This window comes from Nicotiana tomentosiformis, chromosome 11 (assembly GCF_000390325.3).
Source record: "Nicotiana tomentosiformis chromosome 11, ASM39032v3, whole genome shotgun sequence".
Classification (NCBI taxonomy): Eukaryota; Viridiplantae; Streptophyta; class Magnoliopsida; order Solanales; family Solanaceae; genus Nicotiana; species Nicotiana tomentosiformis.
The window spans coordinates 94,804,055-94,875,937 of NC_090822.1; the positions used below are offsets into that span (position 1 = coordinate 94,804,055).

A 71,883-nucleotide genomic window follows, 5' to 3' on the forward strand; every position below is an offset into this window, starting at 1 on the left:
TAGAACAGTTAGAAACTTAATGAACAGAAACAATAGTCCATACAACAAGAGCTCATGAAACTTGTAAGTAGTTTCATTCACGTTCAGATTTCACCATACAAATAATTTAAAATAATAAAAAGAGCTAAACTCTCAAATTACAATCACAAAGATTCTTTCTTGAAACCAAATATCAGTACAAGATATTGTTGAACCACGAGAGAAACAGACTACCATGTAACACCAAATCACAGGCAATCCACATAAAACTCTCAGATAGAACTTTTGTTTCATGTGCATTTCCCCCATATAGTTTGTATTATATATCTGCACTTAATAAGTGATATGCAACTAACAGTTCTAATATCATGCATCTCTACCTAAGTACACATTACAGGTAAATTTCAGTTGTAGAGCTACATTTACAACTTCAAAGAACTGACAGAAAGGACCCTCCACTTTCCAGGTAAAAGAATCAGAATTGAGATAAGATCAGCATCAGTTAGTATATAGCTCAGAAGACTCATTAATGTCCCAAAGGCAAGCAAAAAAATAATTTATCTCAGTCAAAGCTATGACCGGCAGGTAACAGCTCTATGATATTAAAGTACTATAACCAGTCAACTAAAACCATTTGCACCCAAGAACATCTATACCTGCATGATGAATAAGATGACCAACATAAACTTTCATACTTTAGAGGGTCATTCACAAGGTTAGCATCACGGTACTCTTACCACCTTCCTATCGATAGGTAGCCCAATTAAATACAAATGCTAAATTAGCAAAAAACGCTACAGATGCCAAGTTACTGGCCTCTTCAACTAAACCAATTCAAGGTGTTGCTTCTGAGCAGGTTGCAGAACGACGGGCAAAGATGTGCTCCAATAATTATCAGGAACAACTTTTTTTAATAACCGAGAAATTACCAAGGGCCAACGGCACATAGTTCAAAACCCGATGGATAATGGGCTCACACCTCTACCCTTAACTTAATCACCAGGCCTTTGTCTCAGGCAGGGTTCAAACCCCTAACATGTTGCTCTGCACTCTTACCGCTAGACCAAAGAACAACTTATTATACCTACTTATCAAAAAGGGACAACTTATTATACCTTCAAAACATATGATGGAGCGCTGACTGCTTAAGCATGGTCATATTTCTTCCTCTACTAATAAGATGTCCTAACCATTGGATCAAATATACCAGTAATCATACTTGATGTACCTCAACTCCTACAAAAAAAAGATGTTCTTTTTTTCAACCCGTTTTCTCCTTTTTTTTTTTTTTTTTTTTGGGGGGTGGGGGGGGGGAGGGGAGGTGGGGCAAAGATTCATCACGTACAACTAAACTAAGCAAATACACATAAACATGAACACAAGAGGCAAGTCCCAGGAACCAAAACATAAAGTCAAACTCAAGCTCCACCTTCATAATCAGTTTTTCCACCCAACAAGTAAATAGTAGACATCCAACCCTACCAATTTGAGAGTTCTATTCATTCAATAACCTCACAAAAATCACCAATACATCAAAAGCTCAAAGCTTTACCAACCCCCCCCCCCCCCCCGCAGGAAAATAATAAAAGCTCTAAAGTTTAAATTTACAAAACCCCAGTTACTTCTTTGAATTAAAAGAAATAAAAAATAAAAAACACAGAATAGACAATCAAAAAAACCAACAGAACAATACATAAACAGAAAGAAAAAGGGTGGGGGTGAGGGTGGGGGAGGGTTGATGGGGTAGGGTGGGGGTGAGACTTACAGCAGGGAATCGGGTATCGAGCCTCTTCCTCATGGCCACCAACGAATCAAACCCTCAAAATTACTCAAACCCTAATTTATACAACTTTCCCCCCTTTTTACACATACACACACAACCCGTGTATCAGTATCTATCTATATATATACAAACTTATATGAAATTTTTTCGAAATCCTTACGTCTTCTTCGGAAAAGTTAACAATTCAAAAGGGATAATAAAAAATATTAAAGCAAAATAAATATTACTAGTACTTTCTTTTTGAAAAGGTAAAAGATTTAGTTAGGCGTTTGAACACGAGAATTGTAAAATTCTAAAAAAAAAGTGAAAAAGTTTATGAAGCGAAAATGATATTTGAAAATTAGAGTTGTGTTTGGACATGAATATAATTTTGGATTGTTTTTAAAGTTTTTGTGAGTAATTTGAGCGATAATTTTGAAAAATAGCTTTTTGTAGTTTTTCAAAATTTCGAAAAATTCCAAAATGTCTTAAGTGAAAATTGAAAATTTTATGAACAAACGCTAATTTCGAAAAAAATAAAATAAATTTGAAAAAAAAGAAAAATTTTCTTATGTCCAAACGGGCTCTTAGTGGGCATTTGGACATAAGAATTGTAAAATTCTAAAATATGGGGGAAAAAATTTCGTGAAAATGGTATTTGAAATTTAGAATTATTTTTGGACATAAATATAATTTTAGGTTATTTTTGAAGTTTTGTGAGTGATTTGAGTGAAAATTTTGAAAAATAGCTTTTTGAAATTTTTAAAATTTTTTAAAATTTTAAAAATATATTTTCAAGTGAAAATTAAAAATTTTACGAATAAACGCGGATTTCAAAAAAAGTAAAAGAATTTATAAAAAAAAAAGAAAAAAACTCTTATGTTCTGTTAGAAAAAACAAAATTCTTAGCAGATTCGGTATTCTCGGAGCATCTATTAAGGAACCAATAAGATGCTTACACGTGAGATTGAAGTGAGAGAGTTTTCTGGATTTGACTCACTTAAACTTTGCCACGACTAGCGCAGAAGGGAGAGGCAAGTACAAAAGAGATGTAAGGAATAATAATCACCTTATTATTTTTTATTCTTTTTCTCCTATGACTTTTTTGTCGTTTTCCCAAGTTTTTTTTTAATGATGTTTGACCGGTCTCAGGAGTCCGGAATTTTTTTTGAGGTATTTGCCGGTTTTTACGAGGCCTTTCATTTTGTTTACTTTGACGTGTCTGGAAGACCGGAAGGCAGAGGGATGTTGCGGGGTGAATATGTAATCTCCTTTTATATGACTGTCCAAAAAGCTTTATAGTTTGAAAATATTTTCAGAAAAACTTTTTAAAAAGATCTTTTGAAAACATTAAATATGCGGGGGCCAAAGATTACTTTTAGCTAGAGATGAGTTAGACGAGGGACAATCTTGCAATCAGCTCTATCGCACGATCTAGAACATCAAAGAAGGGTATTATTTTTAAATGTCCAAGTAGTTTCCTAATTATAGATGTGGTCAACAATATACCGATAAGAAGGACTCTACTAAATACGAGTCTGAGACATCCTAGGACACTTTAAAACCTTAGGCTTTGATACCAAATTTATCACGCCCTGACCTTGGGGAGCGCGACCGGCGCTCAACAGGGATACCCCGGTCGAGCAAGCCGGCGCAATGCCGTCTACCCAACTCGCTCATGAATAAAGAGAAGATTACATTTCATTAATTAGACGGTAAGAGGTCATGTGAACAACGTCAGTTCATTTCCATAAGTTACATCATTAACAAATCTCCAAAATAATACACTATACAATCATAGTTAAAGTGGAACAAGTGATACGATTACAACATTTTTAGTTTAATTTTTCCAAAACAAGGTACAACTCACACTACGTCTACGGAGTCTCTAACAGAAACAAAAGAGTGCTACAACATTGCCGACAGCAAGGCCCCGACTATACCTTAAAATGCTATGTACAAAGGACAAGAGATACAGGACCCCGAAATGAAGTGGGGCTCACCAAATCTGCTGGGAAGAGGGTGTACTACTATCAATGATCAATGTCACATGTTGTGGAACCACCTGCATCCATTAAAGATGTAGCGGCACCAGCGAAAAGGACATTAATACATATGGAATTGTACTAGTATGTATGACTAAACATCCACTCATTAGAACAGGTAGCAATACAAGAAAGAACAATCACAGAATTAATGGAAGCCTCAAACAATACTAAACATTAAGTTAGGAGCAAGATAAGTCTTCAATTAGATTTTCATTATTTTAGGTTGGGAGATCTTAGCACCGATATAGAATACCACCGTGTATTTTGCATGGAGTCCGATCACGACCCGATCGGTTAGGTCGTCTCACCTGAAGACATCAACCACAATCACAATTACTATCACAAACTTCAATCATTATCTCAATCACAATCTCAAGCACAATCACCACTATGTGTGCGGCGTGACGTCTGATCACGACCCGACCGGCTAGGCTGTCTCACCACAATGTCGTGTGGATCGATATCACCCTTTTCTAGCAATCATCTCATCCCAATAAAGAGAAATATTCTCATCACATCAATCTCATCCTAAATGAGGGGAATAATTACAATTTACTCCTACACCGACATGTGTAGTTTCGGGGTTAGGCTATTTCAACCTACCCTTCCTCGGTGACTAACGATACTCCCGAAGTGTTTATTATCGAAAGGATTTATAACTCATTTCAACATATTTTACACGCCTCTTTGTTTCATTAATAAAACCCTTCTCGAGCAAGTACTTCAATTGTTCCATTAGCTCCTTCAATTCTGTTGGTACCATTCTGTAAGGTGGAATAGATATAGGCTGCGTGCTTGACATCATATCAATCCCAAAATTAATCTCTCTTTCTGGTGGGATCCCAGGGAACTCATCCAGAAAGACCTCCGAAAATTCATTCACCACTTGCACGAACTCGAGTGTAGGTGCCTCAGCATCAGTGTCCGTAACCTGGACCAAATGGTAAATACACCTTTTTCATCATCTTCGTGGCCTTAAGGTAAGAAATAAACCTACCCTTCTGCACCACATCATCCCCCTTCTATTCGATCACTGAGTCATTTGAAAATTCAAACCTAACGGTCCTAGTTCGACAATCAAGCTTGGAAAAATATGAATAAAGCTAGTTTATCCCCATTATTATATCAAAATCAACCATACCCAATTCAATGAGATCGGACATAGTGTACCGACCACGCACCGTAACAATACAATCCTATAAACCCGCACGGCCACAATAAACTCACCAACCGAAGTAGATACAGAGAACGGCTCATGAAGTTATTCCGGTTCTATCCAAATTCCATAGCAACATAGGGAATGACATAGGACAAAGTGGAACCGGATCAATAAGAGCATATACATCATGAGATTGGACAATCAGTATACCTGTGACAACATCTGGAGAAGCCTCTGCACTCTGGCAACCACTCATAGCATAGAAACGTATGGGTCCTCCCGAACTCTGTGCACCACCCCTAGCTGCATCACGCCATGCGGGTGCTGGAGTGCCTCGAGCTGGAGGAGGTGTTGCGGATGTAGTAGCTGCAGAATTGGATGGTTGTGCCGCACCCCTGCCCGCACCCTGGCAGGACGGACAGCAATCTCTCTGAATGTGACCTCTCAATCCGCACCTGTAGCATATGGGTAGGTCCATGTAGTAGACTCCTAAGTGCATCTTCCCGCACCTAGGGCATGGGGGGCCTCCTATGCTGCTGGAATCTCCCACCAGGCTGACCCTGCTGGTATGATCCCCTATTGCCCTAACCAGGCTTAAAACGACTCTACTGCTGCTGACCGGGCCTTGATGGTGGTGGACTGACTGAACAACAACAACAATAATAACATACCCAGTCTTATCCCACAACGTGGGGTCTGGGGAGGGTAGTGTGTATGTAGACCTTACCCCTACCTTGTCAAGATAGAGAGGTTGTTTCCAATAGACCCTCGACTCAGAAAAGCATAAGCACCACATTAATAAAAATATATATAAGAAGGGACAGTACCAAAAAGCCATATAAAAGCATAATGAAAATAACAAGGTAATAAGGTAATCCACAATGAAAGAAAAAAACGGTTAGTCATAAAAAACTATTGCCCACAGAAAGTGAGACTGTGTGTCAATACTACTGTTATGAACACTCTAGACTACCTACTCTACTACCCTAATCCTCGACCTCGATACCTTCCTATCAAGGGTCATGTCCTTGGTCAGCTGAAGTTGCGCCATGTATTGCCTGATCACCTCTTCCTACCTTTTCTTTGGCCTACCTCTACCTTTTTGTAGGCCCTCTAATGTCAACCTCTCACACCTCCTCATCGGGGAGTCTGTGCTCTTCCTCCACACATGACCAAACCACCTAAGTCGCGCTTCCCGCATCTTGTCCTCAATAGGATCCACACATACCTTATCGCGAATAACCTCATTTCTGATCCTATCTAACATGGTGTGCCTGCACATCTATCTCAACATCCTCATCTATGCTACCTTCATCTTCTGGACATGAGCGATCTTTACTGGCCAACACTCAGCCCCAGACAACAATGTTAGTCTAACCACCACTTTGTAGAACTTACCCTTAAGTTTTGGTGGCACCTTTTTGTCACATAAAACATCGGAAGCGAGTCTCTATTTCATCCATCCCACCCAATACGATGTGTGACATCTTTATTAAATTTATATAGTAAAAAAGAATATTCGTAGAAGTGTCCCATATCAGAAATGTAACCTTCTATCCGGAAAAGTGTGATACTATTGAACAATTGTAATGATATGACTGGTATAGCAGAGAGCTTTCCACAATGCAACCCATCAAGTTTAGTCTATGTGACTGAGCAAAAGACTGGGATGGCCCTGATGACTCTCCCCTAAATGCTGACCTACCACCACCACCACCACCATATGAACTACCAAAGTTACCCGCAGACTGGGCCTTGCTGCTACCCTCTCGCTCCATTCTATTCTTCAATTTACGGCTCTCAAACTGGTGCACTCCAGCCTCCATAGTGGGCAACAAGTAGATGGAATACTTGGACAGGCTACTTCAATATGATGTGTGACATTATCGTCGATCTCCCAATTTTCTTATATTATCGACCCAAGATACTTGAAACTTCCTTTATTAGAGATGACCTGTGTATCAATCCTTAATTCCATATTTGACTCATGCAACACGTCATCGAACTTGCACTCCATGTATTCTGTTTTAGTTCTGCTCAACCAAAAACCTTTAGACTCTAGGTTCTATGTCTAAACCTCCAGTCCATCGTTAACTCCGCTGCATATCTCGTCAATCAATATTATCTCATCCGCAAATAACATATACTATGGTACCTCCATTCGTATCTTTAGTGTCAATTCATCCATTACTAATGCAAATATAAAACGGTCTATGAGCTGATCTCTGGTGCAATCCTACCTCGACTGAAAAGTATTTTGAGTTTTCTCCAACTGTTCTTACTCAGGTCTTATCTCCCTCGTACATGTCGCTCTGATATATGTCATCGGTATGCCTTTAGACTCCAAGCATTTCTATAAAATCTCTGTTAGGACTTTAATATATGTCTTTTTGAGTCAATGAATACCATATGTTAGTCTATTTTCTATCATTGTACTGCTCCAACACTCTCCTTAAAGAAATGAATGACTTCTGCAGTTGGTCACCCCGGCATGAATCTGAAGTGGTTCTCGAAAAATACACACATCCCTCCATATCCTCATCTCAACTACCCTCTTCCAAATTTTCATAATGTGGCTTAATAGCTTGATACCCCTATAGTTGTTGTAGTTTGAAATATCACCCTCATGCTTATAAAACGAGACCATAAAAGAAAGGCCAAGTATAAATAACTCCATAAATTGATATCACTTATCATTTGACACCTCAATTAACTCTCATGCTTATTAAAATCTTCAGTGCCTATCAAAGTATACCTTATCAAACACAGAATATTGACATGATACAAAGAGTGGCTCTCACTTATTTTGAGCACGTGAATAATTTTTTTTATGCTAACATGGCTAATAAGTACCAATATCTCTTCTCTCTAACACCACCTTGTTTCCACTTTCTTCCTGCTTTCTTTCTATTTCAATTTCATCACCATTTTATTATTCTTGAAAAAATATTTTGCTAGTATTCCAGCTAAGTTTTATTTTCGTAGTATTACATTTAACCTTCACTAGAAGACACAGTATAAGTTGGTTCTACACCAATATTTGTATATGAGTGACTTAAGCTTTTGGTGTTTTAATTGAATAATCTATAACACTAATGGAGACTTGATGAACATCATGTTTTATATACTTCAAAAGAAATTTGAAACACAATAAGTGGAAACAAGACAAAAAAATCAAATAAAAAGGAAGAAGCTTGAAAATCTTGACGGAGAATTATGCTTGGGAAGCATATTTTCACACAACCACACTATGGACTGGAGATTGAAGCTACATTTAAAGAGTTTTCTAATTCTTTTTGTAAATGTTGTGGGCCATACATTATTCATTTATGGCATTATATATAAAATGTTCTAATAACTATTATGAACTTCAAAATGGTGTCATGAAATATGTATGTGATGTGTTGCTCATCAGAACTAAAAGAGCCACACTTGTCCTGACTTATCAAATATGCCATATGGAACTCACTTGGATTACTTTGTAAATATTTTGGAAGTCACTAAGGATATTGAGATAGATAGGTTGGTGTTATGCATGGATCTCCTGTCTTGAATCATTTAGCCAATATGAATTTTTAAAATAAATTTTTTATATTATTTTTGCATGATGGTTGAGCTGCCTAAAGCCTATTTATGCTTGTATTACGCTCGGTCTAAAGTCATTTATATGTTATCGTACTTACTATGATATGATAGATTATGAGTTTGCCATGGATTAGCAATTTGCTCGATGGGCAGCAGGCTTACTAGGTGCATATTGAGCAAGTACAAGAAATTGACGATATTCCTCCATATTCCTTTTCGCATTGTCGAGACTCTCATTCCAGTGATGGGGCTACATTGCATCGACCCGCATATTTTCCGCCCAAATTTGCCGCCTAAAGGGTTGCCAAATGAGCCAAACTTGGCTGCCAAAGACCAGAAGGCCTTTGCACATGAAGGCAACAATCCGACAGGCTGTCTAGGCCCTCCTAGGGGCTACTTTTCGTCAGCAAAGTCACATGCAGCACAACTGGGCAGGACCACAGTCTGCCAGGACATTCATGGAAGCAAAATGCTGCCAGCAAAGGCATGTGCTGCACAGCTAGGTAGGGCCACATCCTGTCTCGATGAACATGGGAGCAATTGTCTGCCAGCAAGAACTGGGGCATAGTAGCTGGACAAGTCAATTGACACATGGGCTGCCAACACCTTCCTGGAAATTACTTAATGCCAGCACAAAGCAATGCACCACAGGCTGGACAGGCCCACAGCCAGCTTAGCTGCATGTGGACCTTTTCTGTATAAATAGGATACTTAGGCCTTGTTAGAAGGCAGATCTCTTTACTTGTATTTCCTTCTTTTGTATATGAGATAAACCCCGAAAATTGGCCTTGGCCTCCCATCTTTGTGTCTTTCATTTCGTTATCCCTCGAACCTTTGAGTTTCTGTGATTGCCTTGGTCCAAAGAATAATTTTGTGATTGTTTCTTGTTTAGGGGTGAAGCAAGAGTAGTAGTCAGGCTATCTTGTTGCCCTCGCCGAACCCCCAAAAAATGGGTCCGCGACAAGTGGTATCGGAGCAAAGGTTATCGACCATGGCAACTGATGGAGATAACGTCAATTTAGACAACATTCATGGCAGAGATGAGTCACCAACAAAGCGGCAGAAACCAAAGAAGAGAGGAACAAGCAAAGTGCGAGATCCCGCCATAGCCGTAATAAGTGAGGCGTCAGCTTTATAGCTGCCCCCACAACAGGTTAGCCGTGGTGAAGATTGTGAGGCTTCTGCCTCAAATCCTTTAAACGTGAGAATGGGTCTCACTGAAGCTAGTTTAGATGCTCTAAACCAGCATATGGGAGAAGTTCAGCACAACTTCCAAGCACTTGAGTCTACGACTTTAGATGGACTAGATGAGGTCAAAGAGTCGATAGATCAAGCAATTTTTTAGCACAATGAAGGACTGACCAACCTTGAGATTAAGCTGACCGAGGCTGTATCAGCATTGCACGGGGAAATTGAGGTCCTAAGGCAACAACTGAAGGCAGTAGAGTTAGCCGATGGCACTGGTCATGTGACAGTGTGGGAAACCAAGATCGAGGGCCCAAAACCGAAGGAGTTTAGGGGCGAAAGAGACGCTCAAGAAGTAGAGAACTTCATCTGGAAGATGGAAGACTACTTTGAGCACCTTTACATCGTTGATGAGACTGCCAAGATCCGGGCAGCAACGATGTATCTTGCCGATAGCGCCATGCTTTGGTGGAGACGGAAGAAAGCCAACATGGAGAAGGGAACTTGCTTCATAAAGAGCTGGGATCAGTTCAAGTTCGAACTGAAGCACGAGTTCTACCCCCAAAATGTTGTCAACGAGGCACGTAGGAAGTTGAGAGAGCTTAGGTAAACAACTTCCATAAGCAAGTACGTGAAAAATTTCACGAAACTCATTCTGCAAATTCCAAACTTAGCAAGCGATGACTTGTTATTCACTTTCATCGACGGCCTTCAAGACTGGGCAAGACAGGAATTGCAGTGACGTCAAGTCCAAGACGTCGATGAAGCTATCGCGGTGGCGGAGTCCTTAAATGATTATAGGACAGAAGCCACCAAGGCAAGGGACGCCAACTTCTAACCGGATGGAGACCGTGGATATCGGGACAAGGGCAAACAAGTTGATGCCCCTGACTGGCGCTCATCTTGCCAACATGATACTGGGCGCAACAGTAGCCGAAAAGCCTGCTGTGAAGCAGACGGCCCAAGTTAAACATGATATTGTCAAACTGGTTCACGCTTTAGGCGATGATGTGATTGGCAAGGAGCGCCAGTCAGGAGAACCAGGATCAATGTTCCTGGATGCACGATTAAACAGACAATCAGTCTGTATCATGGTAGACATCGGCGCGACACACAATTTTGTGTCCGAAGCAAAGGCTAAGTCACCTGGCCTTGTGTTCGGTCCTAGCAGTTCTGTACTGAAGACGGTGAACGCTAAACCCACCAACGTGAAAGGGATTGCCCGCAATGTGCAGCTCAACTTAGGAGTTTGGCAGGGAAACATGAGTTTCTTTGTCGCTTCCCTGGATGTGTTTGATCTGGTACTGGGGCTGGATTATTGGGATGCAGTGAAGGCATTCATATGCCCATTTCTCAACCAGATCTACATTTATGACCCAAGGGGTCCGTGTGTGGTACCGACAGTTCGGGTACCGCAAGTTATTAATCTATTGTCCGCGATTCAAATCGTAAAAGGCTTCAAGGAAGAGGGAGCACCGGTTTTGGCAATCAGGACAGAGACTAAGGAGGTCAAGATGGACAAAGCCTTGACTCCTTATGAACAGCAAGTCCTTAAGGGTAAGGACTTCATTTCGTGGGCAAAGCCGCCTGCCATGGGTCCGTACATGGCACCTCCAAAGTTGGAGGATTCAAGGAAGCAACATGGAAAACTGCTTGGGTCGAGGCATGTTAGTCCGTTAAAGGCACTTTGTAGAGACAAGGGTGATAGGGAACGGAGGCAATCCGGGCGACCAAATGTTTTCACAAGTTCTTCGGTCGTCGACAAAAAGGTCGAGGCCATTATCAACCATCGGGTGATACAAGGAGTAGGTTGGGGCAATTCAAGCGCCCAATTTCTTGTCCGATGGAAAGGGCAACCGCCAGAAGGGGCATCGTGGGAAAAATATGAGGCATTGTGGACATTCAAAGATCAAGTTCACGACTACTTGAATGTTTGTGGCGCCAAGGTCATCGCCATTTCAAGTGGGGGGAAAGTGCACCGACCCGCATATTTTTCACCCAAATTTGCCGCCTAAAGGGCTGCCAAACGAGCCAAACTTGGCTGCCAAAGACCAGAAGGTCTTTGCACATGGAGGCAACAATCCGACAGGCTGTTTGGCCCTCCTATGGGCTACTTTTCGTCAGCAAAGTCACATGCAGCACAGCTGGGCAGGACCACAGTCTGCCAGGACAATCATGGAAGCAACATGCTGTCAGCAAAGGCATGTGCTGCACAGATAGGTAGGGCCACATCCTATCTTTATGAATATGGGAGCAACTGTCTGCCAGCAAGAACTGGGGCACAGCAACTGGACAAGTCAATTGGCACATGGGCTCCAACACCTTCCTGGAAATTACTTGATGCCAGCATAAAGAAGTGCACCACAGGCTGGACGGGCCCACAACCAGCTTAGCTGCATGTGGACCTTTTTTGTATAAATAGGATACTTAGGCCTTGTTAGAAGGCAGATCTCTTTACTTGTATTTCCTTCTTTTGTATATGAGATAAACCCCAAAAATTGGCCTTGGCCTCCCATCTTTGTGTCTTTCATTTCGTTATCCCTCCAACCTTTGAGTTTGTGTGATTGCCTTGGTCCAAAACATGATTTTATGCTTGTTTTTTATTTAGGGGTGAAGCAATAGTAGTAGTCAGGCTATCTTGCTGCCCTCGCCGAACCCCCAGAAAACGGGTCCGCGACATACATGCTCCCATTAATCAGGACACATCTCATTAACTTGGAGTTTTTTTATGCCATATAGCCGAGGGATGCTTCAGCTATCCATGTGGGGCTTTCTAAAGCTGGAGCCTTTACAGTTCTTCAACATGTAATTCAGCATACTCTTAACTCTTTATTGATGAGTTAGAACATATTTTGATTGCTCTTGAATGATGAGAGTCACATAGGATATAGTTTACCACTATTGAGGTACTTAATGTTCTTGCTACTTAGGATGATCCTACGAAATTAAGCTAATTAATGACATTGCCTATGCTTGACTTGGGCACAATTTATGGAAGCCTCCATGGCCAGTTTTATTCTAGGTGATACAAGGGTTGGGGTTATATGATAGCTTGAATACTTAAAATATATGATATACAATTAATCACATTAAATTAACATACCCTTTGTTAGGTACATAATAAGATAGAAATGGTCAAGCGACTCGTTGAGGGTTCCATAACTAAGACCACAACCTCAAACATCATCAACAACAATGACTATATACAGATGATTGATACAACCAAGCTAAATGATATTCTTTGACTTGCAAAGTGAAAATCTAATTGTCAATACTATAGTAGCTTGGGCTTGCCCAAAGAAGTCAGCCTACAACTTGAAGCCAGACCATGCAAAGGTCATCTACTTGGATCATTTCGTAAAGAAGTTACTCAATTCCGACTTACCAAGCAACCTATTATGACAAACTCTTTCCTGAAACCTAGTCTATTAAAATGAAAACGTAACAAAACTCGACTTCTTATCCACTCATGATAGCTATAATTTCCTAGTATCTCAGAATGTAGTTTAGAGTCTTTTCAACCTCTTTTAACGCAATTAATTGGATAATTGGACACCAAACTACAATGACTCGGCCGACCGTTTTGCGTGTTTTAGCTTTGTTTCCTCTATTTGATGCTTTACATATATGTATTTATCGTTGTGTGACTTACTGGAGTGGTTGGTTTTGTTTCGAGGGAATTTTTGATTGAATTGGGACACTTAGACTCCCTTGGTTGGAGGTTTATATTGTGGGGATTGACCGGAGTTTAGCTTTTGTGTAGGCGACCCCGAAATAGTATTTTGATAGTTTCAATAGGTTCGTATGGTAATTTTAGACTTAATCGTATGTCCGTATTTGGATTTGGAGGTTCCTAGTATTGATACTCCAATTGTTGAGTCAGTTCCAATAGTAAGGGAGTTTGCAAATGTGTATCCTGCAGACCCGGCGGACATGCCACCCGACATGGATATTAATTTTGGTATTAATCTTGTGCCGAGCACCTAACCCATCTCTATTTCACCATATCTCATGGCACTAGTGGAGATGAAGGAATCGAAGGATCAGTTACAAGAATTGCTTGATAAGGGTTTCATCAGGCCGAGTGTGTCACCTTGGGGTGCACCTGTGTTATTTGTGAAGAAGAAGGATGGTTCTATAATGATGTGCATTGACTAAAGGTAGTTAAACAAGGCTACTATCAAGAACAAGTACCCAGTGTCGCGTATTGATGACTTATTTGATAAGCTTCAGGGTGCTAAGGTATTCTCAAAGATTGACTTAAGATCAGGGTACCATCGGTTAAAGATCAGGGCTTTCAGGACCTGTTATGGCCACTATGAGGTCTTGGTGATGTCTTTTGGGCTGACCAATGCCCCAACAACTTTTATGCACTTGATGAACAACATATTTTACCCTTATTTGGATTCCTTCGTAATAGTTTTCATTGATGATATATTCTGTATTCACGCAACCGGGAGAATCATGAGTAGCACTTGAGGATTGTGCTCCAGACTTTGAGGGAGAAGAAGCTATATGCTAAATTCTCCAAGTGTGAGTTTTGGTTAGACTCGGTGATGTTCCTGGGTCACGTGGTGTACAGTGAGGGGATTAAGATGGATCCTAAGAAGATTGAGGCAGTTCATAGTTGGACCAGACTGTTTAATGCTACTGAAATTCGGAGTTTTCTTGGGTTGGCTAGGTATTATCACCGTTTTATAGAGGGGTTTTCATTTATAGCAGCTTCATTGACTAGATTGATGCAGAAGGGTGCCCTATTCAGGTGGTCTGATTAGTGTGAGGAGAGCTTTCAAAAGCTCAAGACTACTTTGACTATAAATCCAGTTCTGGTTTTGCCTTCGGGATTGGGTTTATATACAGTCTATTGTGATGCTTCACAGATTGGCATTGAGTGTGCGTTGATGTATGATGGCAAGGTGATTGCTTATGCTTCGCGTCATTTGAAGCCTCATGAGAAGAACTACCAGTATACGATTTAAAGTTAGCAGACATTATTCATGCGCTCAAGATTTGGAGGCATTATCTTTATGGCGTGTCTTGTGAGGTGTTCACGGATCACATGAGTCTCCACCACTTATTCAAGCAAAAGGATATGAACTTGAGGCAACGGAGGTAGTAGAGCTACTAAAGGACTATGATATCACCATTCTTTATCACCTCCGGGAAGGCCAATGTGGTAGCCGGCCTTTGAGTAGGAGGGCTGAGAGCATGGGGAGTCTTACTTATATCCCAGTTAGGGAGGGGCCTTTAGGTGTGGATGTTCAGGATTTTGCCAACAGGTTCATGAGGTTGGATATATCGGAGCCTAACAGGGTTCTTGCTTGCGTTGTATCACGGTCATCCTTGTTTGAGCGTATCAAGGCGCGTCAGTATGATTATCCCTACTTGCTTGTCCTAAAGGACACGGTGTAGCACTATGATGCTACAGAGATGACTATTGGAGATGATAGGGTATTGAGGCTTTAGGGTCGGATTTGTGTTCCGAATGTGGACGGGTTATGAGAGTTGATTCTTGAGGAGGCCCGTAGTTCGTATTATTTTATTCATCTGGGTGCGGCGAAGATGTACCGAGATTTAAGGCAGTATGATTGGTGGTGGAGGATAAAGAAAGATATTATTGAGCATGTTGCTTGGTGTTTGAACTGTTAGTAGGTGAAGTATGAGCATTAGAGACCTGGTGGTTTGCTTTAGAGGTTTGATATTCTGGAGTAGAAGCGGGAACGTATCACCATGGATTTTGTAGTTGGGCTTTCATGGACCTTTATGAGGTTTGATGTTGTGTGGGTCACAGTGGACAGACTGACCAAGTCTTCATACTTCATTCCAGTCATGACTACTACTCTTCAGAGCAGCTGACTCGGATTTATCTTCGTGAGATTATTTGTCTTCATGGTGTGCCCGCGTCTATTATCACAGATCGAGGCACACAGTTAACATTGCATTTTTGGAGAGGATTGCAACGTAAATTGGGCACACAGGTCGAGTTGAGTATAGAATTTCATCCCCAGACGGATGGATAATCCGAGCGTACTATTCAGATATTGGAGGATATGTTGCGAGCATGTGTCATTGATTTCGGGGGTCAGCGAGATCAGTTCCAATCGTTAGCTGAATTTTCCTACAACAACAACTATCAGTCGGGTATTCAAATGGATCCGTCTGAGGCCTTACATGGGAGGCAACGTCGTTCTCTGGTTGGTTGGTCTGAGCCTGGGGAAGCTAGGTTGTAGGGCACTTATTTTGTCCGTGATGCTTTTGGAGAAGGTGAAGTTGATTTAGGATCGGCTTCACACAACGCAATCCATACAGAAGAGTTATGCAAACATGAAGGCTCGTGATAGGGCATATATGGTGGGTGAGAAGGTTCTACTTAGAGTTTCGCCCATGAAGGGTATGCTGAGGTTTGGGAAGAAAGGGAAGTTGAGCTCTCGGTATATTGGTCCTTTTGAGATACTAGAGAGAGTTGGGTAGGTGGCCTATATACTTGTCTTTCCACCTAGTTTATTGGGAGTTCACCGAGTGTCTCACGTTTTCATGCTCCGAAAGTAGTTTGGGTATCCATCACATGTATTAGATTTCATCACGGTGCAGTTGTACGAGGATTTGACTTATGGTGTAGAGCCGATGGCCATTTTAGACCGACATGTTCAGAAGTTGAGGTCGAAGAATATAGCATTGATGAAGGTTCATTGGAAAGGTTAGCCGTTGAGGAGGCTACTTGGGATACCGAACAGGAGATACGAAGCAGATATCCTCACCTTTTTGATACCCAAGTATGATTCTAGACTCGTTCGAGGATGAATGTTTGTCTAAGAGAATGAGAATGTAACGATCTGGCCAGTCGTTTTGTATGTTTTAGCCTTGTTTCCTCTATTTGATGCTTTACATATGTGTTTTTGTCGTTATGTGAATTGTCGAGGTGGTTGGTTTGGTTTCGGGGGAGTTTTCGATTGAATTGGGACACTTAATCCCTTGGTTTGAGGCTTATGTTGTGAGGATTGATCATAGTTTGACTTTTGTATAGGCAACTTCTGAATGGTGTTTTGATGATTTCAATAGGTTCGTATGATGATTTTGAACTTAGGCATATGTTCGGATTTGGATTTGGAGGTTCCTAGGTTGATTTGGTTCTATTTGCCAAAAATTAAAAAATTAATGGCTTGGAAGATGGATATGTATGACCGAGAGTTGACTTTGATGATATCGCGTTCGGATTTTGGTTTCGGGAGATGAAATATTTCGGTTGTGTTATTTAAGACATGCATGCAAAAATAGAGGTCATTCCGAGTTGTTTACATATGTTCAGCGCAAGTTTTGAAATTGGATATTTGGATTAGTTCCTTAGGCTTGAATTGAGGTGGGATTCGTGATTTTGATATTTTTTTAATATTATTTGAGACCTCGAGTAGGTTCGTATTATATTTCAAGATTGGTTGGTATGATCGGACGGGGTCCTGAGGGGCTCGAGTGAGTTTTGGGGTGTTCGAGAGAGGTTTTGAAATAGTTAAATTGTAGAAATTTGGGCATCAGGTTGCTGAGGTTTGCCTTAAGGCTAGCATTGCATGAACCTCAGGCGCAACCTCAGATGGGCTTTCCTTAAGGGCGTGCGTTGTGCGAATCCCAGGAACGATGCCAGGTGCTGAAATTTCAGCCTTCTCTATTTAGGCCTTATTTCGTACATAGACTTCATTTTATCATTTTGGGAGATACACAACTCGAGTTTGGGAATTTTTTGAAGGAGATTTCATCTACATCATTGGGGTAAGGAATTCTAACTTGGATCTACGACTTGTACTTGAATCTATTATTGATATTTGCTCTAAAACAAAGAATCCAAAATGAGAATATGAGGGTCTTTTACTATGATTTTGGAGAGTGAAATTTAGTGATTTGAGGGTTGATTTGAGGTTGGATTTGGATGAAACACATATATTGGGACTAATACACATGTTGGGGATTTGTGAGTTTTGTCGGGTTTTGGGACGGGCCAGGGGTTGACTTTTCGGGTTGACTTTGCGTATTTGAATCAAAATCATAGCTTTATTATTTGGGGTTATTTTCTATGATTTTTATTGATATTATTAAGTTGTTTTGGTTGGATTCGAGTCGTCCGGATATTGATTCATGCGGTAAGGGATTTATAGAGTACTAATTTGGCTTGCTTGAGGTAAGTATCTTACCAAACTTGGTCGAGGCACTAGTTATCTGAGTTGTTTGTGATAGCTACGTGCTATGGGTGGGGCACATATATGGGGTTGAGCTCATTTGCATGCACCAAGGTATTATTCATGCTCGGGGTAGTGCTTAGGCTATGATATGCCTTGAATTGATTGCTAAGTTTCATGCTGTGATATTTCTTATATTTGTACCCCTTTTGTGAGCTATTTGAACTATGTTTGAGGTTAGATAAAGGTTAATCTCCGGATTGAACATAAATTGCCTGACTTGAGCTATGATAACACACTTTGTACATGTATACACTTTAGCATGTTACTTATACCAGTCCAGGAGTATGAAATTTGATATTCATTGATCATGTACATATAATCTTGTATATCTGCCTTCTGTGTGTTATGGATTGCGGGTAGCACGTGAATTGGCCATGCAATTGTGATTATTGGCACATGAATACGCTATGCGGTTATAATTATTGGCACGTGAATATGTCGTGCATTTGTGATTATTGGCACGTGAATGCGCTGTGCGGTTGTGATTATTAGCACGTGAATACGTCGTGCGACTCCTAGGGCCACTCTCTCATGTTTCTATGTTGATGGTGTATATGCGGTATGAGAAAAGTTGATCTGTGATTTTATTCGGTTATTGCATTTCTTCTTTACTTGTAGTTTCCTTGGTGGTTTACCTGTTTTATTTACATATCTTCTTTATATGCTGGATTATTGACCGAGTAGAGTATGTTAAGTTGTTGTGTGCACCAAGGCGAATTTTATCTGTGGTTTATGACTTGATCATATTATTGTTTTGTACTTGTTAGAATTATGAACTGTACAGGTGAATAACGAGTATTACTAATAATTCTTGCTTCTATTGCTTCGCCGAGGTTAGTTATGATACTTGCTTAGTATATGAGGCCGATTATACTTATACTACACTCTGTACTTAATTATGCAGATCCAAGTGTTGGACCGAGCCATCAATAACTGTGACTTGTTGCTGAGATTATCTTTGAGAGACGAGGTAGAGCTGTATCTCGACCACTGTCTTGGCGTCTCTTTTCATTTAGTACTGTTATTTTCATTCAAACAGTATTGTACTTTGTATTACAGACTTGTACTTATATTTTGGAGCTCATGACTGTGTATGGTTGATAGTTTTGGGTCATAACACGATCTTATCTTAGTAATAAATGGGAAGGAACTCATAGTCGTTTGATCATAAGAAAACTATATGATTTTTATTTAAATTGTTCGCACCGGTACACTTTCTATATGGCTCAAGGGACTTTAACTTTTTCTTTACTATTCATATGGAGCTACATAAGTAAGATCTCTACTACTTTACCTTTATTTTTGTCTTTATTCTTATTATTATCACTCTGCTATATATTTATCCCGAAATATTGTGTGGGGTTGCATCCACATATGTCACAAACTACAAAATAAATAACATAAAAAATAACCATAAAATCATATTCTTGCAAAGAAAGATACTATTATATGAAGAATTATTTGGAATTCCTAAATTACCAAATCACTCTCACTCTCAAATATGTAAAATATTTAACACATTCAATATAATGCATATCAATTTTTTTTATTCGGCGAAAATGGTAAAAAGTAGGTTGTTTTTTTACCAAGTTTAGTGCTCCTTGGAAACAATGGAGTTTAGGCACAAGCAGTCAAGGAGTTCTAGGCACACTTTTTCTGCTAGGAGAAAGAAAGTGAGATAATTTAAAAGGTTTGTTACTGAAGGTTTCAACAATAAATAAAAGATCGATTTATAGTTGAAACTTTTAATGACAAATTTTTATATATATATAAGATGTATGTGTTGTAGTACTACTCCATGTCAACTTCACCGTTTGTATTTATTATTACTTTAATAATAAGATGTTGGAATTTGTAAATATAATTTTATTTTATTTTTGGATAAGGGAGCATTTCATACTGAATTTGATATAATATGCTACTCAGTCTATTTGACTCTACACAAAAGGGAAAAAGAAGAAGGAAGAAAAAAGAACAATGTTTGTTACTTTTTTTCTCTTCATTTAGGGATTATTTGGTTCACTTACTAATTATGTGAGGGTTATAATGTACAAATTGGTTATATAGTAATTAATAATTAATGATTTGTATGTGATGATTAATATGAAAGGATTGTTATGGTTTGATTAATAATGAAATGATTATTACACATGATTTACTTACTTTTAAAATAATTGTTATATATGAATTACTTACATATCTATTACACGACTCTTATTTTATATTCTATATCGCATAAAATAATATATATATTTCCGTATAACTTTATACATATATTATTTAATTTCTTTTCTAATGAGATCAATCACACACTGTGTAGTGATGAATAGCTTCTGATACTACTCTCCATCTCTCCCCCATCTTTCCCCCAAATTCCAAAAATTAGAAAAATCCAATTCCTAATCCAATTTTTATATTGTACAAGTGAAAGAAAAAAACCCTAATTCCGTTGATTCAGTTTTCATTTCAGCCTCGTATTACATACTCTCTCTCTCTCCTTTCCCTTTCTCTCTGTCTATATCCAATTTTTCCAATCTCTCTGCGTCTCTCTCTCTCTCTCTCCCCGCGTTTTCTCATTCTTCTTCTTTCTCACCGCCCACACACCGTTTTCCTCGATCGATCCGTCCCTTTCTCTTCCGTTACAGGTACGTTCATATTTCCCTTTCCCATTTCCCACTCCCCCCACCCCCGCGCCCTTTTTGTCTTCTTATGATCGGTCTTTATTAGAGCTTCTGATTGTGATATTCTTCTGAATTGTTTCGTTGTTTTGCATGGCCATTTGGTGAATTATACGAATTTGTTTGTCTTCTAAATTTTTTCGTAATCTTTTGAATTTTGTGTTCTAGGGTTTGGGATTTGTTGTTGTAGTTGAGGAGTTGCTAGATTTGTGGAATGGAGAGTGGAATTCGTGTTTTGATGCTATGGGAGTGAGGACGCTTGCATTTGTGTGTTTTGTATTGAGTGATGTTTGAGTTTATATGTATATAGAGGTATATGATTATGTTTCTTTAGCTGAAGAAATGCATTGGGGTGGGGGTGGGAGGGGGGTTTGTCTATGTGCGCATTATTGATTGATTTATGAGAATTATTGTGTCAAATTGGAAATTTGATCGGTACCTCTACTGGTGGTGGGAGATATCAGTCACCCGGTGGAATGGTCGAGGTGTACGCAAGCTGGCCCAAACACCATGTCATAAAAAAGTAAGGGAAATTTGATATTGAGAAATGGATTGAGCGTTCTGGCAGTCATTTGAAGAAGACCAATTTTCACCTCTCTTTTGTGCTGTGTCATTCTATCTGATAGTAAAATTATAAGGGAATGTTGGCTTCCATAGTTTAGAGTGCTATCTTGTTTTTGGTCAATTGAGTGCTTTTTTGTTTTAGCTCGAATAGATGCAAACCATGTTTAGGGATTGTAAATTTGCAAAACGTACTATAAGTTGCAAGCAGTTTAAATTTTAGTAATACATTTGAAAGATAAATCAAGGTGACAAGTGATTTATTCTTAGCCATGATGCATAGGGAAGTATTTTTGCTGCTATAAAAATAGAAAAAGAAATGTTTAAGGAACTTACTAGAGTAAATGCAAGATAACAGACAGCCACTTTGGGGATGTGGAGAATATTCGTTTCCTCTTAAGATCTGATTCTATGGTTGTAAGACAGTTTGGTGTTTTTGATTATAATGTTGAAGTCAGTATGTATATTACTTCAGTGTGCTTTTCATTTCTTCAAAGTTCATATGCATCCGGCAATGGAAAAGAAAGGAATCAAGGATAATTGCTAATTACTTAGAAAAGGACAAAAAAGAAAAGGATAACTGCTGCTATTGATTTTGACTAGAGGTAAAGCCAATAGTGTACACATCTTCAGAGGCTTCTGCCAATGAAATATGTTGGCAGTTTGACTTGATATAAAGTCATAACATGACGTTTTTAATAGCTCAATCTGGATTGTTATACACACACACATGGAGAGAAAGAGATAATTTTTTGACCTATGGGACATTGAGGAATTTGTAAATGGCTGTAAGAACTTGAGTGTGAGCAGGGGCGGATGCACGCTTACCGAAGCGGTGTCACGCGACACCGCTTTGTCGGAAAATTTTACTAAATATATGTATTAATACTGCACTAAAACAGATAAGTATGATAAAATGACACCACTTGACATAAATTGTGTCTTGGTGTGTTGGTTATGTGCTTGATTTTGCTCTAAGAGAGGTCAAAGGTTCAAACCTCAGCTAGCACATTTTTCTTTTGCAAATATTTGAGAGAGCCTTTGTGGTTAAAAATTGTGATGAATTAGAATTGGAATCACGACTTTTTATAACTTAAAACTCAACAAAACCAATAGACTAAGGCTATTTCTTGTCTAAAAGTATGATAATCAAAGTTATATTCCAGTTCTTCTATAAATTTCGACACCGCTTACAAAATTTTCTGCGTACGTGGAGTGTGAAGATTTACGACATGCTATGTTTTCTAATTATAGAAGTGGCAAGGGCTTGCTTTGGTTTGGTTTTGGTGTACCTGTAATTGCAAAGGATATTCTGGAAAAAATAAAAGTGAAACTTTATCAATCCCTCGTATTTGCTTGTTTAATGGAGTGTTAAATAATGACATGGACTTTACTGATAAAATAAATAAGTACTTTGACCATGCATGAGATTTACATTGTTCGTCCCTCAGCTGTATCCTTTCAGTTTCTGTTTGTATCAGTGTTATCAAAGGCGTGATTAAAGCGCGCTTAAACCCTGAAGCGAGGCTCAAAACATGTTGAGTGCTTCGCCTCGCTTAATTGGCGCTTCAGTGTTGTCATCAAGGCTCTAAGACATACTTTTCCTTGCTAACGAGCGTAATTCGGTAGAGGCGACACTAAACAATTGATATTTCACTTTATTGTAAACTTTCTTCAATTTCTTTGTCCATATATTTGGTATTCATGCTTATAGATATTAGTCTTGGAGTATACATACATATTTGTAGTTTTTCTCCATTTGCGCCTTTCTTCATTCAAGCCCACGCTTTATTTGCGCTTTGCGCTTAAAGCCCCAACAAACCTTAGAGCCTTTTTGCGCTTTTCGCTTTTGATAACACTGGTTTGTATTTGTAAAAAAGATTATAATTTAAATTCTCTTGACCAAAATAAATAAATAATAATAATTGTAATTTAATCAATCTCTCTGCATTTCTTAGTTTTGAGAGGAAAATCCACATTCCTGAAACTTCCCCTGTTCAGCGCATTTAAGTGTCTTTTCTGTTGTTAAGCTATGCTTCTAAATCGAGTGAGAATAGTATAAATCAGTGTCTGCATATATATTTTGTTTTTGATAGGTAACTGAAAGAATGTTATTGATGTAAAGAAGGGGCCAACTTTAAGAAAAAGTTGGATAGGAGTACATCTATAAGATAACTTTACAGAGAGGGTAAATCAGTGTCTGCATATGACATATTTTAAGGTTGAATTTGTAACAACATGAGGATGGTGATTGAGTATAAAATATGTGAGCTCTTAATACTAGTCTACCATTCTAGAGCACTTTATCTAGCTTTTGGTCCATGTAAGACATTGTTGGGGCTCATGTTATAAGTTGTGACTGTTCTTGTCAATTGGGGGTGCTAGTTAAGGGATTTGGACAAGCCAATATTAGCAAATATAAGGCTATTCCTTTGAGCAAGTTTGATGGGTCCTTTTTCTAAGATACCAAAGTGGGGATTATAATTTGACACTAGAAGATGGTGAAGATGTTTATTGGTTCTACCCTGTTGCTCGGACTCAGGTGCAGATGTCCGATACAAGTGAGAATCTAGAGGTCAGATCCTTCATGATCTAAATTTCAAGATTCGGGGTTACAAATCCAAGTACAAATATGGGTGCGGGGATTTGACTAAAAATAATTCAAATATCTGAAAATAGAGTTATAAAAATATGTCTATATTATGAGACATTTGTGAAAAACTTACAACGTATTCCGAGAAGGAGAAAATATTGATCAAGAGGAGAATCCGAGAAGGAGATAAAAGGAAAAGGACTGACATAGAATTTCTATATAAAAGGTATTTTATTTTCTTCAATTTCACTATAACTTTTGTTTTGATTTCAAAAATTATTGTATCTGTGCCGAATTTTTCCGTCGATTTTGGTCAAATTACCCAAAATCGGTTGACCAGTTCCGTACTTCCGTTATGGATCCCACACCAACGTCATGTCGACATGGGTGCGGCACCGAAAGTGAAGAGTCTGAGCAACTTAGGTTCTACCAGCCAGATGATCTACGACTCTTATAATTTCAACGATCTTACTTGTCTCCTCGCATTTGGTTTGATTTATGTTCAATTGTCCTTATAAAAAATTTATGTTATTTTGCTTTGCTTGCATAGTGGTATACTGGAAAAGAAAGAAAAAGAAAAGCCTTATCGCCACTACCTCCGTCAAGCGATTCTTGTTAGATTCGTGATCTAATGAACTTTTTATATATTAAAATCCCATTTTGTGACTAACCTAGTGAGTCATTAGTGTTAGTAAAAGGAAAATAAAGGTGTGCCTAAGGTGAAAGCACACGTCTTACTGCGCATTTTTGCTAATTTTAAGTACAAGTGAGCCATTAAAGACAGTGGAACAGCTTAGTTACATACATCTCTCTCTCTCTCTCTCTGGTTTTTTTTTGGGGTGTGGGGGGGGGGGGGGATAGATATATTTGGAAGTAACATTAAACATACAACTGTTGAAGGGCACAAAACAAAGGGTGACAGAGACAAACCCAAAGAGTTTCTTGATAAAGTAGAAACAAAACCGACGGTAACCCATGCTTGTAAGTTGGGTTACCTGGATGGATGTTCATCTATCAATTACCTATATTGGGCCTTGGTTTTCTTGTTGGCTTAGCTCTTTCACGTGTTATGTTTATTTGCTTAATTTTGCACTCTGATTGTGGTGAGACTATCTCTTTTCTTGTTTTATGACCATGCTGCCACTAGCACCACATTCAGTAGAATTCCTTTTGTCAGATAATTATCTTTTCTTCAAGTTTAAATAATTGATGAAAATATACTGTAATAACATATGTTCGGGTTTTCTCATGTTCTAGTAGGTCATTTTTCCTTTCCTCATGTGATTTTGGACAATGTTTTAGCCTATATCCTTTGAATTATCAACTATTTGAAACTTTTGAATTATCAACTATTTGAAACTTTAAGCTTGCTTTTCTGATTGCTATGAATTAAATATGGCCTGTTGAAATGCCATTGTGGACATTTGGCACTTGGTTGGCTAGCTAAAACTGAGTTTTTTTTTCTAGGCAAAGATCTTAAAATTATTTGGCGACTAGGTGTTGTCCATTCTCATTTGTAATCATATCTTGTCTTCTTTTCTATAGTTGATATTGAGATGTCAATACGAACCTAGGAAATCAAAGAACTTCTGTTTATAATCCAATATCATTGTCTTTGATGTTACTATAGATTGGGATGGGTGCAGGCCTCTACTATCATCTACCCTTCATTGAGACTGTTGTATTATCCTTTCCTTTGAGCTCTGCACTTCAGAAAGATACTTTTCTCTTCAAACTTGTAAAAAAAAGAAGAGAGAAGCTTGATACATTTTTTTTTTGCTGAAATGCGTTGGTTCAAAAAGTTAAATAGCTTGGTTCTTTGCTCCTACCGATAAAATAATGAGTATCTAATATATATTTAAAATTTACCTTGTCTGCTTGAAGTTGCTTTAGTTATTTGCTGACCTGACAGCTCCCAACTGCTATAGGTTTTGGAATTAGAAGCTGCAGTAATGTCTCCGGCAGCTAGGTCCAAGTCAAAGGATAAAAAGATGAGCAAGGAACCACCCAAAGTTGCTTCAAAGCCTTCAAGTGCAAATGCAGGCGGTGGGGTTCCCACTAGTGGATACAATCCTCTTCTGGGGACATTCCATACACTTGACACAGCTCCTGTGACTTCGAATGCTGCTCTTCATGTCAATGGTCGTTTCAGAAACATTGATGAGACAGATGACCCTAGTGGGCACTCTCTCGGAGCTGGTGGAGAGTATGATGCTGTTTCCAATAATGGTAGCTGGTCTGGTGAGTCGGAGGATCATAAAGAGAGAACTTCTAATCTTCCTTCCCGACAAGAGATATTACCTGGTGCTGATAATGACAAGCGGGAAAAAATCCGTCAGAAAAATGAGAGGAAGCATCAACGTCAGAAGGAGAAGCGAGCACAAGAGTTGCATGAAAAGTGTAGTGGCTATCTCATGTCAAGAAAGCTGGAAGCACTTGCTCAGCAGCTTGTGGCTATGGGGTTCTCCTTGGAACGGTCAACTATGGCTCTTATTCTGAATGAAGGCAGAGTAGAAGAGTCAGTAGCATGGTTATTTGAAGGAGGCGAAGAAGCAAACAAAGACAAGGAACACAATCTTGATACTGGGGGTAATTTGAAAATTGACATATCAGAAGAGCTTGCTCGCATCGCGCACATGGAAATTAGATATAAGTGCTCCAAGCAGGAGGTTGAAAGAGCAGTAGTTGCCTGCGAGGGTGATCTTGAAAAGGCTGAAGAGACTTTGAGATCACAAAAGCAGGAGCCCGCCTCTGTTCCGTCCAAGCCAGAAGAAACTGGCGATCCTCCTACTGTGGGTAATGGCAAGCTACCAATTGCCACCGGCCAGATTCTAACAAGAGTACCTGTAAAACCTTCATTATCTAGTACAATACCAGCAAAGAGAGATGAGAAAGACTTCAATTATACTAAAGTTGCTGCCGCAGCAGGGCCTCCTTTGGATCCTGGGAGCAAAAACATACCATTGCTGAAAAGGGTTCTGCCAAAATTGGACTGGGCCATGTCACCACAAGTGTCAGTACCTGTTGATAAAAGGTGGCCAAATGGAGGATCAAATCCTTCTGTTTCCTATTCTTTGGCATCTTCTTTGCAGGCATCACCTCCACCGCCCAAGACAGAAGCTCGTTATGTGGCTGTTGGAAATGAATTGAAGAATCTACAGATAGGAACTGTGAGAGAACCAGTTATAGTCATGCAACGACCCCAGTCTGTCAATGCCAGGCACACTCCCACCTCAAATGTAAGCTCATCTCCTCCAGGAACAGCAGTGTCGTGGTATCCTAGTAATATTGCTGAAACAATGACACCCAATGGTATGATTCCACATATTCCGTGCACAAGAAGCCTGAGCATGAATGGTGTCAGCACTAACCAATTGTATAACCAGCTTCATTATCAACAGCACCCGCATCCAGAGCAATTTGTTTCCAGCAATGGCACACTCGAATCACCAGGATCTAACCGGGGAAATAGTTTGTGGAGTAACACAGGTGCATCCCAGACACAAACAATTGCTGCAGCTTCCTCACTTGGACTCTTCTCCGGGTTGGGCACCAATGGTACTTCTGGGCCATCGTTTCCTGTTGACTGGAACACCGGCGGTGGCTCAATGCTGCAGCAGCTAGATTACGCCAACATAGACTGGAGTTTAGATCGCGGCTCATTGTCGTCGAGAACAGGTGGTATGTGGCCAACAATGAACTCTTTTATGCAAAACAATGCTCGTAAATATGATTCATTTACCCCTGGACTCGCTGTAAAGTCTACCATAAGACCTGATCTGCGCAATGGGATTGGTATACCGATTCCCGGGTTGCACGATGGAGCAAGTACAGCAGAATCGTCGGCTGGTGGTTCTCGGGAGTGGACTTCTCCTTTTGAAGAGAGAGACCTTTTTAGCTTACCAAGACAGTTTGTTTCTTCTCCCTCGCTGTAGGGTGGTGGGAGAGATTTGACTGAATAAAAAAGAAAGAGATGAAAAAAAAGAGAACTGTAAATGTACTTTGGATTTGGTGTTGGTGTTGGCTCTTGTGATGCATTTGCCCTCTTGATATTGTGATCAATTATAGTGAAAAAGCATACAGTCGTTTGGTTTAATACCGCTTTCTTTTTCCCCTTCTTCCAAATAAAATAGGTTCCCGCTAAATCTAAATAAAAACCTAAATCTAAATTTAAAAATGACAAGAATCTATATCGGAAATTCAGTTTTATAGCTGTTTGATTTTGGTTTATAAGGTTTACTAACATACCATTATAATTGGTTTGTGTTTCTTATATTAATTAGAAAAAACCTACCACGTGCAGGAAAATTTAACCGTAATCGCTGTATGTTGGTAATTATCTTTAGTTACATAAAATAAAGGTAAAATTACATAAATTAACTATGCTTAAATAAATCGATTAGTAATAATTGAGATTAAAAACTTCCCCCATTGAAAATTAACTAACCAAACAAATGGGAAAAGTTTATGTAAATGACACATAATATGAATTATTACTTGATTTTAAGCTTTTCGTGATTTATATCTAGAGTAACTCAATTTTTTTAGAAAGCAGCGTGCCTATGATGTTTGTGACAAGCCTAACCTGTAAATTAGCTCGACGGACAAATTCTATGTGGAAATTGCACATCATCTTTCCCACTAAAATATAAGAAAAATAACCTTCAAATTAAAGGGAAAACAAAAGGAAGGGAAAAAAGATTTGACGATTTTAATTAAAAGATTAATTTGAAGTTGGCTTTTAAATTGTATTTATCCCATTTATAACACAAAGTTTTCCAAATTCCACATCAGCTTCTTTTTTGCCTCTAGTTCTCGTCCAACCAACCAAAAAACCAGAAAGAACTGGCTGAGAGAGCAGTAGAGCTCAGAACCAAATACAACAAGAACGAGCCAAAAGAGGCAACTCCCTCTAATTGTGTAACACCTAACAATGGCCTTTTCTTCTTCTTCTTCTTCTTCTCTATTACTTCATTTCAAGCTTTCCCTTCCTCATACGCAAAACCCATTTCGTAGATTTTCTTCAAATTCTTGTTATGTACCTCCTAGGATTTTACCCAAATGCTGTTCTCAAAGCTTTAAGTCACGAACTTTGTTCAAGTGTTACTCCCAAAGACAGTCAAGTGAACAAAAAACTGAAGAAATTTTGGAAGGAGAAGTAGTGGGTATAAGGGAAGAAGTGTATGACTTTGAAAGACTGTTTTCTAACCTCAATCAAGCCACTTTGAAGAGAGAAGCAGGTATTTTTAATTTGCTGCTTTCTTGGTTCATCTTTCACTGTTTCACCATGCTTGACTTTAATGGTCTGGTCAATGCCATTTTCTTAAGCCAATTCTCAAAACTTTTACCAAATGTAAAACTAATACTCAAAGTATCACAACAGTCACTAAAGGATTGTAACAGCAAAAATCACTCAACTTTGCCGAAGTATCATAGAAATAATATTATATCCACTATCACCATATCTCTATTGTTTCCTCCTAGTGACTTTCTGTGATACTTAGTCAAAGTTGAATCGCTTTTTGGTTATTTAGGTAAAGTTGAACTATTTTTAGTGACTTTGGTGAAATTACGTGAAATATGAGTAAATGAAATTAACCCCACTATTATTGCATTGCTGAGCTGGTTGTAACACTGCAGTGTCTAAAGGATTAGAGAAATAAGGAATTAGGAGGAAGATCTTGGTGGGAGAGATAGTTGAAGTAACAACCCTTATAGTTCAACATTCGGCACTTTGGTTGAAATAAATTTTTTGGTCTAGATGGATTAGCATTGGGACTAATATCAAAGTCGAAAATTAAACTTTATGTCCGGAATGAAGCAAGTGTTTCAAGTTCCCTTAGAAATTATGTTATTTGGAAATCTTGACGTTTTATGTGTTTGTTTAACTGTCTTCCTCAATTGTTTCAGGAAGCCTCAGCAGTGCCATTTTTCTCGTTGCTGGCACCACTGTAAGTTTTCTCTCCCTTTCACAATGTTTGAACTATGCATGTGTACATTATTTGTTTATATATCACATAGCATCATCTAATGATAATATACTAAATTTATGTCATCCACACGCTCTTTGTAATTATAGAACATGTAATTGTTGCTTCTTTATCATGTTATGTTCTAGTTGTTGTAGTTGCGGTGTCAAACTTTCATGATACTTCTGACTTGATATTGGTGGGATATGGATGTAGTTTCAGGCCCTATTTCATCGAGTGTGCATCTTTAGATGATGCAATCTTCTTAAACAGGAGCAAAATGTATATAGAAAGGGGTTACTCAGTTCATTTTTAGCCGCAATGGTAGAGAAACAAAGAGCTTTCTGCTTCTGTTGAGACTAAATTAAAATTAAAAAGTAGTCCTTAAGTGGACTCTCAAAAGACTATGCAAATGGATGAATTTGTTCTGCTCACTGTTAGCTACTTCTTTGTTTCAGAGAATTGAATTTTACTAATATCTTTGCTTCCCCAGTGCTTCGAGATGAAGTAATCTTCTTCATTATGAGGTTCAATGGTCACATGGGGAATGTCTCTCATCGACTACCTATAAATTAGAAGTGATCACATATTCACATGTTATCATTTTTTACTTTATATAGCACATCCAAGAAAACAAATGAAGACTGGGGGATGTTATGTGACATGTGTAACAACTACAGGATGCTTGCTGATCCTGTAACACATAGATTCAGAATTACTATTACTAGGTGTGACCTATATAATCATGAGTGGTTCGTTAAGAAGCTCAAAGGTTTCTTTCTCTTCGTTTCATCTCTAATGTGCAATCTTGGTTCATTTCCTAGTATTAAGTACTTTTCTGTTGCCTGCTTTCTTATGTGGTCTTATATTCCAAAAAGCTTCTTGTTGTGATCTTCTCCCATTCCGAAATTTTATGTGGTTGTTACATATCAAGACTTGTACTTCTGCACAGTCAGCTTTCTGCTATACAACTGATCTTCTTCTAACTGTCCCAAAATATCTTCCCATTTATTAGGACAATCTTTTTCATGCTATTCAACAAATCTCCAAATTTACGTTGCTGAAAGTTAGCATCCTATCCAATGTTACTCTACCAGAAGCTTTTAGTTAATTAAATTTATAACTTTAAAGCCACATTTTTTACTAGTATAAGAAAGTTAATAAAGCAACCTGTACAGACACTCAATTCTTAATATCCATTCCTGATTAATGTGTAGACTCTGATTGGCTTAAGGGAGTATGAGAAAGTTATTTGAAATGCATGAAGAGGGGAAGTCGACGATTTCAAAATATGAATATATGAGTTTTTCCTGGCTGCGTACATTTTTTGATTTTGATGGTAGTAGCTTCCTTCCATGAATATCAACAATTCTCGAGCGTATTCTGATTGCAAATTCTTTCTCGTTAGGCATCATGTCTCCTATGTTTTTACTCTTATTTAACATGAATGAAAGGACTTACAGTAAACTATCATCTATGTGTCGTGAATAGGTAGGTGCAGGTATTCTTGCTATTCCGGCCGTCACACAAGAATCTGGATTTCTAGCCTCTGCAGTAGTTTGCATTATTTGCTGGATTTTTATGGTAAACGATTCAGCATTTTTTCAACTTCTCCATTTTTCATTTTCTTATCATTTTCTAATCTGGTTTCTCAAGAATCTGTTGAAAACCAGTATAAATGTAAAAGTCGATTAATTAATTCACTAGTTGCCCCTATAGATTCTTCTCTGTAATAACCTCCACATCAATAGTATGTTATTGCTTATATTTCTGACTGCTACGTTTGATTCCTCTTACCCCTTTTCCTCCCCACTCCTAAACCGGTCTTCAATTTTCTGGCATCAATAAGATTCTTGGAAATCCAAAATGGTGCAGGTAGTGACTGGACTACTTATTGCGGAAGTAAATGTGAAGACAATGTGTGAGCTTGGTTCAGGCGGTGTGTCATTGGTATGATACTTATTGATCTGAGCATAGATTTTCTTTTCTTCCTTCTTCAAGAAAATGGTTTTGTTAAATTACTCAGGACCACCCATTACTCTGCGTGGAGAAAAGCTTATGCTCACAGAACTTAGAAATTTGAACTTCCATTTTTCTTTTCCATGTTGGGTGTTTTAATGTTATCTCCTCTCTCAAAGCAGATATAATCTGTCATTATATAATGTGAAATGGGAAGTCAAGATAACCGTTTTTACATTTAAAATATTTTAAATAGATGGTCTTATTTCACATTAGTTTCTTTTAAAAAGTTTAATAAAGTGTCATCTACACTTCTCATCACGCGTCGTTTTTATATGAAGTTGTTTCCTCACTTCCTATAGATGTGGTGGCTATACTAATCCGATATGCTTTCTTTGATTTCAACTTCTAATTCCATTCATTTCTTATCCTAATGGAACGTGGTTATTTCAGGTGTCAATGGTCAGGAGAACGCTAGGAAATACAGGAGTGCAAGTAGCTTGGTAGGTTGATCTTACATTGCTAATGCTGCAAAAATTGGTTATCTTTTGCTTGAATTCCAAAACTTTTTCAGTGAGCCTTGTTACTATAGTGATTTATCGACTGCTTTGAGTGAAAAAGAGAAAGGAAAAACAAGTTTTAGTAACTGTCTTTTGATGGTATTCATTGATGTATGTTAACCCATTATTAATTGATCTAAACCCCTCTCCCCTCCCATAGTTTTCTTAGTTATGAGAATCAAGTATTTTTAGTTTTACACACACACTTTTGATTTGAATAATTTTTCGTTTAATGAAACTGTGTTTCTAACGGCAGCTGGTCGTACATTTTCATCCATTACGCCCTTCTTGTTGCTTACGTCGCTCGTTCTTCAGATATATTGACAAACTTCAGCGGGATTCCATCGTATGTTCAAAATCTTCCTTAAAACTTTCGGATAGTATCATCAGTTATGTAATTTTTATGCTTTAGTTGATGACAGTCTTTAAATTTCCTTTATCATGTAATCATACAATTCTCAAGAGTTTGGCTTTCCAATTTATACTTCTAAAGAAAAGGTTGATGCCTGATGTTATCGATGGACTATGGCCTCGTGGTACCTCTTGGTCTTGGAGGTTCTACCTGCATTGCTTCCACTCCTGAATATACTTGAGAGCAGGCATTTTAGAAATAAAATTATGCCATATATCAGTTAAAAAGAGTTTACTTGGAAATGGGTTCACTTACTCCTCATTTCCTTTTGGTATGTCTTAATCTAGGATGTAGATTTGCAAACAGATTTATGGTTTTTGTTTTAAATGCTTTAAAACTGAATTTTGGCTTTATTTATTTGACTAACACAGACATGATATTCAGTGTGAAGGAAAATAATGAGCTGTCCAAGTTTTATGCAACATTCTTACATTCATCGACTGGAGTGTGATTTACTTTATTAAATCGTGAAGTTTACTTCCAGATAGGTTTGTTTACAGAAGACAAATGATAATCCTTTAGGGTTACCATTTCTTCCTAAATAGTCAAAATGATGTCTTTGGGATGTTTTGTTCTTCCTGTATGTGTTATTTCAAAGCGCCATAAGTTTGGCATTAATTTCTCATAGCTTCTTGGAGAATATTGTAAATTTTTTCATATGATTTTTTTAGGCAAAAGTTGATGGAAGCATTATGATTGCAGATGGGAAACCGCAACCTTGTTTTCACTGCTTCTTGGAGGGATTTGCTTCTCTGGAAGGTTTGACATTACTTTCTCATTTTGTTGGCAGCGTTCCTCTTTTCTTATTGTCATGATCAGTAACTCCTTTTCAAAACCAATGACTACAAGTATGCATTACTTTTAAAAAGAATTGTTCCCTGAAGGTTTAGTGCATTTTGTAACAAGGTCCACGAAAAATTGTCTATGAAAGTGCAGCGCGCCAGCTGATGGGTGCTCTGACATGCGTCGATATTCATATGAAAGAAACTTTTGTGATAAATGGTTTAACTTCAACTTGTACTCTTTGGTTTGTGTACTTCCTGTGATTTATGGTTCCTTAATTCTTTGTTACATCTAAAGAACTGTAAACGAAATATAAACACCTGAAGAAAAAATTTGTTATTACCAGTAATGCTGTTCTTCCTTGTTCAGATATGGAACGCCGTCTGCTTTACCAAATACTCACATTGTGTATGTAAATTCATTTCATGGATACGGTCTTTTCAACATGGTAAAGGAAAACATTGCTAAATACTGACAAAGCAATATCTTATGCCCCGGGCAGTGTGTACTGCTCAGTTAATCTTATTGTTGTTCTATTCTACATGGAGGAATAAGCCCTTTTCTTTTTGCAAAATGATACATAATTTTCATCCTTAGAAGATTGTGAAAGTAACACAATTTCTAATTTTGTTTAGCCAGAGAACTATCGGGTCGGTTAACGGTGTCCTTGTCCTTGGTATCGTCGCCTCTTTCACAGCTCTTGTGGTAATTTCCATTCTTAATCAAGTAGAAAAGGCAGTTATTACTATCTTTAGGATAGTAACATTTGTTTTGCATATTACTTGTAAGGGTGCAATATTGATATTCTTCTTAGTAGAGAATGTGTTTCTGTACTTCATTGAAATTGGTGCTGTTGTATCTGACTCATGCCAATATATGCCTCGATAGGTGTCTGGTGAGGCCAACATAGATTAGCTGCCACCTGAATTAGTTAGAATGCCTAGGTTCTTTTAGTATTTAGATGTTGCATGAGATGGTAAATGCTTCTTGCCAACAGGTTTACTCATTGGCAGGTCCAAAAGCTATAATGGTAGATATGAAAGAAGATCCTTACTTCACATAGTACTATATACTATATGCTTATTAGATTAGTAGATGATTATCGGTTCGATTGAGCTTCTTAATGCTTAGACATGATCAGCTTTATTTGTTGTTTATATACGTTGTAGACATGATACAGGATATTATCTTCCCATACATCAAGTGCAGACCTTTTTTAATAAGTTTCTTGGAAACCACATTAATAGAATTTTTATTAGAGGTGTTGTATGAAATGTTAAAATGATTCTTGCCAACAGGTTTGCTTAATGGAAGTTCCTGAAGCTATAACGTTACGCGTAAAAGAAGTTAATAACTTCACATGGCCCCATCAATATGAACATTACATTAATAGACGGTTATTGACTAAGATGGGCTTCTTAATAGATATGGTCTACTTTATTTATTGTTTATACATGCCGAAACCTAAAAAACCAAGCGATGTATTAAATTTTAACAACTTTAAAAAGTCAATGACAAACTTTTGCCATATTAATCCATGTCTCGGAAACACCTATATCAAGCTTTCATGTAAAGCATTGGAAATGGCTTAGAGAGAAATATTGATATCCTATCTTTTATGCCTAAGGTTGTTGCCAGTGGAGACTTGCACTGGGAGGCTCTTCTGAAAGCTAATTTTGAAGCTGCTCCTCAAAGTATACCCATAATTGCACTTTCTTTTGTTTATCAGGTAAAAGCATTTTCCAATCAATTCATATAGTCACCCCGGGATTGTGCATCTAAGATATTCGGTTGCTTTTTGTTCTCAGAATGTTGTACCTGTTCTCTGTACAAATCTTGAAGGGGACCTGTCAAAAGTCAGGTGATTATCGCTATTTTGCTGCATATATTAGCCATACCTTACGAACATATAAAATTTGGTCAGCTTCCTTTATAGAGGCTGTTTCACTCGGTTCATCTTTGCTTTATATAACGTCTTATCAATATTTCAGGTAGTATTATATAGTTGGCTATTGCTATGTTCAAAATAAATTAAATTGTTATGGATGCAGGAGTGTTATAGTTTTCGGGACAGCAATTCCACTTGCTCTGTTTCTTGTTTGGGATGGTGTCATTTTGGGAACAATCACAACTCTTGGTACTGAAGCAGACAAAATTGTAGATCCACTACAACTACTGCGGGCTACTAATGGAATTGTTGGGGTTGGTACTTATTACAATGATCTACTATATTTCTTTTTTGAAATTAAGTAAAATAAGCCGGCACTGAAAGTTTTTCTCCTCTTAACTAAACATTGTGTTTGCAGCCAATAGTTGATGTCTTTTCGCTTCTGGCAATTGCTACTTCTTATATCGGATTTGTCTTGGGCCTTGTGGACTTTCTTGCTGACTGTGAGTGACTTGGCTCAGTAATCATCTAATTTATGTTCATGTACTATTTTCAGGGCTTTTCTGTTAGCGAAACTTGGTTTGCAGTTAGTATAGTTGCGAATGATTGTCTTGCATAAAATCTTCCTCTTTTTTTTTTTGGTTCACTATTTATTGGAAAGCACTTGTATTTTTTGTACCACAATTGCCTGATTATGTTCATCATTTGTAATTAGTTTAAAACATTCCTCCGCTGGTTCTTCACCATTACTTAAGCGCTTTCAATCGAAGGTGATTAATGTATTTAACCAATTAAAACAATGTAAAAGTTGTACCTTCATTCTCAAGCGGGAAGTTTGTGGAACTAAGGTGGAAGGATGGTGTGGTAATTTGAAATCTTAGAACATCTCTTTTATAAGAAAGTGATTACAACAGTGTCCTCTAGAAGCCAATGCTTATTAGCACAAAATGTAAAGTCCCTTTCAGTAATTACCAGACAACAGCTTTTTTAGCTTCGAGTATCTAGAAACAAAGAAAGGGGAGTGATTGAGATGTTGGTTGTCCACTTTAGCTTTGCTAGAGACAATTTGGTAATGAATGTCACTATCAGGAAGCCAAAAGGGCGTAAAACAGGAGGGTTTATTACCAGAGGAATCATTAACACATCTTCTATGCCCCTGAGTTCTCCGGGCGCTTATTTTACCGAGTTTGTTTCCCTTTTAGCTTCTCTTTGTGGAGTCGATGAACAAAATTATGCCTTAAAAATCTATTCACTCTTTGCTACCTTTCATAAACGGTTTTGAGCTAAACCTACAAGCAATGTTATTACCTTGTAGATTTCACTATGTTACATAAGTAATAAGTTTCCTTTTAGCACACTTTATGAGGTCTAACTTATGTTTTACTTTTGTCATTGAACTGCTGACAGTGCTGAAACTACCATCAGGTCCGAACAGGCCTCTGCCTTACCTACTTACTTTGGTGCCTCCCCTGATACTTTCACAGCTAGATCCAGAGATATTCTTCAAAGCATTGGATTTTGCTGGAACCTATGGAGGTACGGAGACTTACCTACAGTATAACTTTCTTTTACTATAACCGAGCAGTTGGAGAATAATATGAAAAACAGTGAGGAAAGATGGTGTACACAGTCTCATGAATTACATCAAAGCAAAGAAAACTGTATTTAGTATTAAATAATTCATTTCGTGGAATCCTTTTCTCTCTAGAAACAAAATACAAATGCTATCACATGCTGTTTGCATTGGAGTAACGAAAGGATACAGGGGATGAAGTTCAGTAATTTGGTTGCATATTGTGCACCCTTTGAGGATGGAGGCCTAGAGGTGGCGGTAGGAAAAGTATATAAAAAGTAAACAATAGGTCAATCGCCAATAGCTCCTTGACATGTAGAACTGGTAAGGTTGTGTACAGTAGGCCCAATGTGGTCTAGTCCTTCCTCAGACCCCACGCATAGTAGAATATTAGTGCATTGGGCTGCCCTTTGTTTTATGACTTTTTCGCTATTGCTAGCACCCGAAATTTTCAAAACTTCAATTTGGGACATAATGTAATGTGGCATCAGCCATCAGCTGCATATCGTTGTCCATCTATCTGTATGTTTATTCAATATCATTCTGAGCAATTTATATAATTCGTGTGCTTGTGGTTTTGTAGTTTTGGTGCTTTTCGGACTTCTTCCAGCTGCAATGTCCTGGTCCGACAGATATTCGGTATCAACTCAAACTCCAAACCTACCCCCGCTGGTTCCTGGAGGAAAGATCACTCTCTCACTTATTTTTGGAGGTGCAGCATTTGTCATTCTTTCAGAAATAATAGAGAACTTTGCACATGCATAGTTTTTGACAGGTGCTTATTTATGCTGTATCTGTCTCCAGTTCCCACATTATGTTTCTGCAAGTGCTAGCTAAATTAAGTCTATTACTACTTTTCTGTAGATGCAAGTGAAATTGTTGTGAATATGAGCACCTAGATAGAACAACATTGGAATGACGTTCTTTCATAGGTGTAATATCCAGACTTTATTATGGTGAAACTCTGAAGAAAGACATTATCAATTTATTTGACAACTTTTATTTGTTAAGGGATTCATGAAATGTTTTAATTTTAGCTGAATATCTTAGAAAATATACAGTAATTACTTTTTCTTTTTATACAGTCAACCCTCTCTATAACAACCTCGTTTGTTCCTATATTTTTTGGATTTTATAGTGAATGACTGTTATACACCTATAACAACATTTGACGTTTAAATATTTTTTGGCTGTTATAGATAAAAATTATCCAAAAATTATTTTTTTTTACCTTTTTTCATGTTACATATAAAAGATAAGAAAATTATTCAAATTTAAAATCTCAAAAGAATTGTATATTTCACTAGTTAAATATTGAAGAAAGCTAATACATTACTAATAAATTCATAACTAAAAATATAAAGATTTAAACTTTAAGGTAGACATTTTAAAGCTACCTAAAAACTAAAGATTGATGGAATAACTTTGTAATTGTAGCTTGTTTCATGTATTTCATTCTCTTACTAGCGATATTATGCTTGAATTGGTGAATATCGTGTCCAAATTTTCAGCAAGAAGGTATCCAATAGTTTTTCCTTAAAGATAATCTAAGAGCTTAACAGTTAAATTTTCTATCTAAATATTTTTTGGAAAATTGTCCAATGAAAAAGATATTATGTGCAAATCTTCAAATTTTATATCTTATGCAAGATAGAAACTTTATTTAATGGAAAAGATTGTGTGCATATTCTTAGAATTATTATTAGTAATTTTAAAGATCCTATATGGATGTTATAGAGAGGTAATTTTACGAAGAGTGATCTACTATAAATATGATTGTTGCTATGATAGGTAAAAAAAATGTTATAGATAGGTAAAATATAAACTTAAAAAATCGGTTATGAGAAAAAACTTGGCTTTTATATTGAATGGTTGCTATATAGGGACGCGGTTATAGAGAGGTCTGATTGTAATTGCACATCCATACATATATCCTACAAATAACAACAAAATACCCAGTATTATCCTACGAATAAAAGGTTTAATTTTAATCTAGCCTACCTTCCGTTCCTGCAAGGGCATCCTGCTCACCCCAAACCCGAAAGAAATTTAAACTTGGACAAAGGGAGTAACTAATAAATAATTTTAGGTGATTTTATAAACGATAAATGAGCAATCATCTACATAACACATTTCCTCCAAAATCTCACTTTATAAAACATGCAGTTTGATAATCCTAATAATAATTAATAAGCGACAAACTAAAACACTTAGACATTTCATTATGGGAGATGTTCATAAAAGTATAACCCTTCTCTTGTTTCTCTCCATTAAAACTTGATTAAAAAGAAATTAGAAGGCCACTTACCTCTATTCCTTCTGTAAATGTCTTTTTGACCAATTTCTTCCTCATATTCCAAAATAATACCCAGACCTCACTTGTGGGAATATACTGGATATGTTGTTGTATATTCCAGAATGATACAACAGAAAATTACGAAACGGAAAAAAAAATAAATAAATAAAAAATTGTGGGGTGCAAGAGAGGAGGGAAGGCTGATTAAGTTGATAATTCTGGAGTGTAATCTACAGATATAAGCAAAAGGAGGCTGATTCTCAAGCAAGTCAGATGTGGAGGTGTTCAAGACTTATCTCTCATGCTCTCTCCAAATTTCGCATCCCGATACGAAGAAGACAATGTACATATAAAGCAGCAGCTATCCATAATGTGATATTGTACAAGATGTGTACAAAAAGTACAGAATCCTAAACGACAATGACCAAACCCATTTCACTTAATGTTATACATCCCAAAATTGAGCTCCCATAGCAGAAGTCATCCAATGGACCCTGAGCAATCTCAACAGAAATTAAGCTTTCTGGACAATCCAAATATAACCTGGAAGCACAATAGAAGAGACTGTTAATGAAGCAAATGTTTCTTTGGCAACACCAGATATGCAACCTAACTAGCTTAGCATTTCATATGAATGCTGAGATGAAAATCCTACACATGTTGCAGTAAGACGTGAACCTGGCAAAATCTAGCAGCACTACAAGACCTGAATACCAACACTTTCTTTCTCGTATTAAGATATTTAAGTTAGATTGATGCCTTACATTATTTTCAGAAACATCATATAAACACCATGAATCCACGACCCTCAATCCTCATCTTACGTAAGAGTAAACCGAGCATACAAAAGCTAGGGATTCACTAGCTAATCCACAATCATTGCCTCAGGACCCACAGTAACATCCTCGATTCCACTCTTGTTATGATCATCGACTACGTTCCTCATCTCTTCGACTAAACTCCTCTGCTCTTCCTCTATTGTGTTCTGCAACTCATCGACCTGAAACCAAAAAAAGGACATTCAGCAAAAGATATGAGCAACTTTCACCAATTAAGTTTTTCTCTAATGCGGATGAAGTACTACTAAAAAAGTTCTATGTACCTAAACAGAGTATTTCCAAACATGAAAAATCTCACATTCAACTTTTAACAGTGTTGTCAAAGACGAAAAAGTATTAAAAACTAAGATCGGCTAAAACGTTAAGTGCAACTAAAATGCACAAATGGGCTACACGAATGATATTCTATAACAGTTTGACCTATTACTTAGTGATATGAATCAGTTATCTCTGATGTATATAGTATACTTAGCAGCTTTAAATCACTAACAGCAATCAATGCATTCCGAGCTAAAACTTCCTGAAGAAACCAAGAGCATTAACGGAAGGTAAGTCCGTAGCAAGATACGTACCACATGCAATAAAAGGGCAAACTGCTTTTTTCGAAGGTCCAATGTCCTTGAACTAGCAGTATTCTCTGCTTCCAACGCAGCTAAATCTTTCGCAAGCTCTGTTAAAACCTTCTGAGTTTCGGATCTTGGAGGTTGCATAGCAATCAACTTCCTGATCACCTCACCCTCTTCTTTATGCTTCCTTTCAACCTTGCTTTCTTCAAGTTGCCTCTTGAGATCTTCTATATCCGCCTGAGCTTGTAAAATCTGCACGTTGATTTCACCTTTCAGGTCGTTGAAATTCTCCTTTTCTCTAACATTTGCATCTATTACTGTTTTGCTCTTTAGGAGCGGAATCTCAAACGCATTAAGCTCTTGCAAGAATGCTTTAGCAAGTCTTTTACAATCTCCGTAGTTATCAGCTTCCTTCTCTATCTCCGAGGCAAAAGTAGTAAACTTCTTTTGGAGTTTCTTCAGTGGCGGTTCACCTCTAGTGGTGGTTGTCCGAGTCAGAAGTCTATGCTTAATAATTATCTCGTCTTCAAGTTGTCCAAATGCATAATGTGATGCCATTGTCTCCCCCTTCCCAGCAATCTTTCTACCTTTTATCGACATTTGTTTTGATTTTTCTATCCTGTAATAAACATCTCTCAGAAATTAGCATTTGATAGAATATAAAAGATCAACGACAGATTTAGCTTCCTTAGTAATGACCAGTGAGCTTTATTCTAAAAAAAAAAAGGGCAGCGGGAGATCTGAGGAAGGGCCAGACCACAAGGGTCTATTATATGCAGCCTTACCCTACATTTCTACAAGGGGCTATTTCCACGTCTCGAACCCGTGACGGCGTGACCTCCTGGTCAAATGGCAATAACTTTACCAGTTACGCCAAGGCTCCACCAGAGAACTATATTCTATTTCTAGGAAATACAAGTAAAACATTCTAAGATGTTTGACATTATTCTACAAGCAATAATAGCTTATACAACTCTAACTTCTTTAAAAATCCATATTCATTTAAGGAATTCAACTTTAAGCAACTATATGATTTTTCCCGATCACAATAACTTAACTATTTGTTTTTATATTTTTTCTTTTATCCAAGCTAAAGCTAAATTACGACCGTGTCTTTTAAATCGCGTCACATAAAACAAACAATAGGAGTAAGAGTTCATTTCCTCCTTTTAATCAGTGTCCTTCATCTCGAGTAGAAGAACCAGGGTGGAGGTGCATATGACTAATCCTTGAAAGTTCCATTTGATGTAGCTAACTATATAAAAGATATCAATATATTCAAACTAAAAAAGTAAGATCTGTGCAAATATTTTCACTTATTTTACTGAACAACGAAAATCATCCCGAAACGGAAGATACAACTCTGGAAACAAACTTGAACGATAGAGTGGAAGGATACCCGAAAATGAAAAGAAGTAGCTGCTGGAAGAAGTGTCGCCGTCGCCGTAAAAAGTCGTCGTTTTCCGGCGGCTTTTACTTCTTCTCGAGAGCTCTGACGATTTAGGTTTTGGGTGTGGTTGGTCCTTAATGTTTACGGGTAGGACTAAAAGTGTTCACCTTCCTAAAACATTTGGACTATTTATGTTAAGGAGTACATATCAAGACCAAAATAGTCCCACCTCAATACATTAAGGACCATTTTGATTATTTTCTCAATAAGACCACAATGATTTACCATGGATAAATCATAAATATAGGTGAAAATATATATTAATTACTACGAGGAGTGATAAAAGTATATGTGAAGACATGTACTATATATATTCATTGGTTGGGTGTAATCATCGGTTGCGGCTTGCGAATGAGTTACTTTAACTTGATTAATTGAAAGCCTCTACAGGAAGCTACTTACAAGTTACGCGCGTGAACATCTACAATTTTAGTGTATTCATAACATTTTAGAGTTTGAGTTTGAGCAACCGGTCTAGGAAGCATCTTGGTGAATCGCATATCTTTTTGTGTGAATCATTTTTTATTTATGTTTTTGGTGCATGTTATTTAGAAAAATTAGGTTATGTTTTTGTAGAGTTTGCTTCAGGTACTTCATAGGAGTAGTTCTTTTGGTTGTATCGAGTACTTGACATATCGTTAAGCTTTGACTATGAGTTATATTTTAGATTTCATTGAATGTTTTGAGATTAAGTTATGAAATGCAATATTGAATCTAATTGACTCCAGGTTGTAGGATATGAGTCAAAATGATGACGGACGAGATAATATATATAGCATAGGTCCAAACAATCCCCAATATTACTCTGCAACATATTTTTTCATATGAGCAACTAAATGTCATACTATTCAGAGGGGCATTAATGTCGACAGCAATGGATTTAGTCATAATAAAGCAACCGAAATGGCATAAAAGAACATACACCAACAACATCTTCCAGATTAGATGAGATAAGATCAGAAATTATGTTTGCAAGTACAAACAACAATAATATTAATAATTAAAATAATATTAACCAGCTTAATTTATATTTTTTTTTATATCTATAGGTTCAAATGATATTTAGTTCTCCTAAGAGTTAGGACAATATACAAGTTGAAATTGAAACAAGAGAATTAAAAGAAAACTAATATGTGAGAATAGGCATGCTTGGACTTAGGGGTGTTTATGGTTCGGTTTGGTCGGTTTTTATTAAAATCAAAATCAAACCAATTTAATCGGTTTTTAAAATTTTAAAACCAAAATCAAACCAAATTAAATACAAACTATCGGTTTGGTTGTTGTTGGTTTGGTTCAGGTTTTCGGTTCTTAATAAGCTAATGATAAATCGATAATAGTAAAATGACACTATACAACAATATTTTAAGTACTACTAAAGCATAAATTCAAATACCTACAGTGATAGTTCTTTTAACTATTTATATTTGAAACTGTAGCATATAATATAAAGCAGAGTATTAAAATTGTAGCAATAATATAAGATAGAAAACTGTATCGGGTGAACTAAGTTGCAGTACATGATAGAATCAAAAGAACAAGCCAAAATAAAGGTTCCAAAGTACAAACAACTTTGTCCATTTAAAAGTAAAAATTATGTATTTAAACTAACAAAAGAATGAGAGAATCCATAATATCATATTCACTTCTACTTTTTTTCTTCATAAAGATCACTTTCGCAGCTGCTTCCATCATCATCCTTAGCTTAAGCTCCAAACTAGTCAATGCTCAAAGCAGTATCTGGATATTCTGAAAAAAGAATTATCATACAAGGCATTACTCTTCAACAACAACTTTAGCCCGTAGTCTTGCAATTTGAGTAGCCGTAGGATTAGAGAATTTGAGTCTCTTAAGGAAAAGAAATTGGCCAATTCCTATTACTTTGGGCTTAGGCAATCTTTTAAGATATAAGTAGAATAAATCAAAATCTATATATAATAATTAAAATACAGAAAATATTTAAAATTATTTACAAAAAGATATGATACTTTATATAAATAGTTATCAAATTTTATATATAATTTATTGGTTTGATTCGATTTATTTTTCAGTTTTTTATAATAGAACCAAAACCAAACCAAATATTATGGGTTTCTAAAATTTAAAACCAAAACCAATCCAAATAGAGAAAAATATAGATTTACTTAATCAGTTTGGTTTGATTTTTTTGTCAAACCATGAACAGCCCTACTTGTTGGACTTTGCTTCACTTGAAAATAAAATTAAAAAGTAAAAACCATAGAAAATATTTGAAAGCTCCAAAAACAGTAGTCAGACATATAAGTCAAAAAGAAAAAGAATACTAGGATTAACTTGATTCTCAATTCCACACAACTTTGACAGCAAGATATAGAGAGTAACAGTGAAGGAACTTAAATACCCATTCTCACAACTAAACACAGTTGAACAGAAGATGGAGGAGTAAAATGCTAGAAGGGACAAATATAAAGTATCAGAACGCAAAAACTAGCAAAATTACAGCCTGAACAAGGCTCAAGCCAGATAGACATTTCCCTGTTGTATTGAACTTAAATTTTGTTGAAGGCAACAATATCACAGCTCTGCACGTATTCATTGATAGGCTCTACTGTTAGTTGTTCCTCAACGAGAGTGTCCACCGAGACAAGGTCATCCACGATGGTAAGCATGATCTGCAATTTCTTAATCCCGTAGCCAACTGGGACCAATTTGGCTGTCAAAGAGACAGCAAGAACAGATTTGTCAGTAACCAAACGCTAATATATAATCAGTTAGAGCACGGTTAAAGAGTGCAATGGAAATAATAAGTCATACATGCTCCCCAAGTAAGCCCTTCTTGCTGAACACTGCGAACAGCCTCCTCCAGTTTCTTCATGTCAGTTTCATCATCCCAAGGCTTAACGTCCAAAAGAATGGATGACTTTCCACCTGCAAAAAAAGAAAACAGAATTAAGCTGATTGAAGATTTACTTGAGCTAAAATATATTTTCCTTCTATATTCCAGTTCTGATATGTTATGCATTTTCCACTTCAGCTTCTTATCTTCCTTTTTTATTCTGGCAATCACTTTATAAGGGAAATGTCTTGCACATATCAAAGTAATTGAGCATTGTATTATTATGAAAAGCAATTGAGAAGGAAATGTCAAAGCTCACTCTCTTTCTTCTTGGTAGATGCCTTAGTAGCCTCCCTTGCTTCTGCTGCCTTCTTTTCCTCCTCTGTCTCTTCTCCAAAGAGATCAATATCATCATCATCGTCATCATCGGCAGCCTGCAGACATCCTAAGTGTCAAACTACACTTGAGCATAGACAAAATCAACAGTTCCCTACTAAATGAATGAACACTACCCACTATAACGGTCCTACATGATAAAGTAAATCAGTCAACTAAAGAGTAAGAGTGGCAGGTCAAAGCTCTTGGAACGTGACTCCTGAGCAGTGCAGCTGGTACATACTTTATTTAGTTTGTATGAATTATGTGTTTTTAAAATATGCATACCATATACAAGGAGGTCTTCAAAAACAAAGAGCTCATACAAACACATCCTTAGATGTCTGACTACAAAATAGGAAGACAGTATAAGAGATCTTACATGGTAGTTTTCAGAAAAATAGAGTCAATTTAATTTTATGTACTATATATTGTCATATCCTTTGATGAACTGCCTTGAAATCTACAAACCCTTCAAGGTAATTTTGACTAGTTTGTTTTTGGTTTGATGTACTGGGTGCCACTGTAGTGGAAGTCATCTCACTGCCTCATCAATATTATCCTCTTCTTTTTTATTATTTTCCATTAAATTCAACACATCTCTAAAAATATTGTCCAGAAAAGGGAAAAGACATTTAAAGCTAAGGGCTCTTTAAATAGAAAAGACGCCTGACACGATAAAGGGTTAATATGGTTTGATCCCATTTAGACCTAAAGGCCCAAAAGTTATTTTATTTACACCAAGGCCACGGGTTGTTTAAACAACCACAAGTTGTTTAAACTAAAACAACCAATCAGAGGTTATTTGTGGTTTGTTTAAACAGCCTGTGATTGTTTAAACAACCACATTTTTCATACTAACCAACCACATGTTATTTAGGGTTGTTTAAACCATTCTCTCACCTCCCCAAATCCCACCCTTCTTCCTCTCACAGTTCAAAATAAGGAAGGAGAGGAAGGAAGAGAGAGAAGAAGAAGAAGAAAAGGAGCCCGAAGAAGAGGATGATGAGGAAGGAGAGGAGAAAGAATGGGAATTTCAAATTTGAGATTTTATGTAGGGAAGTGAGATATTCTTTTTCGGAAAGTTTGGTTATCCTCATATATAATAAGATCTCATTACTCAACACCTAATACCACAAATTTGAAATCCCCAAACCCGCCATTCCCTCTCTCCTCTTCTTCTTCTTCTTCTTCCTCTTTCTCTTTCTCTTCTTTTATAAAAGGCCCTCACAACCAAATCGGAAATGAGGAGAACCATTGACAATGGCCATCACCAGGAACAACCTCACTGGCGACCACATGTATCCACCACATCTCTTTTTACTGAAATTTGGCTATCTTTTGAAAATTTTAACCTTTTCTTCTTTTCTTTGGTTGGTCGAATCCTATTTTTCAAGATTTTTGCAGATATGATAGTTTATTAAACAACCACGGGTAGTTTAAACAACCCTAAACAACTCATGGTTGTTTACTCCTTGGTTTGTTTAAACAGCATTTGGCTTCTTATACAAAGAATGTGTGTTTGCATATTACTTGTATGAAACAAACTATAGGGTTTAAATAACTTGTGTTGTTTTAGTATAAATAAAAAAACTAGGGTTATTCAAGACAATGTGTGGCTGTTTGTACAAAAATAGGAGAGCTGAAAAACTAGGGGTTTCCTTTCTTGGTAGAGTGTTGGCTTCCGTATCTATAGGCCTTTGTGTAGATAAAAGAAACTCCTGGGGCCTTTTAAAATATGTAGTCAAACCTCATAAGCCTTTAATCCTAAAAGTGTCTCTTTACTTTATGAAAAAAAACTTAGAAGTCCTTTTCTCTTAAAGACTCAAGTGTCTCTTTAAATTAAAGTCCGCTAATTACTTCTAGATCGAAACAAGGTCTTTTTTCTTTTTAAAAAACTTTAAGGGGTCTTTTTCACCAACTGTTCTCATTACAGTCAACAGAAAAACAAAATCAATGTCAATTGATGGAGTTTTATTGTCACAACAAGAGTTAAATCTTACTTAGACAACATTCAGAACACATGTTAGTCTTTTCAGTAATTTAACACACTCTTCACCTCAAATATAATAAACATCCCTAGAGATTATTAGAACAAACTTTGGATCTTCATATTTAATAACAAACCTATTTCTCCAACACAAATTCCAACATTTAAATTACTTGGGATAAAATCAATTGCAAACTAAACTTATTGCTACAGATCTCATCTACACAGTATAAGCAAAACAAAGGTGGCTAATGCCAGAAAAATACATACTTCAACATTAAATTAATTACCTTGGCAGCTTCCTTAGCTGGAGCAGCTTCAGCAGGAGCAGCTTGGCTTCCAATTCTCACACCCACAGCTTTCCCAGGAAAACTAATCGCCAACATTCATCATTAGTCGCAAAGACAATAAAATAACCACTATAATTTGAACTTTCAGCGGCAAACAATTGGAAAATCAAAAATTCTACCTTGAGGCAAGTTTTGCAGAAACAGTTTGGTACCATTGGCTAGCATTGGGGTAAAGATCTGAACTGGGTTGCTCCAAAACTGCCCCATAAACCTTAATATCGTCCTTTGTCAATTGATCTCTGCCAAAAAAAAAAAGATCAAAACAAAAACAAAAATTCGAGAAAATAACACACTATAAGTATCTGAAAAAACTTACCCAGAAATATAAGTTTTTCCGGAAAGATGGTCGTTAACGGACTTGAGACCAGATTCAGTGTGGAGATCTGAGAAGGTTACAGCCATTGTTAAAGAGTAAAAAGGAATTGAGATTTGAGACTGTGGAAGAGAGTATGAGGCTGTGACCTTTTGGTTGGCGAAAGAGGAGGTCTTAAAAAAGGCAATAGTGGGAATTTATATATGGGGTTATTCAAGAAACCCTAGAGGTATATGCCTTTTGAAAATCCCACCCCAATAAAATAGTTTAGAATTTAGAAAGAAAAAAACAAGGAAAAATTTTAAAGGAAAATTGGAGACTTTCCTCTAAATTAAGAAAAAAACTTGAGACTTCCCCTCTTTTAAAAAAAACTTCAAAGTTTTATGTAGGATAATTTAAAAATTATTAGGATATTTAGGTTACTTATTGGGTAAATGATCCGATGATAATTATTAATTATGGGTAATTGATCTGACGATAATTACTAATTGGTAATGTGGTAAAAGTGATAACTAATGAATTTTTTTTCTTTAAATAATATGATTTTTATAATATTATTACATGTATTCTTATTCTATGTCGTATAACTTAATGCTAGTACTATCTAATACCGCCAATTAATCATATTGTTTAGTAATTTGATAATTGTTTTTTTTCTTATATGATCAACCAAATGTTATATCAATTATGCGGTGATTATATGTTCTTTATGCAGCTAACCAAAAACCAAATTATTTTATGTAAAATTTTATGTGGAGATTAATTAGTATTAACAAATTTTGTTAAACTTATTTCGAATAATGTTTGCATTAAGTTTGCTGAATTTGGCAATCAAAATGTCCTAAGTGGTGTTTCCATGGAATGTAATATTACTGAACATCTTTAATATTAATGTAAATATTCATGTTTCCTTAAAAAAAAAAAAAGTTCTCCACCCGCTAATATAATGTTAGAATTTGCCCCACAAACTTGAACATAGTTTTAGGACCCGTTTGGCCATAGATTTTGCCAAAATATATTTGGGTTTATTTTGGCAAATACATGTTTGTTCATAAATTTTATCCATATTTTGGCAAATTCCCAAAACCCAAAACTCACTGGTTTTGGTCCAAAATATTACTATTATATTTTTTAAAAATTATCCCAAACTTTTGTATTTTATAAAAGAGCCCACAATTTATTATTTTGTAACAATGTTGCTTCGTCTTCTCGGTCATCTGATAGTGTATTATGTAGTTCATTATAAAAATGATAATTTTGTACTAAATTTATTTATGTTCAGGATTATGGTTTGCGATAATATAATAAATGTTATTGATGAAGGTACTGTTGGGTATTTGTGATAATTTTTAGAACTTGTGGATATAAGACATGTTTCATGTTTTTTCAAAAAAAAAAAGTGAAATATGTTTTGAAAATTGATGTCCAAACACATTTTCATCTTCAAACCAAACTTCACCCAAATCAGATTTTTCAAAACAAATTTGAAAATCTATGGCCAAACGCTAGCTTAATGTTGTGTGTGCGCAAACTATTCCTTCAAGCTCATACAACATGCTTGAAATGAATTTCTCTTGCTCCTTTTTCGATGTGCGATTACACACCTAAATTATATTTGATAATATTTGTTTGTAATTTGTGATTTGTGTTTGGTATTTTAGTATTTTTTTTCTTTTGGTATTTGAGGGTTTGAATTATATTTGGTATATGTTTGGAGGTTTGATGGATGTCTGTACGTGTTTACAAAGTGTTGTTTATATGTTAGCGATTGACGTATTGTGTAGAGAAATAAGAAAATGAGTAGTGCACTGAAGTGCAATTTTTAGATTTTCAATAGAATTTTGATAGGTATTGATCGAAAATAATTTGAACAATTCCGAATAAAGAAATTTTTAATCGATCAACTTGTTAAACTTTTTCAAAATATTAAAAATTTGAAAAAATATGATATTTTTTCTTACTTGAAAAAATATGATATTTCGACAAAGATGTGCCATCAAAAATTCATCGAGAAACTCTGCTAATAGATTGCTATTGAGAACTTCCAAAAATCAAAAGTTTGATTTTACATCAACGACAATGGAATATTCCTTTAAAAACAGTTGACAGTCATTTTTTGTCTAGAGACAGAGGCTCGTTCATCCAAGTGGTGTTATCCGACACCGTTTGGTCAAAATATTTAGTTATTTATATATATGTTAATAATCTGTAAAAGAAAAATATTGGGTAATATTAAAAAAAATACATAATTACCCATTGGTGTTGTACCACATCTTCAAACTTTACTAGGTCCTATAACCCCATATCATTGCTTGAAGTGAAACAAGTCTCCCTTTTGAGCTTACCTGGCACCCACAATATTTTGCATGTAATCTTAGCACGCGTGAAGAAAAAATCTGCCCAAATATGAATGCCTTTTTATTTTTGCTTTTTCTTGTTTGCCTTTAACTTTTTCTTTTCATTTTCTTTCTCTCATTCTTTCTTTTTTGCTTTTCTCTTCTTCGTCTTCGTTTAAATCAGTTGATATCTCCTTCACCTCTACTCCAATTTCACCCACCTTTATTTGCGGTAAATTCTTCTTTTTAAAAAAAATTAATTTCTTAATGCCAAATTTCAGCTGAGAATAACCATCATGATAGTAGACCACAAAATCGAAAATAGTATTTTTACAAATTTCACCCTACTCCAGCGATACAGAAGGATATGGGATGTGGGTTCTAGTGGTTCTCTATTTTCACAGTTTAAAAATGTTATCTAAAAGCAATGCATATAATTTTGCCGGAGCAAAACACGTTCAAGAGCTTTATTTTTCTGGAGCCAAAATAGCGATATGGTACTATTTTTACTAATAGCTTCTTCAAGATTTCGAAGCAAAATGACGTTTGATAGGTCTGATGTAGTTTTTGAATTCTCATATTTTGGTCGGATAATGATGTTGTAATAAGTTATTTCAAATGATTATTTTTCACTGAAAAGACAAACAATTTGGTGTGTTCTTTATGAAAACTCATGGCCAAGTGGCAGGGCCTTTACAAGTGGCAAGACTTTGAACAAATGACCAATTCTTTATATGCAAAAATGCCTATAAATAGGATCAAACATTTGAAGAAATAGCATCAGACAAAAAGTATTCACTCTTTCCTCCTTCTAACATTTCCTACGTTTCCTCCTTCTTTGATATTATTTAGTTGTCATTTTTCTTCTTTTATTCTTACTAGCTAGGTTTGTATATTAATATTTTCCTAATTCTTGAATCCTCTTATGTAGAGGTACGCTTAATTAATCCTAGAGAAATATTTCGTATTGCAGTGCCTAGCACGACTTAAGCCAATATGTATATTTATTTTCGCCCACGAATAATAATATTGCGGTGCTGTTATTGAAATTTTTGCCCTTATTTACTATAATCTAAGAAACTATAGCAAAAACACTAATGCTGAAAATACTATCAATACTGCCCATATTGGCGCTACCTCTGCTGCTCCAATCTCATTTACACTATCATATGCCAGGCCATTTCCAAATGTGTTAAATATTAAAATTTTCGCCAGTAAAATTTTTAAGCCTTGGCAAGAATATATTTTCTCACTGTTTGATGTCCATGGCGTTGCACATGCACTGCCGCATCTATAACCTAGAGCAGATGCTGATAATAAAATATTAAAATCATGGCAACATGCCAACAAGGTATATCGTCATACTATGTTACAAACTATTCTAACGAACTGTTTGACGTGTATTGCAATTGTAAGAAAGCAAAAGCTATATGGGAAGCCCTAATTAGAAAATTTACTGTTGAAGACGCTACAAAATAAAAAATTATAGAAGAAAAATTTTATTCATGGCAGGTGACAGATGATAAAGAGATAAATGTGTAAATCAACGAATATCAAAAATTGTTAGAAGACTTGAAGGTCGAGGGGATAGCTTTATCAAAAAGTTTGTTGCTGGAGTACTAATTGAGAAGCTGCCTAACTCATGGAGTGACTATAAGAATAGCCTAAAGCACATACATAAAAGTTTCACCACTGAAGAAATTGTTACCCACATCCTAATTGAAGATTCCAATAGAAAAAAATCAGCCAAAGCTAGATGACCACTCTCAAATAAACTTAGTACAAAGTAACAACAACAACTGCAAAAGGTATGTGAATAAGTCTAAAGGTTACAAGACTAAAAATTCTAATCTTAAGAGAGAAAAAGGCTCTTATTTTTTTGTTTGTGAAAAACCATGTCATCATACCTCACAATTCAAGTACAAAGTAGGAAATGGCAAAGGAAAAACTATACTCCTAAGGCTAACTTAGCTGAAGGAGGTGATACTATTACGGCTGTCATTACTCAAGTAAATATTGTAGCATGTGCAAAAGAATATGTGGTAGACTCTAGGGCTACTCGGCATATTTGTGCAAATCGAAAAGTATTTTCTTCTTACATTCATGTAGATGATGATAAAGAAGAGATCTACCTTGGAGACTCAAGTACTACCAAAGTCTTGTGTAAGGGTAAAGTTCTTCTGAATCTCACTTCGAAAAAAATTTTAGCCCTTGTTGATGTCCTGCATATTCTTACTATGAGGGCAAACTTAAGCTTTGTATGCTTGTTGGGAAGAGCCGGAGTGAACGTGTCATTTGAATCTGATAAGAATATAATAAAAATAATGTATTTGTGGGGAAGGACTATTGTAACCAGGGACTCTTTGTACTTAATGTTTATGATGCTATCAATGGAAATGCACATACTTCTACTTATATGGTTGAGTCTATTTCTTTATGGCATGCTAGATTACGATATATTAATATTGTATATATAAGAAAAGGCAGTCATTAGGCTTAATATTTGGTTTAGACTCAAATACTATCGATAAGTGTGAAATATGTGTTGAAACTAAAAGTACTAAAAAGACTTGTTTCTCTATAAATAGAGAAACTTAATTATTATTCGTGATTCATACCGAATTAGACGATTTAAAGTAGACTATGACTAGAGGTGGTGAAAGATATTATGTGACTTTTATTGATAATTTTTTCAGATATACTAAATTATATTTGCTTAGAAACAAAGATGATACTTTTAATACTTTTATTTCTTATAAAATTGAGGTTGAAAATCAACTTAGTAGAAAAATAAAAAAAAATTAGATCTGATAGAGGTGGAGAATACTTATTGTTGAATGATTTTTGTGAAAAGGAAGGAATAATTCATGAATTAACTCCTCCTTATTCACCCGAGTCTAATGGAGTAGCTGAAAGAAAAAGTAGAACATTAAAAGAGATGATAAACTTCATGTTAGTTAGCTATAATAAACCTGATAATTTTTGGGATGAAACTATATTATGTGATGACCCTATAGGTCATTTTGAGTTTTAGCCTTTATTTTCGCGTTTTGAGAAACTTCAGTCCGTATCTTGTTCCAGAAAGTTTTAATGTGAAACAAATGAAGAAAACGTGAAATTTTATCTTAAAACTCATTTGAGTTAACCATGGCCAATATTTTGTGTAAACGGACCAGGATCTGTATTTTAACGTTCTCGGTGGGTCTGTATCGTGATTTAGGACTTGAGCGTATGTCACGGCCCAATTTCACCTATAGGACGTGATGGCGTCCAACATTACAGCTAGGCAAGCCAACCAATAATTTAAACGCATATTCTATTCTTTAAAATTAACCAAGTAATTAAGCTCTTCTTACTTGCAATAATCAAGGTAGTGTGAAAAGATCTGGTAAATTAAAATAACTAAGAAAAATAACTAAATCCAAAAATTCTACTAGTGTGTGTGTGCCAAGACCCGGTGTCATAAGTGTATGAGCATCTAGTAGATTACACGAAAGTTCAAATACTGTCTGAAATAGAATAGACAAAATAAAAATTCAAGAAGTGGCACTGGTTTCTGCAGAATGGCTCAGAAGGGCAGCTTACCACTAAGTCTCTGGATATCGTGGGTGCGCGCCGATAGGTCCAACTATAGCACCTGTATCAGGTCCTGCACAAAAAGTGCAGCAAGTGTAGCATGAGTACGTAAACAACGTGTACCCAGTAAGTATCAAGCCTAATCTCGAAGAGGTATAGACGAGATGGTCGACTTTGACACTCACTAAAGGTTAATAATAATAAATAAAATAAAAATAAAAATATTTAAATCAACATGATTCACAGAGTTAACAATAAGTTTATTTAACTAATAGAAATAATTAAATTCCTTCAAATGCAATAATTCCTAATATATAAATTAAATTTACAAGCTACAATTAAAATATCAAGGTATCGTGTAATTATTATTATTATTAGGCACGATTTCTGCCGAGGTTGTACGGCCCGATCTAGAGCGTCGTGTATACTGTCGGGGGACGTGCGACGTGATCCATAGATGCATCTATATTGCCGAGGCGTTTGGCCCGCTCCACAAGAAAGGAGGACATTTTCTTATGTACATCCGGAATGAGCGCATATTTATTATAAGATTAATTCGAGAGGATGAACAATTCTTTTAACAATTAATTGATTTAAAAAGAAAATTAAACATATGAGTTTTCCATCTTTTATTATCTTTCCCTAACAATTCACAATATATTTCTAATAATTAATTAAATGAAGAATAAAATTTACACGTAATTCATGATTTTGAGTCCTAAACTATCCGGACTTTAGCATAAATAGTAGCTACGTACGGACTCTCGTCACCTCATGCGTACGTAGTACCTACATTTAGCAACAATTATTAATTTAAATCACCTATGGGGTAAATTCCCTCTCACAAGATTAGACAAGAGACTTACCTTGTCTCCAAGTCCACTTTTCCGATCAAATGTCGCATAAAACCTCAATTCGATACCGAAAAATTTGAAACTATCCAAAAGTTATATAAAATAATTAATGTGTGTTCAATAATTCGAAATTCATCTATTAAATAAATTACCATATCCAAAATGGTAAAATTCCTAAAATTTACCCCGGGCCCACGTGCCCGGATTTTGAAAAATTTCGGAGGAAAACGTTACCCATAATCTCAAGAACTCAAATATATATTTTCTATCCAATTTCATAACCATTTTCGTGTCTAAAATCTCATTTTTTATAAAAATCTAGGTTTTTCATCTTAACCCTTGATTTTCAAGATTTATCAGTTGTAATCTACCCATAATCTATGTATTTAACTCAAGGTGTGTAGAATGAACTTACCTTCCAATTGCTAGTTGAAATCCCCTCTCAAAAGCTCTGAAATCGTCCAAACATGGAAGAAAAACGGACAAAAATGAACTGAGCCTCGTCCGTTTTTTAGGTTCTGTCCAAGCAGGTTTTTCGCACATGCGGCTAGCTAGCCGCTTCTGCGGCTCCGCATCTGCGGAAAAGGTATCGCAGATGCGGTTTTCCCCCTAGCCGGCCCTTCGCTTCTGCGGTCAGCGGCTCGCATCTGCGAGTCCGCTTCTATGACTTGTACGTCGCACCTGCGCCTTCGCATGTGCGACCCTTTTTTTGCGTCTGCGATTCTGACAGAACTGGGGAGCTTCAGCTTTGGCTCTCAATTTCCAACTTAGTCCGAGCCTCGTCCGATTAACGCTCGGGGCCCCACCCGAACTTACCAACAAGTTTAAAATCATAAAACGGACTTGCTCGAACACTCAGAACTCGTAAAACAACATCAAAACTAAGAATCATACCTCAAACCAAATTGATTCAACTTAGAAATTTCAAATTCTTCAAACTTACTCTGAACGCGCCGAAACATACTTATACTACTCGGAATGATACCAAATTTTGCGTGCATGTCTTAAATCACCATACAGAACTATTCCCAAACTCAGAATTTCAACGGACCTCGATTACTCCAAAACCTACTCCAAACCAAATATAAAGAACTTTAAACCTTCAAATAGTTGATTTTCACTATTAAGCGTTAAAACGCTCTTGGGTTATCCAAAACCCGATTCGAACATACGCCCAAGTCCGAAATCATCATAAGAACCTATTGGAACCATCAAATCCCGATTTCGGGATCATTTTCTCAAAATATTGACAGAAGTCAAACTTGGCCTTTTAAAGCCAAACTAAGGAACCAAGTGTTCCGATTTCAACCCGAACACTTCTAAATCCCAAACCAACCATCCCCGCAAGTCATAAATCAATAAAAGCACATACAAGGAGTTTTGTTTAGGGAAACGGGTTCTAAAAGTCAAAATGACCGGTTGGGGTCATTATAGCGTATGTCCGGAATCGAATTCGAAATTCTCTAACTTAACTTAATATGATTTATTGAAAACTAGTAATTTGAAGGTTTAAAAAATTTCTAAGTTTGACTGTAGGTTGATTTCGTTGCTACAGGGTTTGAATTTCAGTTCCGGAACTTGTTATAGGTTTATTTTACTATTTATGACTTGTCTGCAAAATTTGGTGCACATCTGAGTTGATTTGGCGCGATTCGGACGTCCAGTTGTAAATTTGCATGTTCTTGAGTTTATTTGAAGATATCATTCATTTTGATATCCGATTCGTAGTTCTAGGTGTTATTTTGGTGTTTTGATTGCACGAGCAAGTTCGTATGATGTTGTTACACTTGTGTGCATGTTTGGTTTGGAGCCCTAGGGGCAAGGGTGAGTTTCGGATAGGCCACAGAGTGATTTTGGATTTAGAAGAATAGTTGATGACCCTCTGTTGCTGGTGTGGTCTGCAGACCTCGCAATTGCGAGGTGGGGAATCACATTTGTGATGTTTGACCAAGTCTGTCATGATCGCAATTGCTAACATTTTGTTCGTAATTGCGAATAGGGCCTCAGAACAACAGAGATCACAATTGTGATCATTTGATTGCTTTTGCGAAGTTCAAATATTCGTATTTTCGAACAAATCATCGCAATTGCGATGATAACAAATATGTGAGTTTCTTCGCATTTGCGATGGATTTCTCGCATTTGCGAACCCCAGGTCATATTTGCGACATATGCGCCTGGACAAAAAGCTAAGAAGACAAGATTTAGCTCATTTCTCACAAACTTTCAACCCTAAACACCCTAGAGGCAGTTTTCTAAGAGGATTTCTTCCCAAAAACGTTGGTAAGCAACTTTAGTCTACTTCTTTTCAATTACCCATTACTTTCCATGTGTTTTCAATATTAAATCTATGATTTTCATGGAAGAAATTAGGGATTTTGGAAGAAATTGGGTATTTTGTAAAATTGGAATTTAAACCTCGAATAGAGGTCTGATTTCGAAACAAATTACATAACCAGGCTCGGGGGTTAATGGGTAATCGAGTTTTTGTCCTAATCTCAATTTTGACCAAGCGGGCCCGGGTTGACTTTTATTGACTTTTTCAAAATGATCTAAATTGAACCTCTTTCATTCAGGGATAGTTTCTAAAGCTTATTTTGAATCATTTGGTCAATAATTTGCTAGATTTGGTTGGTTTGAAGGCTTGTTCGAAAGGCAAGGCCGTGGTTGAGCTTTGATTTGATTGCGGACCGAGGTAAGTGTTGGATCTAACCTTTATTTGAGGGAATTAAGAACCCTTAAACTATATGTTATGTGAATTACGTGTGTACCAGTGTATATGCAAGGTGACGAGTGTATATACGTCGTCAAAATAATTGTTTCCATGATTTCTCATATTTCATGAATTATCTTATTTTATGTCTTAACTGTTACATGCATTGATTGCTTTCTATGCCGTAACTTCTTATTTGTCATTAATTATTCTTGTATTGAATATTCGTTCCTTCCATGACACCATGATTAATTGCTACTTGCCTTAAATGTCTTACTTGTATACTTTAACTGTCATATACTTGGCTTGTCTTGTTGCTTTGTATTAATTTTAGTATTGCTTGATTTGGTATGGGGTTCCTTTAGTGCTTTGCTTTTATATTTCTTTAATCGTAGAGATTCTTGTGAGTTGAGTTATTGGATTGATTACAATTATTGAATTTCTTTTTGGATCGAGTTGCACATCATAACATTTGTGATATGGTTGAATGGGGGAGGATTTTGATATTGATACGGTGGGATTGGGTTGCACCCTGCAACAAATTTTATATATGATTATGATTTTGGTAGAATAAGGGAGGATTTTGATATTGATACGGTGGGATCGGGTTGCACGCCGCAACAGATTTTATATGTGATTTTGATATTGATGTGGTGAAATAATGGAGGATTTTGCGTGTACGGTGGGTTCGGGTTGCCCGCCGCAATGGATTGTGTGTTCTGTATTTATTATTGTTATTGTGTTTATTTCCAGTGTTGTTACATGAAATTGTGAGATCGGTTATTCTGGGTTTTCTGATTACAAGCATTGAGTTCTTTTTCATAAGTTGATTGCTTTACCTTTCCTATTTTCCTTTCCTATTATTATTATTATACTGCGTACAAGTTATTGTAAGTGACCCGCCTTAGCGTCGTCACTACTTCGTCAAGGTTGGGCTCGACACTTAAAGAGTACATGGGGTCGGTTATACTCATACTATACTCTGCACTTCTTATGCAGATTTTGGAGTCGGTCCTAGCGGTGGTCAGTAGATTGCTTGGATCCGGTGCTTGACGGAGACTTGAGGTATAACTGTACGGCATTCGCAACCCTAAAGTCCCCTTCTACATTATTCTAGCTGTTTATTTCATTTGAGACAATTATGCTTTCATTCAGACTATTAGTTGAAGTACTCTAGTCGCTCTTGAACTTGTGACGCCAGTTCTGGGATTGTATTTGGATATCGCCATTATTTTAATTTATTCACCCTATTTTAGTTTATTTCAGCTTATTGGTTCTCATTTAATTTGAATTGTTAAAAATGGCTAATAACTACATCTAATGTTGGCTTGCCTAGCAAGTGAAATGTTAGGCACCATCATGGTCCCGAGAGTGGGATTTCCGGGTCGTGACTATTTGGTATCACAACACTAGGTTTCCTAGGTCTCACGAGTCACGATAAGCTTAGTAGAGTCTGGAGGATTGGTACGGGGAGGTATGCACTTATCTTCCAGAGGCTATGGAGTTTAGGAAAAAATTCACTTTTTTTCTTCTCTATCGTGCGATTTTACTCTATAATGATGATTAAACCATTCTATTCTTGTTCTCTTGTATATGGCGAGAACACACACAATATCTACAGCCGCACAGGAGCCAGAACCCCTGTGGCAGCTACCACCAGGGGCAGAGGTCGAGGCTAAGGTCGAGCTAGAGGCCGAGGCAAAGGCAGAGCTCAGCTTAGAGCTCGAGTAGTAACACCTGTAGTGGAGCCTCAGATTGATCATGAGGAGGAGGTACAAGCTCAGACCGTACTCGTTAGGCCAGCTCAGGTCCCGGAGGGGTTCATACCCACTCCAGTGCTTCAGGACGCTCTAGTTCGCTTTGTGGGCCTTATGGAGAGTGTGGCCTATATTGGTGTATTTCTGGTGGCACGAGCCGACTCGCACAGACTCCCGCTACTCACACCCCGGAGCAGGCAACTCCCCTATATTAGACTCCAGCAGCCCAGCCAGTTGGGATGGTTCAGCCGGTTATTGCGGCACAGGCCGTTGACAGGCCCGCTATATCTTCCGATGGCCTTATTAAGATTGGACAAGTTTACCAAGCTCTTCCCTATTCATTTCAGTGGTGTATCTTCTAAGGACCCCCAGGGTTACCTGTAACATTGCCACGAGGTGTTACACAACATGGGCATAGTTGAGACCAATGAGGTCGATTTTGCAGTGTTTTAGATGACTGGTTTCGCCAAGAGGTGGTGGAGGGATTATATGTTGACTAGACTAGCTTGTTCTCCTGCACTTATCTGAGATCAATTCTCGCAGCTATTTCTAGAGAAGTTCATTCTTGTCACTCTGAGAGAGGATTACTGCATGCAGTTTGAACGTCTTCAGTAGGGTAGTATTACTGGTACCCAGTATGAGACTCGATTTGTGGACCTAGATCGCCATGCCATTATCTTGCTCCCTAATGAGAGGGAGAGAGTGAGGAGATTCATTGATGGGCTCACTTTCACCATCAGGATACAGATGGCCAAGGAGATTGGAGATGATATTACTTTCCAAAGGACTGTAGATATTGTTAGACATATCGAGATGGTTCGTGGTCAGGAGAGGGGGCCGGTGTCCGATAAGAGGCCTTGTCATTCCGGTAGTTTCAGTGATGCCTCATCTAGAGACAAGGTACTTTTGGTAGAGGCTATCCTCCCAAGCCATTTTAGTCAGCACTTCAGGCATCTTACAGTGCTTCGGGGAGTCGTGGTCCTTATGTATCTCATTTTGAGTAGCTAGCCTACTCTGCACCATCAGCTCCTATTAGTGCGCCTCCGATACAGAGCTATCACCATGGTTATTCGGCCCGTTCGGGTCAGCTTCAACTTTAGCAGCCACAACAATTGGAAGTGTGTTTTGAGTGTGGAGGTATTAGTCACATTAGGAGGTTCTGTCCAAGAGTGTTGAGCGGCATACCACAACAGAGTTATCATGCCATGGTTCCGACACTGGTTGCTCCACCACCCACTCAGCCAGCTAGAGGCAGGGGCCATGCAGCCTGAGGTAGAGGTCAGGCAGGTAGAAGTGAAAGTCAGACCGTTAGAGGTGGAGGCCAGCCAGCTAGAGGTCGTCCGAGAGACGGAGCTAGACCTGAGGCCGAGTCATCTAACGTCGTTATCACAGGTATTATTCCAGTTTGCCATAGATATGCTTCAGTTCTATTTGATCCGGGCTCTACTTATTCCTACGTGTTATCCTATTTTGCTTCATATCTGGTTGTGCCTTGTGATTCTTTGAGTGCTCCTGTGTATGTGTCCACGCATGTGGGAGATTCTATTGTTGTATATCGTGTTTATCGCTCGTGTGTGATTACTATTGGGAGTCTTGAGACTAGCGTAGATCTCCTACTTTTTGATATGGTAGACTTTGATATTATCTTGGGTATGAATTGACTGTCACCTTATCATGCTATATTGGATTGTCACGCCAAGACAGTGACCTTAGCCATGCCGGGGTTGCCTCGATTAGGGTGGAGAGGGACTCCTGGCCATTATACTAGCAGAGTTATTTCTTATGTCAAGGCTTGACGTATGGTCGAGAAGGGGTGTGTAGCTTGTTTGGCCTATATTCATGATTCTAGTGCGTAGGTTCCTTCCATGGATTCAGTACATGTTGTGCGTGAGTTTTCAGAGGTGTTTCCTGTAGATCTGCCGGGGATGCCCCCTGACAGAGATATTGACTTCTGTATTGATTTGGCTCCGACACTTAGTCCATTTCTATTCCACCATACTATATGGCCCCGCCAAAGTTGAAGGAACTAAAGGAGCAATTGCAAGATTTGCTTGATAAAGGATTCATTAGACTAGTGTCTCCCTTTGGGGTGCGCCCGTGTTATTTGTAAAGAAGAAGGATGGCTCGATAAGGATGTGTATAGACTATCGGCAATTGAACAAGGTCACTATCAAGAACAAGTATTCGTTGTCGTGGATTGATGACTTATTTGATCAGCTTCAGGGTGCCAAGGTATTTTCAAAGATTGATTTGAGGTCTGCCTACCATCAGTTGAAGATTAGGGCATCAAATGTCCCTAAGACGGCTTTTTCGGACTCGCTATGCGCATTATAAGTTCCTAGTGATGTCATTTGGGTTGACAAATGCCTCAGCAACATTTATGGATTTGATGAACCGGGTATTCAAGCCCTATTTGGATTCTTTTGTGATCGTATTCATTGATGATATCTTGATATACTCCTACAGTCGAAAGGAGCATGAGCAGCAATTTTGGATTGTACTTTAGACATTAAGGGTAGTTAGTTATATGCCAAGTTTTCAAAGTGTGAGTTTTGGTTAGACTCGGTCGCCTTCTTGGGGTATGTTATATCGGTAGAGTGTATTAAAGTGGATCCTAAGAAGATTGAGGCAGTTCAGAACTAGCCTAGACCTACTTCAGCTACAGAGATTCGGAGTTTCCTGGGTTTGAAGGGCTAGTATCATCGGTTCGTGGAGGGGTTTTCATCCATAGCAGCCCCATTGATTAGATTGACCCAGAATGGTGCTCCATTTAGGTGGCCGGATGAGTGTGAGTTAAGTTTTTAGAAGCTCAAGACTGCCTTGACTACAATGCCAGTGTTGGTGTTGCCCACATGTTCAGGATCCTACACGGTGTATTGTGGTGCATCTCGTATTGGGCTCGTTACAATATTGATGTAGGATGGCATGGTGATTTCATACGCATCCCGGTAGTTGAAGGTACAAGAGAAGAATTACCTTGTTTATGACTTAAAGTTGGCAGCCATTGTTCATGCGCTGAAGATTTTGAGGCATTACCTCTACGAAGTGTCGTGTGAGGTATTCACGGATCATCATAGTCTATAGTATTTGTTCAAGTAAAAGGATCTCAACTTGAGGCAGCGAAGGTGGTTAGAGCTGTTGAAAGACTATGATATCACCATTTTGTATCATCCCGAGAAGGCCAATGTGGTGGTCGATGCCTTGAGTATAAAGGCTGCGAGTATGGGTAACCTTTCATATATTCCAGTTGGTGAGATATTTCGGAGCCCATCCGTGTTCTAGCTTGCACGGTCTCTCGGTCGTCTTTGTATAAGCGCATCAGAGAGCGTCAATATGATGACCCCCATTTGCTTGTCCTTAAGGACATGGTGCGGCACGGTGGTGCCAAGCAGGCTACTATTGGAGATGATTGGGTGTTGCAAATGCAGGGCCGTATTTGTGTGCCCAATGTGGATGGGCTTCATGAGTTGATTCTTGAGGAGGCCAATAGTTCCCGCTATTCCATTCATCCAGTGCCACCAAGATATATCAGGACTTGCGACATCATTATTGGTGAAGGAGAGTGAAGAAGGATATAGATGCATTTATAGCTCGGTGTCTGAATTGTCAGAAAGTAAAGTACGAGCATTAGAGGCCTGGTGTTTTGCTTCAAAGGCTTGAGATTCCTGAGTGGAAGTGGAGGCATATTACCATGGATTTCATTGTTGGGCTTCCACAGACACAGAAGCAGTTCGACGCAGTATGGATCATTGTAGACAGGTTGACCAAGTCGGCACATTTCATTCCAGTGGCAGTTACCTATTCTTCATAGCGGTTAGCTGAGATCTATATCCGCGAGATCGTCCGTCTTCACAGTGTGCCCGTGTCCATCATTTCTGATCGAGGTACGCAGTTCACCTCGCATTTTTGGAGGGTCATACAACATGAGTTAGGCACACGTATTGAGTTGAGTACAACATTTCACCCCTAGACGAACTGACAGTTCGAGTGCACCATTCAGATATTTGAAGATATGCTTCACGCTTGCATTATGTATTTCGGGGGTTCTTAGGATCAGTTCTTGCCGCTTGCAGAGTGTGCCTACTACAATAGTGTAACGACCCGACCGATCGTTTTGAGTTTTAGCATTCCATTCAGTGGTTTGAGACTTTGAGTAGCTTCATATTATGTATTATGACTTGCGTATATGGTTGGTTTAGATTTTCGAGCGGTTCAAGATTGATTTGGAAGAATGATTCTCGTTTTAGAAGCTTTAAGTTGGAAGAGTTGACCAATGTTTGACTTTTGGGTAAACAGACTCGGAGTCAGGTTTTAATTATTCTAATAGGTTTCTATGATGATTTTGGACATGTCCACAAAGTGACGATTTATTTTGGATAAGTTTGGGTTGTATGGTGATTGTTTTCAGTTTCGACGTCGACTTGAGCATGAAGCTTACCATATTGAGAAAACAGCCTTTGATTCGTGTTTTGACTAAACCATTGTATCTGTATCGTAATTTTGGAACCATAGCAACTGAAATCATCAAGTTTTGACATCGTATGAGGAATTTATGGCCATTTTACTAAGAATTGGGTTGCCAGATTTTTTAGATTAATTATGAAATTGCTACTGAATTCGTATTTAAAAATCTGCACTATTTTCAAATATTGAAACCAACATATCTCCTTCATTATAAGGTCAAATGGAGTGATTCAAAAGCCTATCTTGATTGGATATTCACAAGGAATCCATTGGAGGTATCAAAAGGGAGTTTCGGGATAGTTTGGCACAAGAAACGAGGCAGAACAACTGGGCAGAAGCATATAAAATTGATGGTTTGTTTATTTGGTCATATTTTGAGTTAGGGAGATTGGATTTAGGCGATTATTACCACATGGATTGGGGTAAGTGTTCTATACTCGGTTTTGGTTATATTTCATAAATTCATCTTCATTTTTGGCATTTGATTAATGATTTCAAAGTAAAATTTGGGGAGTTTTGGTGTCTAATATTTCGTAAAGTAATTTTTTGAGTTTTAAACATCAATTCGGAGTCAAATTTGAGTGAAACTAATATGGTTGGACTCATAATTAAATGGGTTATAGGATTTTGTGAGTTTCATCGGATTCTGAGGTGTAAACTCGGGTTTGACTTTTTGGTTGACTTTAGGCTTTTGATTAAAGATTCAACCTTTATCGATTGGGTTTGTTTCCTTTGGCATTATTTGATATTTTTGAGTTGCTTTTGGCTAGTTTCGAGCTGTTCGGAGGTTGATACACACGGGATGGTATTTCTAGACTATTGTTTGCCTTGCTCGGTATTGTATTTGATTTGTTCAAGGTAAGTAACACTTCTAAACTTGGCGCTAAGGGTATGAATCCTTGTAGGGGTCGACATTCGGTACTTCGGTTCGGTATTTAATAACTACAGTTCGATACTTCGATATTCGGTATATCAATTGTGCGTACCAAAGTAGTTCGGTACGGTTCGTTATTTTCTTATTTTGTTTGGTACAGTTTGAGTATCATACCAAAGTCTTTCAAATCTCCCCAGAATCAAGATTATGCCTAATGTGAAACGTCTCTCCTTGAGCCAAATCTTACTTCGATCAAGTTATTCAAGCTTCTGAAATTTAGTAACAACACTGTGTTGGGATATGATTCTATAATAGAAGAGGAATATGTAACTAAAATTAATTAACTACATCAATGTAGTCATTGCTCCTCAAATGTATAGCTAGAAAATAAATTGTGTATTTTCCTATATACAGAATTTTGAACTATAGAGGCCAATGTGAACTACTCGCCGTGAAAAGAGAAAATGGTAAACTATGGAGCAAACGAAGGAAGTGCAAAATAATCAAGGATTCCCTTGTCGACATAAAGTAGCCTTATATTATTGCTTACTAAGGAAATCACTATCAAAATTTCAACACCTCACTGCTGCTTACAAGGGCAGTAAAATCACTATAATAATTTCAAGAAAAAAATAAAGAAGTTGAAGAATGAAGAAGGCGAGAAGATGTAAACCTGTTAAAGATTGAAGATTGAACAATGAAGGCCAGTCGCCGATGAGAGAACTGAGAAGTCATCATCGCCGAGGTCTCTGTCGCACAATCGGTGGTCGAAGGCTCGAACTCACAAGTCACAACGGGTCAGCATCAGAGCTTTTGAGAACTGAGAGAAAGGTGAGAAATTGAAAATTCCTATCGAGTCCTAGGTATGCTAATTCCTAATTTTCTATTGTTAGTCTAAGTGAGGTTGGACTTGGGCCTAAGGGTAACAAATTAGATTTGGGCTCAGCAGTATCATCTTTGTGTTGGGCTGCCCTGGATTATTTGAAAATTGGAATAAACTATTAAGCCAAATATTTTGGTATTTCGGTATATTGAAATATCGAAACCTCAATACCGAGGACCGTACCAAAATACCGAATAACTGAAATATTTATACCGAAGTAGTACCGAAATACCGAATTAACCGAAACCGAAATACCGAATTAATTCGGCCCGGTTCGAAATTTGATTTTTTAGATTTTATGCCCACCCCTAAATCCTTGAATATACATGTTATATATTGGTGTTGAGGTGGCGCACATGCTAGGTGACGGGTGTGTGGGCATACACCTTGTGAATTATGACTCGGTTGATTCTGTGGTACTGTGTAGTTACCTAATCTTGTTTCTTTCCATGAAATACCTATGTGCTAGAGTAATTGAGTTGTGATACATGTTTGAAATCATGTTTAGGTTATATACTTATTCTGTTGGGACCTATTGAGGTCATTTTTCCTGTTGAGTTATTCGCTTAAATTGCAATTACATACTCAGTCACATTCATTCATTTGCATATCATATCTTAGTCTCTTTTATCATTATTGCCACATCATGTTATCATTGTTTGGGCTGATTGGCATGAGATTCGTAAGCCCTAGAGTCTTGAGAGATTGATGACTGAGCTGGGGCCGATGGCATGATTGTGAATCATATTGATGGGATTGGGCTACGCATCACAACAAGGTTTATTGATTCATGATGGGATCTGGTTGCACGCCGCAACATGTTTTATTGATTCATGATGGGATCGGGCTGCACGCCATAGTAGGTATTATTGATTCATGATGGGATTGGTGTGCGCGCCGCAACAAGTTTTATTAGCGCTTGGGCAGGATCCGCCCTTCCGGAGTCTGACATACCAACAGTGAGCGCATGTACCGAGTGCTTGAGTGTGTGTGATAGTGAGATTGAGTTCTCTGAGAGTATGAGTACATGAGTTCAACATTGTGATACATTACATTTGATATGCATACTTGACATACATGCATATAGATGCATTTTCTCATGCTACATGGTTTTGTGACATTCATGACTTCACATGCACATTAGCATGTAGGCATATAGATGTACTTTTCCCATACTATATGAGAATAAAATATCTTATCTGTTGTTGAAAGTTTTTGGGAAAAATCATAGTTTTCTAATATACTCATATTTTGGTGATTTCAGTGAAAGATTTAGGGTTTTGCTGTTATATCTGAGAAGCATGCTTATTTTCCATAACTGTGAATAAGCTGAGCATCATATCTTTGAGTATTACTTGTACTGTTATCATTATATTGTTACGAGATGTTCTTGACTGTTGGTGTTGGAGTCTTACCGTTATCTAAGCTCGTCATTACTTTTAACCTAAGGTTAGGTTTATTAATTATTGAGTACATGGGGCCGATTGTACTCATACTATACTACTGCACTTTGCGTGCAGATTTTGGAGCTGATATTGCTTTGTATGGCGAGAGCTAACGTTGAAGATGTACCTATATTTCGGTTATATCTGCCTCTTGTTCTTGGTAGCTTTAGATTTATAAATCTATTTATGTACGTTTCGAACAGATAATGTATTTATTTCATACCAAACTCTAAATCTTAGAAGCTCATGATTTGTACTACCAACCCTTGGGATTTTTTATAAAGGTTCAGTTATTTCATCATTTATTTTTTTCAGTAAATTCTGATTTGAATTGGATTGCTGTTAATTGGCTTACCTATCAGGTTAGGTTAGGTGTCATCACAAATAGTTGGATTTTGGGTCGTGACAAGTTGGTATCAGAGCTCAAGGTTCATAGGTTCTACGAGTCATGAGCAAGTGTCTAGTAGAGTCTTGCGGATCAGTATGATGACGTCTATACCTATCTTTGAGAGGCTACAGAACATTTAGGATAAACTTCTTATCCTTATTTCCTTATCGGGCTATATTGATTCAACTTGAAACATATCTCTTTGAATTCCTTCCACTCACTCGTATGTGCATGCGATCAGTTAGTATCAGTTGTACATCGTCGACTTGTGGAATTCCATGGATAAGGTGTGAGATGTGTCTTCTGTGTTTTGGTGATGAGCATCGGGTTTGGACCGCAGCTTAGGCTCGGTAGTTTCAGTTGTGTGAGCATGTGCTTTTGGACTTCTATGTCCAGTGGTGTCCCTATGAGTGGGATTGGTGGCTTGGTGAGTAATTGGATGGCTATATAACGAGTATGATGTGACTGCGGGATATGTTCATGTTGGCCCAAGTGAAGGTTTGTTTTGAAGATTGACAAAGGAAGCTCAGGCATGAACCAGGTCCATCCCTTGTGTGCATAGACATGGGCGAATTCGAGCATGTGGGATGCACATGAAGGAGATAAGCTTAACTTGGTATAATTGATATCTCCTGATCGAAAAGGTTGCTTAATTGATAAGGAGAACGACTCCTTAATCAAAGAGAACACTATCCAAGATAAAGGAGGAGTTAGAAGTTGAGATCAACTAGAACTCTTCCACCAAGGAAGAGTAGCATTAGAACTCTAGTTATTTTCTACTCTACTAACTCTATAATAGGATGTTCTCATTCTATAGGGATGCACAAAAGCAGAAGTTAAACGTGAATTTAGAGCAAAATAGCAAGGCATTTTGCAAGCAATTCGTGTGTGATTCAAGTGTGCAAACCTAAAGCTACATGAACCAGATAGAAGAACCAGCTCCAAGTGTTTGTCTTTTATTCTAGTTCAATTGTAGTAGGTGTTTTCATATTGTACCTTTCAGCTTTATCTAGAGGCAATTGTAATAGGTACTCAGAGTATTCAAGTTAGAGTTAACTTGAAGTTGTCGCAACAGTTAGAGGTTGTTTTCCACAATGAGATTAGGGTTAATCCTAGGTTTACAAAAGTATTTTGTAAATGCAATTTTTTGGCTTAGTGATTTAGTGGAAGAGTTTGGGAAAATCCTACTAGGAAGTAGGTCGTGGTTTTTTTCACCTTTTGAGCCAGGTGTTTTCCACGTAAAATACTTGTGTTCTTTACTTTGCGCATTTACTATTTCAGCAATAGTAGGTTAAGGAACACTTAGAAGAACCAGGTCCTTCCATAATCAGTTTAAACGAAAAATTGGACACCACACAAATCACCCCCCCTCTTGTGTGGTATTGAAGTTAAAACATCAATTGGTATCAGAGCGGGTTATCCTTGAAGAGGCTAACACCTTAGGAGAAGATCAATATGAGTGCACTACCTGGAAACTGGGAAGGGCAATCCACTGCTAGGCCACCACTTTTCAACGGCCAGTATTAATCTTGGTGGAAAAATAGGATGAGAGATCACATCATAGGAGAAAACTATGAGCTATGGGACATTGTCACAGATAGCCCACTGGCTACCATGAAGATAAATGTCGAAGGAGAAGAGGTGGCAAAGACAAGAGCTGACTGCACTGCTGACAACTTGAGGAAATGGGAGAAGAATGCTAAAGCCAAGAAATGGTTTATTTGTGGACTCGGTCTAGATGAATACAGTAGAATCCAAAGTTGTACCACTGCTAAGAAAATCTGGGACACTTTGCAAGTGGCCCATGAAGGAACACCTCAAGTAAAGAGGTCCATAGGAACACTACTATATTCTTAATATGAGAATTTCACCATGAAGGAAGGGGAAACTATCCAAGAGATGTATACAAGGTTCACCACACTGACAAATGAACTTAAGTCTCTTGGAAGGATTATTTCTGAAGAAAACAAAGTTGAGAAGATTTTGACAAGGGTTCTGCCAGTTACTTGGGAGAGCAAAATCACTGCCATTCAGGAATCAAAGAACATTGCCACTCTTAAGTTGGATGAGCTAATTAGAAATCTCACTGCTTATGAACTTAGAAGGCAAACCATGAAGATGAATGTACCCAAGAAGGAAAGGAGCCTGGCACTCAGAATCACTGAAGGTTCTGATCTAGAAGATGATGAAATGGCTATGATCACAAAGGACTTCAAGAAGTACCTAAAGAGAGGAAATGGTCCTTCAAGAAGTGGAAGCTACAGCAAACCAAAGGCTCCTAAAAGGCAAACCAATGAGGGATGCTACAAGTGTGGTAAGACTGATCACCACATCAAGAACTGCCCTCAATGGGAAATTGAATGGAAGAAGGAAAGAGCTGAATGAAGAAACAGGAAGATGGAACAGGTTCAACCCAAGAAAAACAAAGGATCAACAAAGGCTATGGTTGCTGCTTGGGGAGAAAACTCAGATGATGATGATGGAGATGAACAAGCACTTATGGCCATTGGAGAATCTGATGAGGAATCTGAGGTAGGTGTGATTCATCTAAAATACAAGATTAAATTTTTGTCTAAAAAAAGGCTATCTAAATTACTTCTAGATTTCATTGATGAATATGATGATGTAAATAATGAAAACGAACAACTGTCTAAGGAATGTGTGATTTTGAAAGCAAAGTGTAAGAACCTGAAACTTAGGGTTAGTGAGACTATAACTAAAAATACTGCATTAAAAAACTAGGTTCATGCATTTGAATCAAATGTCCTAGAACTTAGATTTGAAAACCTAAAACTAAAATTAGGAACAAGTAAGAAGACAACTGATTGCACACAACTCACTGTAGAAGAAAATGTAGGTAAACTAAAAGATGAGTTGTATAAGAAGGATGAGCATATTAGAATTTTGAGAGAGGATCTAGGCAAAGTCAAGTATGAACTAGACAGAACTTGTAAACGGAACAGGTCCTCCGATGAACTTTCATGGCTATAGGAACATCATAGTACGAGGACTTGGCTTTGGGAATATGCCACCTAAATGGGATCAAGCAAGTACCTTACACTTCCTGAGAACAAGATTTGTACTCACAGTGGTAAAATAGGTCACTATAAAAGTGAATGCAATGCAAAAGAAAAGGCAAGCCAAAAGAACAAAGAATTTGTTCAAGGGAAGAATCGGCTACCAAGTTGGGCTAAAAAGAATCTGATTTACCATTTTGCCTATAGAAAGGGACCCAAACTAGTTTGGGTTCCTAAGACTAACCCCTGATTTCCTTTTGCAGGTCCAAGTGAAGGGGAGCAGCCAAATATAGTACATGGATAGTGGCTGCTCAAATCACATGACAGGAAGCAAGAACCAGTTCCTTTCACTTGAGGACCTCAAAGGAGGTAATGTCTCCTTTGGAAATGGGAAGAAAGGTGAGATCATTGGGGTTGAAAAGGTAGGTAAGACTGATTCTCTCTCTATTGAGAATGTCTACTTGATAGATGGCTTAAAATACAGTCTAATCAGTGTATCACAACTGTGTGATAGAGGTAACTTGGTAGCATTCACCTCTACCAAATGTTTTGTGATTAATCTTACCACTGACAAGATTGTTTTGCAGGGAAAAAGAGTGAACAATATATATATTGTGGATTTGTCCACACTTTCAGAAAATGAACTCACTTGCTTTAGTGTGTTGGACAATGATCCCCTCCTTTGGCACAAGAGACTTGGACATGCAAATCTGAGTCAACTCAACAAATTAGTTTCCAAGGACCTGGTGATAGGGTTGCCTAACATCAAGTTCAAGGAAGACAAAGTTTGTGAGGCTTGCGCAAGGGGGAAGAAGGTAAGATCCTCTCTTAAATGCAAGAAAGTGGTAAGCACCACCAGGACAATGGAACTGGTTCATATGGATCTCTGTGGTCCAATGAGAACATTAAGCAGAGGTGGTAAAAGATATGTTTATGGTTCTTGTTTATGATTACTCTAGGTTTACTTGGACATTATTTTTAACATCTAAAGATGAAGCATTTGACATGTTCACTTCTTTTGTTAGAAAAACTCAGAAACAACTAGGTAATCAACTTGCATCAATTAGGTCTGATCATGGCACTGAATTTGAAAATGCTAAATTTGCTGAATTTTGTGATGAGCATGGCATAGATCATAATTTTTCTACTCCTAGGACTCCACAACAAAATGGAGTAGTTTAAAGAAAGAATAGGACACTTGAAGATATGGCTAGGACTATGCTTCTTTCTAGTAAACTGCCCCATAGCTTCTGGGCAGAAGCTGTAAATACTGTATGCTACATCATAAATAGAGAAGACTCCCTATGAGTTACTTAAATGGAGAAAACCAAACATATTCCATCTTAGGGCATTTGGATGCAAGTGCTTTGTGCACAATAATGGTAAAGACTCCCTAGGTAAGTTTGATCCTAGAAGTGATGAGGGAGTATTCTTGGAATATTCTTCACATATCAAAGCTTATAAGGTCTATAACAAAATAACTATATGTGTAGATGAAAGTGTTCATGTGATTTTTGATGAAACTAACATTCTTTCTGAGAGGCAGGAATATGATAATGAAGCAATTGGGCTGGTAAGAAACTCAAATGAAATGACAGCCCAGACTGAAGCTGCACTAGAGGAAGGAATAGGTGATGGAACATGTTCTTCCACCCAGGGCAAC

The 71,883-nt window shown here is 37.4% G+C and overlaps 5 protein-coding genes across 8 annotated transcripts in view; 2 read left to right on the plus strand and 3 right to left on the minus strand.

The window, feature by feature from the left end:
• The window catches only part of LOC104101892 (uncharacterized), a 3,581-nt gene extending 1,629 nt beyond the window's left edge, over positions 1-1,952 (minus strand). Inside the window, exons 1-2 of one of the 2 annotated variants that reach the window (XM_070188065.1) lie at positions 1,745-1,952; positions 1,095-1,215 (exon numbers count right to left, since the gene is read on the minus strand). Coding sequence is in view for 1 of the 2 variants with exons in the window: in XM_070188064.1 (XP_070044165.1) it covers positions 1,745-1,777 (33 nt within the window). In the remaining variant the exon portion in view is untranslated. The remainder of the gene's footprint in view (positions 1-1,094; positions 1,216-1,744) is intronic. The other variant, XM_070188064.1, reaches the window with a different exon arrangement.
• Positions 1,953-20,357: 18,405 nt separating this feature from the next.
• LOC104117555 (uncharacterized) lies at positions 20,358-27,874 on the plus strand. 2 transcript variants are annotated; one of them, XM_070188593.1, is made up of 3 exons: positions 20,358-20,591; positions 20,793-24,004; positions 25,707-27,874. In XM_070188593.1, exon 3 carries the CDS (start codon positions 25,731-25,733, stop codon positions 27,711-27,713), a length of 1,983 nt encoding a protein of 660 aa, XP_070044694.1. In that variant the 5' UTR covers positions 20,358-20,591; positions 20,793-24,004; positions 25,707-25,730; the 3' UTR covers positions 27,714-27,874. The 2 variants fall into 2 exon arrangements, with proteins under 2 accessions (XP_070044694.1, XP_009626921.1); XM_009628626.4 differs by lacking the exon at positions 20,793-24,004 and having other exon boundaries at positions 20,361-20,591.
• A 699-nt stretch (positions 27,875-28,573) lies between these two features.
• On the plus strand, positions 28,574-38,002 carry LOC104117554 (uncharacterized). Its single transcript, XM_009628625.4, has 14 exons — positions 28,574-29,018; positions 29,689-29,729; positions 31,239-31,331; positions 31,623-31,697; positions 32,160-32,209; positions 32,523-32,612; positions 33,381-33,437; positions 34,097-34,166; positions 35,089-35,190; positions 35,270-35,322; positions 35,513-35,663; positions 35,768-35,852; positions 36,757-36,885; positions 37,506-38,002. The coding sequence occupies exons 1-14, from the start codon at positions 28,712-28,714 to the stop codon at positions 37,685-37,687; spliced, it is 1,485 nt and encodes a 494-aa protein (XP_009626920.1). The 5' UTR covers positions 28,574-28,711; the 3' UTR covers positions 37,688-38,002.
• A 1,406-nt stretch (positions 38,003-39,408) lies between these two features.
• LOC104117552 (THO complex subunit 7A-like) lies at positions 39,409-42,180 on the minus strand. 2 transcript variants are annotated; one of them, XR_691086.4, is made up of 4 exons: positions 42,023-42,180; positions 40,630-41,242; positions 39,983-40,218; positions 39,409-39,761 (listed from the first exon to the last, which is right to left on the minus strand). XR_691086.4 is itself a non-coding variant. In XM_070188275.1 (3 exons), exons 2-3 carry the CDS (start codon positions 41,221-41,223, stop codon positions 40,084-40,086), a joined length of 729 nt encoding a protein of 242 aa, XP_070044376.1. In that variant the 5' UTR covers positions 41,224-41,242; positions 42,023-42,180; the 3' UTR covers positions 39,926-40,083. The 2 variants fall into 2 exon arrangements, 1 of the variants encoding a protein (XP_070044376.1); XM_070188275.1 differs by lacking the exon at positions 39,409-39,761 and having other exon boundaries at positions 39,926-40,218.
• A 2,170-nt stretch (positions 42,181-44,350) lies between these two features.
• On the minus strand, positions 44,351-48,113 carry LOC104117551 (elongation factor 1-beta). Its single transcript, XM_009628623.4, has 6 exons — positions 47,917-48,113; positions 47,720-47,839; positions 47,541-47,622; positions 45,205-45,319; positions 44,864-44,977; positions 44,351-44,762 (listed from the first exon to the last, which is right to left on the minus strand). The coding sequence occupies exons 1-6, from the start codon at positions 48,000-48,002 to the stop codon at positions 44,599-44,601; spliced, it is 681 nt and encodes a 226-aa protein (XP_009626918.1). The 5' UTR covers positions 48,003-48,113; the 3' UTR covers positions 44,351-44,598.
• Between the last annotated feature and the right edge of the window lie 23,770 nt (positions 48,114-71,883).

Excerpts from the sequence above, each read along its gene's own strand:
- LOC104117555 (XM_070188593.1), top strand. The coding sequence starts at position 25,731 with ATGTCTCCGGCAGCTAGGTCCAAGTCAAAGGATAAAAAGATGAGCAAG.
- LOC104117554 (XM_009628625.4), top strand. The coding sequence starts at position 28,712 with ATGGCCTTTTCTTCTTCTTCTTCTTCTTCTCTATTACTTCATTTCAAG. Across the intron at positions 33,438-34,096 it reads GGGATTTGCTTCTCTGGAAG|CCAGAGAACTATCGGGTCGG; the intron begins GTTTGACATTAC and ends AATTTTGTTTAG. Across the intron at positions 35,191-35,269 it reads CACTTTCTTTTGTTTATCAG|AATGTTGTACCTGTTCTCTG; the intron begins GTAAAAGCATTT and ends TTTTGTTCTCAG.
- LOC104117552 (XM_070188275.1), bottom strand. The coding sequence starts at position 41,223 with ATGTCGATAAAAGGTAGAAAGATTGCTGGGAAGGGGGAGACAATGGCA. Across the intron at positions 40,219-40,629 it reads TTGCCCTTTTATTGCATGTG|GTCGATGAGTTGCAGAACAC; the intron begins GTACGTATCTTG and ends TTTTGGTTTCAG.
- LOC104117551 (XM_009628623.4), bottom strand. The coding sequence starts at position 48,002 with ATGGCTGTAACCTTCTCAGATCTCCACACTGAATCTGGTCTCAAGTCC. Across the intron at positions 47,623-47,719 it reads TCTGCAAAACTTGCCTCAAG|TTTTCCTGGGAAAGCTGTGG; the intron begins GTAGAATTTTTG and ends GTTGGCGATTAG. Across the intron at positions 44,763-44,863 it reads AGGGCTTACTTGGGGAGCAT|CCAAATTGGTCCCAGTTGGC; the intron begins GTATGACTTATT and ends TCTCTTTGACAG.